Source organism: Capra hircus, chromosome 4 (assembly GCF_001704415.2).
Source record: "Capra hircus breed San Clemente chromosome 4, ASM170441v1, whole genome shotgun sequence".
Lineage (NCBI taxonomy): Eukaryota > Metazoa > Chordata > Mammalia > Artiodactyla > Bovidae > Capra > Capra hircus.
This window is the reverse complement of record NC_030811.1, coordinates 21340659-21411566: the sequence shown is the minus strand read 5'-3', so window position 1 is coordinate 21411566 and position 70908 is coordinate 21340659. Positions and strand designations below refer to the sequence as shown.

At 48.7% G+C, this 70908-nt stretch overlaps 3 protein-coding genes across 4 annotated transcripts; 1 reads left to right on the top strand and 2 right to left on the bottom strand.

Moving 5' to 3' along the window:
- On the top strand, window positions 12658-26980 carry TMEM140 (transmembrane protein 140). The gene is made up of 3 exons (XM_018046897.1): window positions 12658-12808; window positions 13065-13335; window positions 25530-26980. Exon 3 carries the CDS (start codon window positions 25557-25559, stop codon window positions 26121-26123), a length of 567 nt encoding a protein of 188 aa, XP_017902386.1. The 5' UTR covers window positions 12658-12808; window positions 13065-13335; window positions 25530-25556; the 3' UTR covers window positions 26124-26980.
- On the bottom strand, window positions 26866-32426 carry C4H7orf49 (chromosome 4 C7orf49 homolog). 2 transcript variants are annotated; one of them, XM_018046899.1, is made up of 4 exons: window positions 31866-32426; window positions 30288-30550; window positions 29042-29117; window positions 26866-27879 (listed from the first exon to the last, which is right to left on the bottom strand). In XM_018046899.1, the coding sequence occupies exons 2-4, from the start codon at window positions 30419-30421 to the stop codon at window positions 27628-27630; spliced, it is 462 nt and encodes a 153-aa protein (XP_017902388.1). In that variant the 5' UTR covers window positions 30422-30550; window positions 31866-32426; the 3' UTR covers window positions 26866-27627. The 2 variants fall into 2 exon arrangements, with proteins under 2 accessions (XP_017902388.1, XP_017902387.1); XM_018046898.1 differs by having other exon boundaries at window positions 31906-32426.
- On the bottom strand, window positions 38916-65102 carry WDR91 (WD repeat domain 91). Its single transcript, XM_018046896.1, has 15 exons — window positions 64941-65102; window positions 63438-63617; window positions 62655-62862; window positions 60862-60944; window positions 59753-59883; window positions 58287-58452; window positions 49814-49969; window positions 47892-48085; window positions 47275-47425; window positions 46580-46674; window positions 46259-46427; window positions 44709-44817; window positions 43819-43931; window positions 42350-42547; window positions 38916-39442 (listed from the first exon to the last, which is right to left on the bottom strand). Exons 1-15 carry the CDS (start codon window positions 65061-65063, stop codon window positions 39278-39280), a joined length of 2241 nt encoding a protein of 746 aa, XP_017902385.1. The 5' UTR covers window positions 65064-65102; the 3' UTR covers window positions 38916-39277.

Genomic DNA, 70908 nt, shown 5'->3' with positions numbered 1-70908 from the left:
AATGCAAACCAAAAGCACAGTGAGGTATTACCTCGCACTGGTCAGAATGGCCATCGTTAAAAAGTCTACAAAGAATACAACAGACGTGAACAATAAATAACTGAAATGAAAAATACACTAGAAAGAATCAATAGCAGAATAACCGAGGCAGAAGAACAGATAAGTGACTGAGAAGACAGAATGGTGGAAATCTCTGCCATGGAACAGAATAAAGAATGAAATGAGAACAGTCTCAGACACCTCTGGGACAACATTAAATGCACCAATATTCGAATTATAGGGGTCCTGAAGAAGAAGAGAAAGGGCCTGAGAAAACACTAGATGAGATTATAGTCAAAAACTTTCCTAACATAGAAATGGAGAGTCACCCAAGTCCAGAAAGTGCAGGGGGTCCCATACAGGATAAACCCAAGGAGGAACACGCTGAGATACACATTAATCAAAAAAGTCTATAAATAATAAATGCTGGAGAGGGTGTGGAGAAAAAAGGAACCCTCCTACGTTGTTGGTAAGAATGTAAACTGGGGCAACCACAATTGAAAACAGTACAAAGTTCCCTTAAAAAACTAAAAATAGAGTTGCCATATGATCCAACAATCCCACTCCTGGGCATATATCCAGAGAAAACTCTAATTCAAAAAGATGGATGCACCTCAGTGTGCAGAATAACTCTATTTACAATAGCCAAACCATGGAAGCAACCAAATGTCCATCAATAGATAAATGGATAACAGAGATGTGGTGTATATAATGGAATATTACTCAGCCATAAAAATAATGAAATAATGCCATTTGCAGCAAGATGGACTGACCTTGAGATTATCATACTAACCGAAAGAAGAGAAAGACAAATGATATGGTATCACTTATATGTGGAATCTAAAATATGATACAAATGAGTTCATTTACAAAACAGAAATAGATTCACAGACACAGAACAAACTCATGGTTACCAAAGGGGGAAAGGAAGGGAAAGAGATAATTTAGGAGTTTGGAATTAGCAGATACAAACTACATATATAAAATAAATAAACAATAAAGTCCTACTGTATAGCCCAGGGGACTATATTCAACATTCTGTAATAAACCATAATGGAAAATAATAGGAAAAAGAATATATATATATATATATAGTACAACTGAATAACTTTATGTACACCCAAAACTAATGCAACACTGCAAATCAATTCTACTTCAATTTTAAAAATAAAATAATCATAAAAATAAAACAATAGGAGTAGGAAAAAGTCAACAATAAGGAAACAAATAGATCACTTAGAAAATGAGAAAAAGACATGAACTGTAACTTCACCAAACAATATACAGATGGCACATAAACACATGAAAACATGTTCCGCATCATTAGCCACTAGGGAAACGCAAAATAAAACCACAGTGAGTCATCATTACATACCTATCAGAATGGCTACCATAAAAATAATGGTAACACCAAATGTTGATGAGGATGCAAAGAAATTGCGTCACTCATATATTGCTGGTAGGAATATATATGTTTTCACTCTGGAAAACAGCTTGGTAGTTTCTTCACAAACCAAATAAAAAACTAACATATGACCCAGCAATTGCTCTCCTGAGCTTTAATCCCAGAGAAAGGAAGACTTACATTCACACAAAAACCTGTTCACAAAGGTTTATAGCAGCTTTATTTCTAATACCTATAAACTGGAAAAAACTCACATGTCCTTCAATGGATGAATCATTAAACAAACTGGTACATCCATGCCATGACCTCAGCAATAAATACAGAATGAACTCCAGGGTTTGCTGGGTGGAAAAAAAAGGTCAATCCCAAAAGGTTCAATATAAGTTCACTTGTACAACACTCTTGAAATAGCAAAATTATGTAATCTGGACAACAGATTGGTTGCCCAGAGTTGAGATGAGGAAGGAGGAAAGTAGGTATGACAGTAAAAGGGAAACGTGAAGGAACTATTCTGTATCTTGACTATGTCAATGGCAATATCCTAACTGTGTTATTGTTTGTAGTTTTGCGAGATATTTCATTTAGGGGAAACTGGATGAAGGGTACATCTCTATATTATTTCTTCCAGCTGTAGGTAGGTCTACAATTATCTCAAAATCAAGAGTTTAATTAAAAACATGGTTGAGATTTTGTGGTTAAAAAATGGAATTCTAAAGAAAAACTGAGAGACTTTAGGTAGTGACAATTAGTAATTTTGAAAACCTCACTCTCTCGAGGAAAACCTCTCTCTTGAACTTATATTGATCTCTTTACTGAATATAGGGGATGAGCGGGGTGGGAGGATAGTGCATGTACACTGAATTAATTCTAATAGAATACACAAAGTAGATTTTTAGAACAAGGTGGAATTTTAGAGAGCATTGACTTCAGCTGAATGCATTAATGTAAGAAAGGGCTGAGGCCCAGAGTAGCCATTATACCAGGAAGCCTGGAGTCAGGGCAGGTATCCAAATAAACATATCCTCAGGGCATTTAAAAATACAAGGTTGGAATAGTGCTTAAAAATTATGACCAAAAATGAAGTTAGATCATTCTGACAGAAATAAAGGTAAGAGTCTTAAAGGAGAATGAACTCAGCAAAGGGAAAAAAAACACAATTTATACTATGACAGTACCTAAGGACTACAAATACTTAGGGTACATATTGGGCAGAAGCTCACATATTTCATTTCTTTCCTAGACAAAAGCCATCTTCTAACATAAACATAAGGAAATGCAGCGCATCTTGGACACCACCCAGAAATCTCCCTTTGATAAGCCAGAGGACTCTTACAGTAAGCTCTTCAAAATGGCTCCAGCCTCTGTCCCGAAAGTCATCTGAAAGTTCGCTGCCTCTTAGAGGGCCCAAGAAGAGGAGAAAATGTTCTCGAGTCAAGGCCACAAAGACTAAAGACATGAAAGCTGCCAGCAGCAAATGGGAGATGACTCCTTCAAGTTCTGAGAAGGATGCAGACACGAGTCTGCAAGCTGAAGGATCCAGCCTGCAAGGCACTATGCAGACAGCCTCCCATCCAACTAAAACTAAGGGAGAGCAGCCAAAACAGAAGCATGGCCAGCCCACCTTTCACCTGAAGTTGCAGAGGGACACATAATCTAGCTTTATGCTGCTTGAAAACTGTGGATGAGAGATAACATGTCTAACACAGTGAAAAGAAAAAGGAAAGAAAGACAAAGGAAGCCCTCCTGGCCCCTCAATCCCTACCCCCTCCCACCTGTTCATGTGCATGTACGAAACTACAAATTTCAGATATCCTATCTTCTTTAGCGGGGACATCTTTCAGAGTTAAAAAGAAATCCAGAAAAAATACAGAAAATGAAAAATCACTTAGATATTTATATTTAATTTTTGTCAAGATAAAAAAAGTCTGAACTTTTGATTTCTTCTGAAATGATTTATTCACACAACACTAAAAGACCAAGACCTCAAGGCAAGGATGACATGTACTGCTCTTTATGTTTCTACTAGGCACTTTAATGAATCAGTCAACAAACACTGTTTCTTTAACTTCTATCTTGCAGTGTGCTAGAAACCATTAGTGACTTACTACAGAGAAACAGGTATAGCGGGCAAATAAATCAAGATGGATGGGATAAGTGAGAAGAGAGTCAGTCTGCCTGGAGTTGCAGGTCAACAATGATGGCCACTGCAGAATAAAGCCACTGAGAATCAGGAGAGCTAGTTCAAGTTACAGGCCACAAGCTTCATTAGGTCCCAGGAGCAAGATGCAACCAGGAAGATCTGAGGTTGGGGAATGTACTCTCAACAATATTTCCAATGGCCAAAGAGGGTTCAAGGAGAGCTCACTGGGGTATTAAAAGAGTAACTGTTATGTTCTGGTTTTGGTTTTAATAGACTTTATTTCTTAGAGAAGTTTTAGGTTCACAGCAACACTAATCAGAAGGTAGACTCCTCTTATCACCATCCCACCAGAGTGATTCATTTGTTACAGCTGATGAACCTACACTGACACCTCATTATCATCCAAAGTCCACAGTTTTACATCAGGGTTTGCTCTTGGTATTGTACGTTCTGTGGGTTTGGACAAATGTATAATGAAATGTATCTACCATTATAGTATCATACAAATTAGTTTCACTGCCCTAAAATTCTCTATGCTCTCTCTGCCTATTCATCCCTTTCTCCCACTCAAACCCTGGCAACCACTGATCTTTTTACTGTCTCCCTAGTTTTGCCTCTTCCAGAATATCATATAATTGCAATCATAAAGTATGTAGCCTTTTCAGATTGGCATCTTTCACTTAGTAATATTCATGTACGTTCTATCATGTCTTTTCATGGCTTGATAACTCATTTCTTTTCTGCACTGAATTCCATTGTCAATAAAATTTACAAACTTCTAGCCATGTTAACTAGGAAAAAACACACAAATTACTAACATCAGAAACAAAAGAGGGGCCACTAACATTGATCCCATAGAAATTAAAAAGATAATTAAGGAATATTATGAACAACTCTTGACCCCGAAATGTGATAACCTAGATGGAATGGGCTAATTCCTTGAAAGACACAATTTGTCAAAATTCACACAAAAAGCAATAGACAATTTAAAGAGGCCTATATTAATTAAAGAAATTAAATCAATAAATACTAACCTGCCAAAAGAGAAATCACCAGGCCCAGACAAGTTCACTGATGAATTCCACCAAAAATTTAAGGAAGAAATTATACCAGTTCTCTACAATCTCTTGCAGAAGATAGAAGCAAAAAGACTACTTCCTAACATAACCTATGGGGCCAGCATTACCCTAATGCTAAAACCAGACAAGCATATTACAAGAAAAGAAAATTACAGACCAATATCTTCTGTGAACATAGATGCAAAAATCCTCAACAAAGCATTAGAAAAATAGAAGCCAATGATGTATAAAAAGAATTATATACCACGGTCAAGTAGACTTCATAAAATCTAGGTATGCAAGCCTGATTCAGTATTCAGTTATCAATATAATCCATCACAACAACAGAATAAGGAAGAAAAATTATATAACATCAATATATGCAGAAAAAGAACAAAATCCCACACCCATTCATGAAACACTCAGCAAATTAAGAGTGGAGAGAAATTTCCTCAATTTGATTAAATATCTATCAAAAAATCTACAACTCACATTGTATTTAATGATGAAACTAGATACTTCCCTGTTAAGAAATAAGGCAAAGGTGTCTGCTCTCCCATTCAAAATCATACTGGAAGCACTAGGTAATGTAATAAGAAAATATAAGAAATAAAACTGTATTTGTTGACAGAATATATGGTTATCTATGTAGAAAATTCCAAAGAATCAACAAAAAACAACCTGCTGGAAGTAATAAGTAATTATAGCAAGATTAAAAGATAAAAAGTTAATATACAAAAGTCACCGTCTTATACACCAACAATGAATACTAGAGTTTGGAATTAAAAACACAATACCATTTACATCAGCACCAAAAATTCAAATACTTGGGTATAAATCAAAACTTCAAGATTTACATAAGGAATACTTAAAAGTTCTGATGAAAGAAATCAAAGAGTAAATAAATGGAGAAATATTCCATGTATACATGGATAGGAAGACTCACTACCATTAAGATGTCAGTTCTTTTCAACTTGAACTACAGATTCAACAAAATTCCAATCAAAATTCTAGCAAATTATCAACCAACTTGATTCTAAAGTTTCCATAGAAAGATTAAAGATTCAGAATGTCCAACACAATATCGAAAGGGCAGAAGAAGTGACAGGACTGATGTTATTTGACTCCAAGACTTAAAAGACTTACAGTCTATAAAAGAGCATTAATCAAGACAGTGTGGTGCTCGCTTTAGCAGCACATATACTAAAACTGGAACAATACAGAGAAGATGAGCATGGCCGTTGAACAAGGATGACACCCAAATTCATGACGTGCTCCATAAAAAAAGACAAGTGTGGTATTGGCAGACCTGAATTTCCCATGTCCAGCAAAAAAGAAAAAACTTTTCAAATGAAGGCCACTGTGATAGGTGGACTAAGAATGAGCTGTGACCCCATCCTCTCTGCAGACGTGACCCAGATTCTGTACCATCTTTGGTTCCCCACACAAGGCAACAGTGAGGCCTGGTAGAGCCTGGGTTTCTGACTTGGCACTGATGCTGCTGACCTTGGCAGAAGGGCTTTATAATAGGAAACGAAGACATACACTAACACTAGGGCTTTCATCCTAATACCATTAAATTGTTCTTTTATAATTAGGCTTTTAAGATAAGAACAATCTGCCCATTATCACCAAAAAAGTTGTATTTCACCTCTATCCCAGAAAGGTGAGTACCCTTTCTGCACATAAAAGGGGTTTACTTGTCTTTGTTTTTTCATAGGAACATCTCTTTCTATACTACCATAGCCGAATTCTCTACTTTCAGAAACCTGTTATGAACTCCTAGTTGGCAACTTGTCTTTCAAATAAATAAACTATAAACAAAGAAACAACTATCACTTCATCAAGCATTTGGCCATCTTCACCCCTCACCTCCGAGCCTGGTAAGAGCCTCTGTTCTCCACATTCCTAGGTGGACCATTGACCCAAATCCTGGAGGCCCCTCCAGGATTCCCAGACCAGTCTCTGCAGATTGTTCTATCCTTTCTTCTTTGGGAAAAGTCTGTGAGGAGAGAACTGTTCATGGAAGAGTCCTCCGTGATGGACAAGAGAGACTCTGGGTCTGAGTCTGGTAGAGAGATACCAGGAGAGTGAGGTTCTGTTTAAAGAAATAAAAGATGGCACAGTTCGCTGATGGAATGACGCACTCCCTCAGCAGAGGTAACAACAGTCCTGAATACGACTCTGTGCCGATGGTGGCAGGGCCACCCGAGGGCAGGCACCTGGTGCAGAGTCATCCCCAGGTGACTGAGAACACCTGGGCCAAACTACAACAAGGCTCCACGGAAATGACATGAAAGGTGCAGACATCGATGGTTCCTCTTGATTTCTCCTGAGTTCTAACTGAACTCCAGATCAGTGAGGAAATACCCTGGGGGAGGCTCTTCATTTCTCTGACCCGGCTTTTCAGCACTGACCAACACAGGCTCAAAAGGGCCTACAGAGAAGAGAGATCCCTGGAACCTCTGTAGGCAGGATCAGGCTTCAAGGCTGCAGAAGGAAATTCCAAATCTGGAGAAGGAGCCTCACCCAGGAATGTGGCTCGTGCATCCTCTACTCCACACATCTCACCACCGTGCCCAGACGTGCTTGTGTTCAGAGAACAGGTTACAGCGCGACACCACTCTGTTCTCTGGTTTTATGCAATGTCAGGTGGGGCCCAGAGTAGCCAGAGCTTGTGGGTTCTTTTCTGACTGCCATCAGCCTTTTACATTTTCCCCAACACTCAGGACAAATATCACTTTCTATGTGTGCAACAGTGAACAGAACAAAGCATGTAACGTGTTATTCAACCAGGCCTCCCTTGCCCTGCCCCACTGATGGTCTAGCCTGAGTGCCAGACACTTGTTTGTTTTCGATGTACTCACTCCACAGGGGCAGAAGCAGGCAGTGTGGTCCATGGCATCCTAGCAGCCAGAGGCCTGGCGTCTGTGCCTTTGGGGCCACAGAGGGCCTTCCAGCGGCCGCCAAACTAGCTGTCCAGCTGCTCCTGGAGCAGCGCTCTGATGGTGTCCTCAGACTACTGGGAGCAAAGCCCCTTGGGTTTCCCTTTAGGAGTTGCTTCTGTGGCTTATTCTTTAGTAAGAAGCCAACATAGTTTAAGGAGGAATAAAGAGCTAGTCAGAAGTTTCTCTGCCCTGGATAAAGAATTATTATGTCAGTGAAAAGATTAGTTTACACAAACCTATAAAGGCCTCAAACTGCCTTTCACAGAGGCCAGTCCTCCAAGGGTACAAAGCCTGTGTTAGGCAGCACTTAAATGTGGAAGGGTCCACTCTTCACTTGAGGACACAGCAGATCTTGCAAAATGAATCAAAAAGCCATGTCCCTTAACTCTCACATCACGGTGTACTAATGACTCACCTTCGAGAGCACAAGCAACCAGTCAGAAAGGGATGGGAATCCTTCTAGCCCCAACTAATTAAAGCCTAAAGCATCTCAGAAAAAAAAAAATGTGTAGAACAACTTCAAGGGGAAATAATGGATGGTCTGGATGAAAACACTCACCTTTCAGGAAAATCTAAACCTGCCTCCCACAAGCGACAGGAGGAGCGTGGGAACTGAAGGACCAGAAAAAGAGAAGTGCTTACAAACTATTACACGTGAGTAAGACAGGCAGTAAGTGATAAAAGGGACCCCTTAGAGTCTCTCACTCAAAGTGTGCTGCTGGTGGTAAATTCACCTGCTCTCTTTAGAGAAGATCGTACAGAGGATGACAGCGTCTCCCTTTCCAAGGAAGGATGAGGGTCACGCTGTGGGGTCACCACGAGGGATGCAGGGTCCCATGCAGATTCATTTCAGATTTCAGGGCAGCCCTCTCCAGAACATCCACGTGCACCGCAGGACATCTGATGGGTTGCTTTCTCTCTCTTTAAAAGTGATTTAGATTAACCTCGATTTAGTTTAACTGCTGTTACTTGATTCTTTTTCTTATTGTTTGATAGAACTATTCATTCCTAAGAGTATTTTTAAATATATATGGTTTTGATTGTGATATGTTATTTACATTTCATTAAGCCTCCTAGAATTAGAAGATGTAAGTACTGTATTTTTACTCTTAATTAAACCATCATCAATGTTTTACCAAACTAGATGGAGATATTTGAAACAGAGGGGGACAAAAGACTATTAATACATATGTATCTATTAGAAGTCTATATAAGTAGCTTAATATTTACCTCAATAAACTGTTATTGGTTTTATCAGCTTCAAGAAAACAAAAACCTAAACAACCACAAGACATTCCCAGTTAAACCTATCAGTACTTTTATTAATTTACAACCACTACTTCTTATCATTTCAGATTTGTTCATGATATTCTTTGCTATCTAAATGTCTTTAGATTTTATGCAGTTAAAAAATTTCACTTTAAAAAATAATAAAGGGGCACAAATCCAGTTCTAGAACTACAACCTGAGAAAACCCTCCATCCACTCCCCAGTGAGAATACCAAAACTTGTTTTAAAAAAAAAAAGTCTTTAGAAATCATCGTAAGGGACTTCCCTGGTGGTCTAATGGCTAAGGCTCCACAGTCCCAGTGGAGGGGGCCAGGGTTCAATCCCAGGTCAAGGAACTAGATCCCACACACCACAACTAAAGATCTCGTGTGCCGCTACTAAGACCCGGCAAAGCCAAATAATAAATATTATTCTAAAAGAAACTGTCCCAACAACACATAACAAGTGAAGAAACATTTATTTTAAAAAGTCTACTGAATCTCAGTAAGGGGAGTGAGAGTTCATGGCACTTAAACCACAACCCACTTCGCTCTTCACCCCAGTGGAGAGTGAGGGAAACGCCACTCTGTGCAGTCTGTGACCAAGGCTGAGAGCTCTGGAGTTCCCTCTACTTATACTGGTTTGTTTGAAACGGAATGTGGAGAAGTTCCTAAGGATGCTGTCAAAAACAATGGAGATGTGGGTGATTAGCAGTTAAGGAGGAGAAGGCAATGGCACCCCACTCCAGTACTCTTGCCTGGAAAATCCCGTGGAAGGAGCAGCCTGGTGGGCTGTAGTCCATGGGGTTGCTAAGAGTTGGGCATGACTGAGCGACTTCACTTTCACTTTTCACTTTCATGCATTGGAGAAGGAAATGGCAACCCACTCCAGCGTTCTTGCCTGGAGAATCTCAGGGAGCCTGGTGGGCTGCCGTCTCTGGGGTCACACAGAGTCGGACACGACTGAAGTGACTCGGCAGCAGCAGCAGTTAAGGGGAGCCTAGAAGCTTGATTGGGCTTCCCTGGTGGCTCAGTCCACCTGCAGTGCTGGAGACCTGGATTCGATTCTTGGATTCAGAAGATCCCAGGAGAAGGGATAGGCTACCCACTCCAATATTCATTGGGCTTCCCTGGTGGCTCAGATGGTAAAGAATCCCTGGGTAGGCAATACTGGGTACCCCACTCCAGTATTCCTGCCTGGAGAATCCCATGGACAGAGGAGCCTGGCGGGATACAGTCCATGGGGTCACAGAGAGTCAGACACGACTGAGTGTCCAACTCAGCACACACAGGAGTTTGATAAAGCAACAAACTTAGAAGGCCATTGTGTTGCCAGAGCAAACCAGTGAAAGAGAGCCAGAGAGTGCCCTCCTAGGGTTTAAAAAAAAAATTAGACTTTCAGTAAAAACTAGCAAACTGGACACATATTTAATATTGCTCCTTCTCAAAAACCTACTAAAATAACAATGTTATCTTACAAGACAAAGCTACAAGGATGAGACTAGGACAGGAGGCCATTTTGGAAGCCAGAAAGCAGGATGGCTTTAACCTTCTCAACTTTAGTGAAAGCTAGATGGAATGGAACAAGACTTTCAAAATTATAAAGGCAAATTATTTTTAACCTAAAATTCTATATTCTTCTATATTTGATCACATTTAAGAGTAGATAAAGAATAGACTGAAAAAAGCCTTTGATGCAGGAAATATGTGATCCAACATTGGAGAGAGGCAGTAAGAACCCCAGGATGGTGGTGGTGAAATGAAATGCCAGGATGACAGACTGGAGCAGGCTGGAAGGCACCGGGGGAGATTATCCTGGGAGGAGATCAGACACCATGCATGTAAATTCCTTGAAAAGAGAAAAATACCGTGCAGATGTCAGGGCTGGGTTAGGGTAGAACACACAGAAAACCAAGGGAACAGACAGAGACGTAAGGCGGGCAGCACCTGCAGAATAAGATAAACTTTCATGCAGGAAAGCAAAGGAAATCATCATTTTCCACCTGGCTCAGCTACTATACATGGTATTTCAGTTCAGTTCAGTTGTTCAGTCGCATCCAACTCTTTGCGACCCCATGAACCACAGCACGCCAGGTCTCCTGTTCATCACCAACTCCTGGAGTTTATCCAAACTCATGTCCATTGAGTCAGTGATGCCATCCAACCATCTTATCCTCTGTCGTCCCCTTCTGCTCCCGCCTTCAATCTTTCACAGCATTGGGGTCTTTTCCAAGGAGTCAGTTCTTCGCACCAGGTGGCCAAAGTATTGGAGTTTCAGCTTCAACATCAGTCCTTCCAATGAACACCCAGGACTGATCTCCTTTAGGATGGACTGGTTGGATCTCCTTGCAGTCAAGGGACTCTCGAGAGTCTTCTCCAACACCACAGTTCAAAAGCATCAATTCTCTGGTGCTCAGCTTTCTTTATAGACCAACTCTCACATCCATACATGACCACTGGAAAAACCATAGCTTTGACTAGATGGACCTTTGTTGGCAAAGTAATGCCTCTGCTTTTTAATATGCTGTCTAGGTTGGTCATAACTTTCCATCCAAGGAGCAAGTGTCTTTTAATTTCATGGCTGCAGTCACTGTCTGCAGTGATTTTGGAGCCCCTCAAAATAAAATCTTTCACTGTTTCCACTGTTTCCCCATCTATTTGCCATGAAGTGATGGGACCAGATGCCATGATCTTAGTTTTCTGAATGTTGAGTTTTAAGCCAACTTTTTCACTCTCCTCTTTCACTTTCATCAAGAGGTTCTTTAGTTGTTCTTCACTTTCTGCCATAAGGGTGGTGTCATCTGCATATCTGAGATTATTGATATATGGTATTTACATAGTTACAATATTGTAGACACTAAGTATCAGTTTAGACAAATAATGACCAATTTGAAAAAGGGAATGAGGACTTGTACTTGTGGAACAGGAGTGAGGAGGAAGAAAGCTATGTATAAAAATTATGCTTGAAACTGAAGAACCAAGTCATACCATTACAAGCATGTTACATACAGAACTGAATGTAAATGTAAATGTAAATACCTAGAGAATCAGGTAAGATAGGTGAGGTGCCTACCCTGGAGAAGAAGGGGATAATGTGGGACTGCTGTTTTCCATAACAAGCTTAACAAACTCTTGACTCTAAAAATTGTATGCATTCTAACTTCAAATAAAAATTTTAAATGTCTACTTCTATCTCTCCTATGTCACTTCACTCACCAGTGGTCAATTTTCATGACTAGTTTATACTAGTACAAAAGAATTAATTTTGTCTCTGCCTTGAAGGCATTACTATGAAGGCTATGAAGACATTCAGAAATCCTGCGTTTAATAATAACAGTTATCATTACTGTGTGCCCAGTACTGTACTAAGAACCTTGATGCATAATCTCCAATTTCCACAACAGCCAGGCAAAGTAGGTATTGTTTCCATTCTATAGATGAGAAACTGATGCTCAGAGATGTTAAATAATTCGTTAATCTGCAGCACAGCTTCCTGATCCGAAGGTTTCTGTTCTTTTCATTAGATCACATCACCTCTTTCTAGGGTTTGACTTTAAAGAAAATAAAAAGAGGGGAAAGAAACGCAACAGTTCTAAGAAGTCCTTTGCAGGAAGGACAGGGAGGGGAAGAGGAACCCTGAAGGATTCAGCAATATTACTAGGTAGCTGTCTACTGACTTAACCGAGCTTAACCCCAAATCGGAATTTCCAGCTGGTCATGTGAACACAGAAAGCAATTTTTAAACTCTGGCTAGGAGCCCCTATGATTACAAAAATAAGAGCTCCATTCTGCTCTTATTTTGAAAGGAGATGTTCCAGCTGCTCTAGCATGGGCCTAAACACCCTGGTGAGGACGCTAAGAAGACACGGTTTTGTGTCCAGGGACCCCCAGTCATCCTACAAAGCTGATTTCTGAAAAGGCAAGGACAGAGGCATAGGTGCTTCCCCGAGGTGAGCAGGGTCTGGGATCTTGAACTAGTCCATCTTGAGGGTCCCTTCTGAGTAAGATTCTAGGTTTTGTTTATCTTGGTTTAAAACATGAGGAGTTTTGAAAGTGTCTTGGCCAGTCTTCTCTCTGGAATCCTTGTGTGTTATCATCCAGACACTTACCTGGCTATTTAGGTCTGCTGGCTGGTTGGCTCAGGTGTGGGTAAAGTGCCCGGCTTGGAGAAGAGCAATGTTGTTTACATTCTTTCTTTCTGAAAAGTCACAAGCCACCGGCAAGAAATGAAAGTGAAATCAGGGGACAGTGTCATCAGTCAGCAGAAATGTGCCAAAGTTCAGAGAGCTGTTTACTTAGGCACGACGTGCCTGCCAGCCAGTCATAAGCCCGGGGCTGCATTGATCTGCCGGCCCCTCTCCACCGGCCTGGATTCTGGAGCCTGGACACTAGGAAGCCAGCGAGAGAGAAGAATCCACCGAACCTGATTTCCTGCTCCTCCTGAAGAGCACTTTGTGCATTCTGCATCTTCTTTTCGGTAAGTACCTGCCTTGTGTGCCCAACAGCTCGCCCAGATGCCTGCTGCTCTGAAGACAAGTGGGCTTTCCTCTCAGACCCTGCATTCTAGCCACGGACCCGGTAGTCAGGGTCTGGGGACCACTGCCCCACCCCTACAGATGACCCACCTCCATGATGAGCTCAGCTCTCCCCACCTCCTTCCCCCTACTCCCTTCAGCGTCAGCCTGTGGGCCTGTGGCTTCTAAAGTGGCGCGGGTAATGCCAGTATGACTGGTTAGAAATGCAGAGGACAGCGATGGGCAATGGGATTTTGCACTGAGTCTATACAAATAGTCTATGGCGCATGAAGTGGAAATAGGCGGCCAAACAAAGGCAGATCACAGACTTGCAGTAGCTGAACAGGAATACCATGAGTCCTCCTGAAAATACACACTGTGGACTAAGACTGTCAGAAAAACCTGTGCTCTTGACTCAGAAAGAAGACAGTAGGGTCTAAGAGATTTTTAGACCTGATGTTATTGGACTACATTGCTCTTCACAACTTGGTGGAGATTCACGGTGGGATTTTATTCTGTTGGTGCAGATGTTTCCCCTAAAATTTCCAGTTAGCTTCTTCATCTGTAAAATCAAACGCTCCTTGGGAAAAGATACACACATATGTATTTGGGATTGTCTTTCCTTCCTCCCTCGTGACAACTGAAGTGCATTTTTCAGTATCTTCTTCCTAAACCTCATCTCTCCCAAACTCCTGAATCCGTGCCTATGACAGTCTCCTTTTGATTTTGCATATTCCCCTTTCTCAACACTCTTTCCGGCCAACCCACCTGCTTTATCTAATCGCTAACACTGTTTTCTAAATTTCACTTTGACATAAATAGAACACAAGACTCTGGAAATATTTTTAATGTGAAAAGAAAAGAACTCTTGCCCATAATGCCCAGAGATATCAGAACTAACATCAACATTTTAGAACATTTCCTTAGTATCTTTCTTGCGGTCACACTGTATAGTGTGATTTTAGACCTGGTTTTTCTAAAGGCTACATAGAGTTTCATTATCTTGATATGTCATAATTTGATTCTAATGTTGCTTCTCATTTTTGGCTAAAATGATACTATGATAAACATCCCTGTATATAAATCACTGATGGCATTTCTGATTGCTGCCTGACTCATAAGGGGAATTAATTGCCCAAAGGGGTATGATGATTTTTAGTGTTTTTAGTGCTTTTTGCTCTACTGCCTCCCAGAAAGTTTGTAACAATTTTCACATCCACCGTTATTCTATGAAGATGTCAGTGTTATTGCACTCTGGGTATCAAGTGTTTTTATCTGCAGTTTTGATAGGGAAACTCAAAGACTATTTGGCATATCTTTGATTATATTACTTGATGTGTAGATTTTTTTTTCATGTTAGTTAATGTGACAGAGTGATTTACAATAAGAAATAGATGTTCCGTCTCTGCCCTCATTTCTGGCACAGAGCTCCTAAAATCCTTGGCATTTCTTAAGTGATAACAGAGGTAAAGGTGCTTTTGTTTTTCTTTTTTAATTCACTACAAACCCTTTTCAACCACCTCGGAGTTTATGTTAATGACTCAACTTTTGGAAAGTCCCTAAGGAGAGGGGATGGTTGCCAGGGAAAACAACCACATATTTAAAGGGTTGGAACCTTCAGCCCCAACTTCCAGGGAGGTGAGAGTGGGTGGAGATAACAGTATGTCACCAATGGGCCAATGATTCCATTGATCACACCTGAGTAATGAAACCTCCATAAAACATCCCTAAAGGACAGGGTTCAAGGGCTTCTGGGCTGGTGGACACATGGGGGCACCGGGCAGCTCCGTGACCCCTGCCCCTATCCTCTGCCCCGTGCGTCTCTGGGTGGCTGCTCCTGGGCTGTGTCCTTTTAAGCTGAACCAGTACTCTAATACAGTAGACCGCTGGCCCAAGTTCTGTGAGCCGCTCTAGTAAATTAATCAGACCCAAGCAGGGGGATACAGGGACCTCCAAGCTGTCGCTGGTTGGTCAGAAGCACTGGTGGCGACACAGGCTTGTGACTGGGGGCACTGCGCCCTCAGCCTTGGGGAGTGCTGCCTCCAGGCAGACAGAGTGAGAATGGGACTGCAGGACATCCAGGCATCGCAGGGAATTCTTGGTGGGGGAGGAGCCCTCGCACGTCTGGTAGAGGATGCTAGTAAGGGAAAAAGAGGTTTCTGCAGTTGACTACTTTGCATTCCTTCTCAGGTGAAATATCTCTTCATGTGCCTCGTCCATTTTCATGGGGATGAAATGTTTTTTTTAACTTTTTGGCATAAACATTTTTTTATATTAGGTATATTAACCATTCCATATTGGTAGCAAATATTTTTCCATGCTCACTGACTTGTAATTGTGTGTTTCTGTTGTATAGAAACGTATATTTTCCCAGTCAAATCCGTACCATTTTTCCTTTGTAGTTTCAATTTACTTTTAAGCTCAGAGCATTCCTTTTTCATTCATAAATCAAATATCTACTTTTTTCTAGATCTTTTTTATTTTGTCTGCTTGTTCCTTACATCTCACTACTGGGTCCATGTGAAATTTATTTTGGTATGTGGAGGGAGATGAGGCCCTAAAATGGTTTTAACTAACTGCTTCAGCATTAGTTAAAGGAAAGCCCTTCCTTCCACTGAATTATAATGCCACTCTTAATGGTGTATTAAGAGTGTGTTCATAGGCGTGGCTTTTCTGATTGTCTGCTCTCCGAGCCGGCCGTCCAGTCAGTCCCTGTCCATTCTCTTCTGTTGATTTCACCTCCCCCTCAGTTGCTTCTACCTGGGAGCTGGGCACTGCAGTGACCTCAGTGATCAGTCTGCTTTTGGTCTCTTCCAGCTAATTGCATCTTCAAGTAACATAATATATAACAAGTATCTTTGGAGGTTTAATCCTCAAAAGCACGCATAGTAGTTTCTATAGAAACTGAGAAACTTTATTCTGCACCCCTGGACTCACACCTTAGTTTTCTCAGCCCTGTCAAAAGGACAAACCTGAAACAATTTAGTAGCTACTTGACTCATTCCTTCACTCACGGGAAAACAAGCCACAGATCAAGGGAGCACAGCACCGCGGGAGCAGGGGAGCACCCTTCCTAGGGATCCGGGGCAAGAGCGAGTCCCACAGAGCACTGGAAGAGGTCTTATGACCTGTAAGGACACCCTGACCTCGTAGCCATCAGGCCCTGCTTCCTAGGGAAGGTGAACTGGCTAAGGCTGCTGGAGGGCTGCGCGTGGTGTATGTTAGGTTTCCTTGACAGGTGTTTCTCGCGCAGGCTGACTTGGGTGTAGATTTGTGACGTGGGCCAGGCCACTGGAGCCACCTCATGTTATGAGCCTCAATACACAAATGAACTTTATCAGCCAAAACCTGTGGGCTTTGGGAGGAGATCCCCAGATCTTCTGTGAGGACACAGACCTACTGCCTACTCGGCAGCAGGAGGAAGGTGGAGGTCTGACAGCAGAGACCCTGGCAGAGCAGAGAACACACAGGAGCCACAGCGTCAGCCCTTCCCAAGCATCCCACCCACCGGCAAGCACCAGGCCTCAGTCAGCGCCCCTCCACGAGTGACCAGGGGAAGACCCGCTTTCCGAGGGGCGGAGCAGGAGGGCCCAGCACATGTGCAGCTCAGTTTGTCTGCGACTGGCTGAGTCATCTTGCTTGAGTTATGAAGCCATTTTATGTGCGTTACAGGCTCCAGGTGAGAGGCGCACCCTTCTGTGTGGGGATGGAGGGCAAGTCCTAGAAGACTTGGTTCCCTCCGGCCAACTCGCAAAATATGTCTGGCAAAACTGAAGGACTAAGGCTTAGTGACGGTCTATCAATCTTCACCTCCTCCTCCTCCTCCTTCCTCCTGACTGCTGGGGGCAAACCGTGATCACTAGCGTTAGGGCAGGGCTTTCAGGCAGGACTGCCAGAGACCAGGCCCAGCACTGCTCCCACCCCATCAGGAGCTCTCCACACCCCCAGCCCCACCGCCTGGGACACGTGCCTCAGGTTCCGGGAGCAGGGGCTTGAGGTGATGAAGCAGCGCCTGGTGAGAACGTAATCCACACCTCTCACCCTAGCCTCCGAGGCCCCAGGGACCCGGGTGCACTCGCCTGCCCAGCCTCATCCTGTCCCCCTGGTCGGCGGGCTGCCACCCCGCCCCCAGTCTGCTCCTCTCCCAACGCAGTATCTCTAACCACTGCCCCCTCCTTCTGGAAGACTCTTTGCCTGGCTCTTTCAACAGCCCTCAGGCCTCAGATCAGACGCCGGCCTCACGCACAGGCATCCCCCACCACCGGCCCTCCCCTGGAGGCTCATCGCTTCCTGCTGCCAGGCTCTCTGTTTCACGCCATCCTGTTTATCTGCTTTCCCAAATCGCTTCAAAACTTAGCATTATCTTTATGAAAACATGTGCTTGGTGTCTGGTGTCCCAGCTGCCCTGCGTGTTGCTGACTGCCCAGGGCCTGTGACTCAGGGGACCGTACCGTGTGTGTGACCCCGGGGGCCACAGGATGGCCTGGTCAGTACGAGGGGGACAGTGACTCCGGGCAAGTGCAGGAGGCAGAGAGGACAGGAGCAGCACAATCCAGAGGGAAGACTGAAGGGACCTCCCTGGAGCCCCAGTGGTTAAGACCAACTTCCAATGCAGGAGGCGTGGATTTGATCCCTGGTCAGGAAACTAAGGAGTCCCACAGGCCACAGGCTATGGCCCAAAAGTTTTAAACAAGAGTGACAGCCAAAGGCAGTGACTGGTTTCCAGTACTATTATCTGTCTTCAAACTCTCCTGTAGGTCCTGTGAATCTTCTTTTTGGGATTTTTTTTTTCCTGATGTGACCATTTTTAGTCTTTATTGAATCTGTTACAATATTGCTTCTGTTTTTTATGTTTTGGTCTCTGTGGGATCTTAGCACCCCAACCAGGGATCAAACCTGCACCCCCTGCATTGGAAGGCTAAGTCTTAACCACTGGACCGCCAGGGAAGTTCCTGGGTCCTGTGAATCTTAGCCTCCTGGAAACTGCACTGTGAAGTCCTCCCAATAAAAACCAAATAAGAATGGGTCCCAAGGTGCAGGCACTTCCTCATTTTTAAGGATTTTTTTTTCCCCCCACTAAAAACATTTTTTTGACCTTTGTTCCCAGCTGGATAGTCTGCTTGCCAGCAGGGCTAATGAGCAACAAAGCAACTGCACCAACAGCAAGTTAATATTAATGGAGCCACTGAGACAGTCTATCCCGGTGGCTCGCCAGAGGCGGAGGGCCAGCGGGCGCTCCACTCTGCAGTCTCATGGTGTAGTCATGTTTCTGCTGGCCGAGCTGCTTTATTTACATGGAAAAATTAAATAAATCCAGATGTCACGGCATTCCATAAAAAGCCACCGTTGGTCCGGCTGTCCATGCAGCCTCTGAAACCCGGGTGCTGGTGCCGTCTTAACACACTCAGGCAACACTTCTGTGGCCTCGTTTTCAGAAATAAGAACCTGGGCTCACATTTCTGCAGGAGGAAATATGACATGTTTCCCTTCCATCTTCCCTTTTTGTTTGCTTCTGTCAGGAGCCACACCCAAACCATGAACACACTGGTCCCCAGTGATGTGCAGCCAGACACGCTCCCGTCAGGGCCGGGGCCTCCTCTGGCAAGCTGGCCCTCTCCTCCACCAGGCTCTGTTTCTCTGACTTTCTTCTGCTTGCGTTTTCTTCCATGGACTCCGCTGCCTCTCCGCTCCCGCTGCAGCCCCACCCTCCGCCTCTCCTGGCTCTTCTCTGTCTCCCCTCCCCCCCGAACCACTGCCTCCTGGGCAGCACCACAGCAGAACCAGTCCACTTGTACGGATCAAATTAGCTCCTTTCAGTCTCACAGCAACCCCCAGGAACAGGCCAGCAGGTGCTCTGGGGGCAGGGACACTGGCACGGGCAAGCCTGTGAAATGCTCAAGGTCATATGCTGTGAGTGACAGGATAGGGCCTGAACCCAGCTGCTCTGGCACTAAGGTCCACGCACTTGATCGCCACGTCCCTAACCCCATCCCGGAGCCATCGGCCCCAGACACCAGTGAGGCCAGGCCCTCCAGGGACACTCTGGTCGTGAACACCAGCCCTAGCGTCTCCCCTAGAACTCGCTTCTCTGAGCCTCAACTTCCTCTCCACGATGATAATAATTTAAGTAATACTTACTAGGTAATGTTCCCCAGGCTGCACGTAAATCATCTCATTTAATTTCCACAACATCTACAAAACACGTTCTATTATTATACCCATTTTCCAGATGAGAAACCTAGGCAGAGAGACGTTCACGTAGCTAGTCAATAGCAGAGCGGGGATCTGAACCCTGGACACACAGCTTCAACATCGATGCTCAGCCGCACTGCTCCACAGCTTCCCCACCGTGCTAGATGAAAATGCCAGGGTGTCTGCCCATTATAGATGTGAGCATGAGAAGGGAGGACGCGTGTGGGGGCCCGGCCTGGGGAGGCAGGGCTCAGGCTCTTACGGTGACTTCACAGTCCTGCCCGACAGGCTGCACCAGCCTCGCCTGGGGAAGGTACTGAGCTTCACGAAGCCTCCGTTTTTCCCTCTGGAACATGGACCTGATAACGTAAATGTGTTCCCACAGTGAACTTAACACTGGACTGGCACAGAGTAAACACACAAAAAGATTCCGAGTTTAGTATTTAATCATTAAGTCCTTAGTCAAGCTAGATTCCTTCTCAGATACACCTTCCAGTGATCACAAAGACTTCTCGAAGCAAGTTCTGCCCTTATGGTCCCCTACAGCTTTCTTAAGTCATTAATGAGAAGAAAAAGCCCGGGAGATGAATTTGTAGCCCATAACAACCTAAAGACCCACTCGTTTTTCTTTCGAGCTTCTGTTCCACAAAACTTGCAAGCTCTATAGCGTCCGATGGCAGCAAAATGATAACACCCAGGTTTTACCAGGCGGTTCTCAGGGCCGTGGCAGCAACTGGTCGGCAGCCTCAGCCGCCAATCACACGAGAGTACGTCCTTGCAGGTGGCCTCACTGTCCAACCCCTGAAACTACAGGCTCACATGCATCTGAGAAAGAGGGGATAAGCTTGAGGAAACTGACATTTAGGAAATGGGAAGAAGGAAAAAACAGAGAAGGACCTGAAGGAAGAGAGCCAGGACAGAGAAGTAGGTCAAAAAAATCAGAGCAAGGCATTTACGAAGCTCTGTGGGCCATGGCTGGACGTTCACGCTGCATTCAGAGGTTGCTTGGTGGATATTCACAGACGTGCCAGGGAGTGTTCGGGGTGTAACAGTTAAAGACAGATTCTGATAGAGACAGACAGCCATAGACTTTTGTCTAATTTGTATAACATGAAATTCCTTACCCTCATGAGGTTTACATTCTATTGAGGGCTGTAGGCAGAAGACAACACTAAGTATTTAGGATGTTAAGATGGTGGGAAATGCTACCGAGGGAGAGCAGGGTGCTGTGGAGGAGCCGTCACAGGCTCAAGTTGCCAGCCAGGGACAGCATCACTGAGAAAAGGATCTCTGAGCAGAGACCTCAAGGGAGGCAGCAGACACGTGACAACGGAAGAAGACTCCAGGGAGGGGAACGCCAGCACAGAGGCCCGAGCTTGTCTGACGGTTTCGGAGGATGCTCAAGGAAGCAAACGTGGCAGGAGCTGCGGGAGGGGGTGGAGAGCAGGAATAAGGGGAGAAGGTGTCCAGGGGCGACCGGGGCACTAACAGCCCTGCGGAGCCCTGTTTCTGAGGAAGCAGGAGGAAGGCCACATGACTGCAGACGTCGTCCCAGGAGTGGACGCCCGCGGCATCCAGAGTCTCTCCGGGTAACAAGCTCCAGGACACGACACGCCGGCCGGGCACAGCACACTGCCCGTCCCCGGCCCAGGAATTCAGGCGTTCCAGTCTCGTCCCCACCCTCTGGGACTGAAGGGCACACTTGTAGACACTTGCCGGCCTCTCCCATGGGTACCTAGAGGGCTTATTAAACACTTCATGGATGAAGGAGAATTTCCCGCTGGCGGCCTCTGATGTGAGGGACAGTGCAGGGGCCCCCAGAATGCGTCACCTGGGACAGACATACAGGTGGTGAACTAGGGCAAATGGCGAGAAACTAAATAAGGCCCAACTGTACATACAAAGTCTTGCTACTGAATATCATTAGACCTCCAGGCAGGAAGAATGAACTGAAAAAAACAGAATGACATGAGTGACTACAGGGGTGGGAGGGTATCTTTGCTAAGTCAGGGTAGACAGGGAGTTGTGTGGGCCTCTCACATGTTGGGACAGATGGAAATGGAATATTTGAAACGACTAGAGCAGTGGCAAATCGTTTTTAGTGCCTAAGTCACTGCCACCCCACAGACTGTAGCCCACCAGGCTACTCAGTCCATGGAATTTTCCAGGCAAGAATACCAAAGTGGGTTGCCATTTCCTCCTCCAGGGGATCTTCCCGATGCGAGGATCAAATCCCCGTCTCCCGCATTGGCAGGCGGGTTCTTTACCGCTGAGCCACCAGGGACGCCCTGGTGACAAAGCAGAAGTTATAAATAAGTGCATGACCAGTATTTGTATACAAGGCACATAATCATTAAGCTGGCAGATATCCCAGCATATAAGAAAGCGTCTGGGAGCTGGAGACTGTAGCTACAGACCTCCTCTGTAACAGAAGGTCCATGGGCAGTTTGGAAAGTCCATTCTGACTCAGGAAACTAGAGAGAGCATGCCCTGGGCCTCCGGCCATCTGAAGTGAATAAACCAGTGTCGGTGGCAAGAGCCGGCCTCCCTGCTCAGTCAGCCCTTCTCAAGTGTTCCTTACAGTCAGGGGAGAGGCCAGGGATGGACCCATGCTGGGAAAAGCTCCCCAGGCACCGCTCTCTGCCAGGCGTCCTGCACTCAGGGCGTGGGCTGCCAGAGGGACTGGCAGGGTGGCAACCTGCTGGGGCACTAATCCTTCCTGATGCGACCTCAAGAAGGTTTCGCACTTTTAACACAAAAGTGGCAAGAACGTTATTTAGAAGACCGGGACCCTATGTCTGTGCCGCTTCCAACCATCATCCTATTGATGTGAAAACTTCAGGGGTGCTTAAACTAAAAAAAAAAAACACAAAGTGCCTCAGATGAGTGGTCTGAGAGTATTTTCCTTCTGGTGACGAACGTGAAGCCACACACTTTTACTGAGTCCAGACTTGTGTCCTGGTTCAGGGGCCCTCCTGCCACAAAAGGGTTAAGGGTTATGCTTTATGACGACCGTTACAACAGCAAAACGCTAGCAGCCTTTATTTATAAAGAGATCACATACACTGACAAACAAAAACCAAAACTAAAAACAACAGAAAAAAAAAAACAAAGGAACTGACAGCATTCCACACCCCACCCCCCGGGGGGAAAAAAAAAAAGCCAGAGAGTCAACAAACACTCGAAAAACATTTACTCAACAACAGCAATGCTGTGTCATTTTTCATCATCGAAGATGAGAAGCTGAGAAAATTCAATAGGGGAGATGATGAGACAAGCACTCTCAAACTTCTGGTGGAGGAATATACTGATTCACAAACAGTCACCATGGCATTATTCACAGTACTGCGAAACAGTGTTGTAAAACAGAATATATAGAAACCATACACCAAAACAAAGTCATAAAACAGAATATATAAACCATACACGATAGTGCAGCTAACCCAGCCACTAAAAACATTGTTTAGGAAACACTGCTAGTGGCAAAGGGAAATATCCATGCTACAGTGAGGTTTACAAAGGATACAAACACACACGTTTACGCAATCCCAACTATATAAAACAGCGTTACAGGAGGAACTGTGTCGCTGGGTGGTTATTTCTACAACCTTGAAGTTATCAACAATTTTTAGTTTTGTCTCCATACTTTCACATTTTTCTGATTTTCTACAACCAACATGCGTTACTTTATTAAAAACAGGAAAGACTTCACTTAAAAACAGCAACAGTGACTCAGCAGTCTCTCTTCTGCCCGCTGAGGGAAGCACAGGCTTATCATTAAAGGGAATTAAAGAGCTCACTGTGCTGAGGACAAGATTACAAGGATTGTTAAAGGGCCAACACCAAACAAAAAAATCCGGGTAGGCTCTCAGGAAGGCAGAGAAGGGTGCCCGAGGGTTTTCCCACCAAATAACCATATCCTTTCACTGGAACATGTTTAGAAAAGAGAAGCTAGGCCGAGCCCCCAAGCTCTCAGTCCACCGCCCGAGAAGAAGCACGGGGGGCACACCCCCCCCGCCCCCCCCCCGCCCCCCCCCCCCCCCCGCACTGAGCGAGGAGCAGACACACAGCAGAGCCCCTCCCCTCACGGAGCTCTGGTGTCTTGTTAGACATGCTCAGATCAGCATGTGCGGTACCTAAAGGATGCTATGGGACATTTTCACTCATTCAGAAAAAAGTTCCTACTGTGGATAGGCACCATTCTGGGGATAAAGTAGACAGACTGTTCCCCAGAAAGATTACACCAGGCGGGGAACACACATCCTGGCCTTCAGCTACATCAGAGTGTGGGCTGAAGTAGTCTGAGAAAGGTGGTGAAAACCCAGCAGGACCCAGCGAGGCAGAGAACAGGGAGCTGGTGAGGGGCAGGGAGGCCTGGCGTGCTGCAGTCCACGGGGCCGCAGAGTCGGAGGCGACTCAGCAACTGGACTGGGCTGAGCTGAGGAGCAGCGTGATGGGGCGGGGGTCGGGAAGGGGGATGGTGGGCAGGGGCCAAGCGAGGGAGGGAGGACCCAAGGGAGCCGGGCCTGCCTGCAGAACCCAAGTTCAAGTTCTCAGCCGCCCCAGACAGTGGAGCTGGGACTGAACTCTATCTGCTGAAGGGCCGAGAGGAAGGAAACCAGGATTGCTACCCACACGTCTGCTCACAGCCTCTCAGCTCCAGCTTTGTTTTGTTTTGTTCTCTATTGAAACCTCCAAAAGGTCAGTCGAGAGAGGAGAGGAAGTCAAAAACAAAGGCTCTGGGTGCCTGGGGCACTGCTGTGTGAGGCGGCTGTACAACCTCCTCTGAGAAGCCCCAGGCATCTTTTTGCATTAAGCCTGATAATAACCTTTTTTCTAGCCCAAGTGGAACAGGCTTGAAATAAGCGAAGTAAGATGGAGCATTTATACACAGGCAACCCAACTCCCAGCCTACTGGTTCTTGGACCACTGAAGCAAGTGGAATCTTGTTTCCCACTGCACAGTGGTATAAATCTGGATTCCAGCCCTGGAAGTCCATCCGACACCCCAAAATTCCTACATCCATCAAAAATTTAGATCCAGGCTTTTACAAATACCTGTTAAGATGCAAACCTGTGCAGACTGTGTTCCTGTTGGCAACTTTCCCCATGCCATGGGCTGGAATGGTTAAAACTTCTCACCCTACCAGTCTAACAACATGGACTAAACACATCATTTTAATATTTGATACATCTTTGTCTCTGCCAAAGAAGTTGCTGATAAATCCTTATTCTCATCAGCAGCCTACTGCAGACTGAACGTCTGTGTCCCTCCACATTTGTTCACTGAAGCCTAACCCCCAGCATTTGGAAGTGGGGCCTTAGGGAGGTGATGAGGGCTAGAGCAGGGATTCACACTATCCCCTCTTGAATAGGATCAGTGCCCTTAAAAAAGAGGCCCCTGAGAGCTCCCGTGTCCCTTCCACCCCACAAGGACACAGCAAAATGTGGACCGTCTGGGAACCAGGAATCGGGCCCCTACTACACCCCGGATCACTGGCGCCTTGATTTGGGGCTTGCCGGCCTCCAAAACCAAGAAAATAAATCTCTGCAGCTGATGAGCTGCCCCGTCCACAGTAACCTGCGGCAGCAGCCTGCGTAGCAGACGCTACCCTCCCCAAGGCCTGTCCACACCCTATCCGCCTCGTGGCTTTCCTCTGTCTGTCCACGTGCAGGATGAGTGTGGGGTGGTCAGGCAAACCTCCAGCCAGCATGGGGAAAGGGGAGGGGCTGTGCTTCCCAAGGGGGCTTCCAGAAGCTGATCACCAGGGCAGTCCCCAGGGGCCACCACTGTCCACCACCCCCTGCACTGCCCACCACAATGGGCAGCCGTGGCCGGGGCTGGGTTTGGTTTTGTCTTGAAGGAAGTAGGCCACAAGTCTCTGGAATTTCAGAACAGGAGCTCGAGAAGAAACTGGGAGGGAGGCAGGGCGAGCTGGACATTCACGGTGTGACCTCCCCTACAGGGACCCAGGAGGCGCCCTGTGAATGGCATGAAGATGACTGTCCTGAAGTCAAAGCGGTGCAGCCAGCTGCTGTTCCTCGGCACAATGGCCCTCACGGTCACAGTCATCAGCCTGCTCTTCTTTGCTCTCCTCTGGAAGGCCGGCAACCTTGTGGACCTGCCCAACCTCAGGGTTGGCTTCTACAACTTCTGTCTCTGGCACGAGGGCGCCGGTGCCCTGCAATGCTACCAGTTCCCGGAACTGGAGGCCCTGGGCGTGCCTCGAGTGGGCCTGGCCCTGGCCAGGCTCGGCGTGTACGGGGCCCTGGTCCTCACCCTCTTCGTCCCCCTGCCTCTCCTCCTGGCCTGGTGCAATAATAACGAGGGGGAGTGGCAGCTGGCCGTGGGCTTCCTGGCCACATCCTCCGTGCTGCTGGCCAGCGGTCTGGGCCTCTTCCTCACCTACACCTGGAAGTGGCTCCAGCTCTCCCTCCTGGGACCTGGGGCTCTAGCTCTGGGCGCTGCCCAGACCTTGCTCATTGTCTTGCTTGTGGCCACAGCTGTGTTCCCTCAGAGGGCAAAGGACAGGAGCTGGGGAGCTGCTAGCTCCGTCTAAAGGCTTATGTGATCGCAAGGGTTCACTTTGAACTGTGCTCAGAGAAGGCTGCCAGAGAACGCACGGGCCAGTGTGTCTTCTCGGCCACCCTGTTTCAAAGCCAGCGCTGAGCAGACTGGACCCACCATGGAGGGGGTGGGTGCCCAACGTCAAGGAGGACAAGACTTCTTAGGATAGGGTGGTCTGTCCTTTGGGACTTCTAAGACACCCGAGAACCACATAGCTCATTGTTGCAAGAATTCCTGCTTTAGTTAACTGACCTGAGCAAGCCATTCTGACTTGATCCTCAGAACAATGGGGAGATAAGGCTTCCTGTCACTGGGGCCAGATTTCCAGGACAAGCTGCCAAATGCCAGATGGGAACCCGGTGATGGTTTATGAAGGAACGCCTCGGTGTCCCTGGGAACCCAGCCTAGCAAGCGTCCCATCTCCATTCGAGACAATGCTCCCAAAGGCCAAGCAGTGATCTGAGGGATTCACAGGACAGGCACAGAGAAGAGCCTGGAGGTTTTGAACATTCCCCTGAAAAGGCTCCTGGACCTGCAGACAGACAGAACAGGGGTCTAACCACTGTGCACGAGCAGCCCGCTCCCAGCACGCGACCCGGGCATTCAGGAGCCCAGGACGCCAGGTCCCTGGCCAGGAAAAGACGATGAACGGAGTGAGCCGGCCCACGTCCATGTGAACGCCGCATGCCCTCCCGTCTCACCCTGCGCCGGAAAGGATACGAGCGCCACTCACGCACGGGGGCACTGTGTGTATTCTTCAGCATCTGTTACACTGACAATCTGTACAGCACGTGATCGCCTCATCCCACGCCTGTGCAAAGCCACACTGAATAGAGGCAGAAACACGGACTCCGGTGTGATGTCTTGTCCTCTGTGTCTCTTCTGGGCTCCTATCCCACTCTTACTTTCTAACTGCCCAGGGGCTGAGGCCTAGAAAGGTGGCAGAAGGTGGCGGCCGAGGGGAGGAGGGCTGTCTGGTTGGTCGGGAGGCCTCCCAATCTGTACATGGAACGGCAGGCAGGTTCTCAGTGGGGAGGCCAGCCCTGGGGGAAGGTGTCTTGTTCAGGGTTGGACCAACAAGGGCTCACTGACCAACTGACACGTGACGGAAGTGATTTTAAAAACAGGCTTCTTCCTTCAGGTGGCCAAACCATAGGAACTGCAGTGTACTTAGCAGCCATACTGGTTTTTCCTTGAAAATTATTAGGCTGACTCTCCAGTTTCAGTAAGTTTGACCCCCATGATCTCATTTCCCTGGAACCAGGTACCTGAATAAGACAGTGTTGAGCTCCTAGGCCCCTGAGCAGGGAGAGCATAGAGCAGGAATTCTGGGGGGAGCTCACTGACTCCTCACCTCCCCCGGTGAATCCACCCAGCCCAGGGAGGCTTGACGCTGGGAGCAGAAGCTGTCACAGTCTGAGGGCAGCGCTTGGGCTGAGAGAGGAAGCCCAGCCTCCTTCAGCCACTCTGGGCAGAAGGTCCTGGAAGTGTGTCCCTCAGCTGAAAAAGATCTCCCTGACGTATTTTAGCTCGTCCTGGTCTTCCTCGAGGCTTCTGCTGCAGGCCGCGCCAGAACCCGAGGGCCCCAGGGCAGGGCCGTCTGCCCCACAGTCCTCTTCCTCACTGTCCTCGCTTCGGCTCCAGCGGGGACTTGGGGACGGCGGCGCTGGGCTGGCCGGGGAGCGCTCTGGCTTATCAGCGCCTGCCAGAGGTGGCGGCTCCAACGGCTTTTCCTGTTTTCGGTCCTCCTGAGCAGAAGAAACGGCAGGCAAACAGATGGGTTTTACTTCCCTAACATGCAAGGACACAGAACGTACCCAGTAGCACCTGTAAAGCCAGCGCCGGGGGACTGGGCCCAGCTCCCAGATCACAGATGGCCCCCGCCCCCTTCACCCGACTCTGCCCCTCCCCGCCCTCTTTCTCGGGCGGTGCAGAAATCAGGACCAGCAGGGCGAGCGGCGGGCAGGGGCCTCAGGAACAGCGGCGCAGGGACGACAAGTGGACCCCACGGACACGGAAGGGCAGGCCGACAGAACGGAAGGCGCGCGGGACGTGAACCCTGAGTGCGGGCCTCACTCACTGGGACTAGCGACAGTATCGACCGGCAGGTTATTGCAAGCGTTAAATGAGAGAGGAATATATAAAAGGCCCTGAGCAACTCTCAGGGACTACACCACTCGAAGGTGGGACAACCGTTAGCCGCTTCTGGAAGCCAGGGCTTCAGGGGCGAGGTGCTAAGGATGGCAATCAGAAGTCACCTCGCCCGAAGGAGACCCTCAGAGAACACGAGCAGCTCACGACTCTTGTCCCCTCCACCCGCCACCAGCAGAGAGCCGCCCAGACTGGGAGGGCCGCCCTCTCTCACACGGCCACGGCCTCCCAGGTCTCCAGCCCCAAGGGCCCGGCGGGGGCACCCCTCCCCTGGAGCGGGCTGCAGATGAGTGGGCTCCTGGCTGCCAACAGGCAGGGCGCCTCTTTTATTAGCATGAACCCCCGCCAAGAGTCTCCAGTCATCAGAAAAGACACAGCTGGGCTTCCCTGGCAGGTCAGTGGTGAGAAGTCCATCTGCCAATGCAGGAGATATGGGTTCAAGCCCTGGTCCGGGAAGACCCCACAAGCCTCAGGGCAACTCAGCCATGTGCCACAACTACAGAAGCCTGTACGATCCAGGGCCCACACGCTACTATCACTGGGCCCAGGAACCACAACTCCTGAGCGCGTGCTCTGCCAACTGCAGAGGCCCATGTGCCCTGGAGCCTGTGCTCCACAATAAGAGAAACCACCGCAATGAGAAACTCTCACCGCCACCAGAGAGCAGGCCCCAAGCCCCGAGCAGCAGCGAGGACCCAGCACGGCCAACATATATACATAAATGAAATTTACAAAAATAAAAGACACAGTTGACTGTACCTCAATGAGGATCCCCAGAGCAACGTCGACAATTTCGGCTTCATTCATGCAGTACACAGTCCTCACGGCAGGAAATCTGAGAGAAGAGCATGAAGTTAGAGACAGGCACGAATCACCAGCAGGAAAGAATGAGACCCAGAGTCACATCTCGGGGCCTGTCTGCCAGGGCTGAGAGCAGTAGCTTCCCCAGGGCACTGCCGTGGCCTCTGCATCCTTGGGACTAGTGACTGGCACAGGGGTTCTTGGGGCAACCATGGGGCTTCCCACCGTCCATCAACTCCGCTAAGAAATAGGGTGAGACAGCTGGCTCCTGAGACACACACGCGCCTGCGTGCGCACACGCTCGCGATGCAAAAAGGTCAAACAGGCCAAGACATGTCTGAATGCCACCCCTCACCCTCATGTGTGAATACAATAAAGGAGGGCTTTCCCTGGTGGCTCAGCAGTAAAGAAACCCCTCACAATGCAGTCCTGGGTTCAATCCCTGGGTCGGGAAGATCCCCTGCAGGAAGGCATGGTAACCCACTCCAGTACTCTTGCCTGGAGAATCCTCATGGACAGAGGAGCCTGGCTACAGTCCGCTGGTTCGCAATGAGCTGGACACGACTGGGCGACTAAGCACAGCACAGCAACGATCAGAAAGCAAGGCTGGTCAGTGAAGAAAACTTAGAAAGGGAAGTCAGAGAGGGACAGTGAGCACCTGAGACTATGGCCAGGAGAGGACAGGGGTACCCCCCTCCCTGGCAGCCTGGAGACCCCCACCAATATCACCATTCAACCAACCTCCCCCCGTGCCCCCCAGTCTCTGATTTCTGGCCGGCCCAGCAACCTGCAGCTTGTCTGCCCGTCCCTAAAGATATATCCGCAGGAAGATGGGATCACTTGGTTCACCTACCCCCTCATGGGATGGTCACAATTTCTGCGGCAAATGAAGATACTAACAATTTGGACAATTGCTATCTGAGAGCTTAGCTGGTGTGTGTTTAACTCAAGAGCTGGAGCAGCTATCTGGGACTGACCCATGAGGGCCAGAGGGTGGAGATTCACCGACAGAGGCAGAAGCCAGTGCCAGCCTGGCAGGGCACAGCCACCTGCAGCCTGCACACCCGAGAGCGGATGAGACGTTTGTGGACTGAAACACCCTCCCTCACTGTTCCACCAACACTGGACGACTGGGCCCCAGCAACTGTGAGGCCTTCAGTCCCTCCCCTGTCCTAATCCCCCAGGAGGACAGAAGCTGCCCCACCTGGCTGCAGCTGCTGGCACCGTGGCTGGTCTCCTCTTGGGGGTCTTCACCTGCACCGCCCTCTTTTCAGCCACCTGGGCTGTCATCCATGTGGGCAGCACCCTCTTTTTATTCTCAGACTTTAAGGCTTCCATCTCTTTAGTCTCTCATGAAGAGGAACTAGGGTCCAAGCTTAGCGACTTCAGGACAGCGAATCCCACTCTCTCATCTCACAGCAGGAACTGTAGGTCCATTTGTCATCAACAGGAGTCCATCTTTAATTACTACAAAGAACAAAGTCCAGTGAATTCTAATAAATTAGAACATTCTCAGGCATCAGCCACAGTGACTGGTTAGGGCAGGCCAGAGGTGAGCAGGGCCAAGGAGACTCAGATGGATCATTCACAGGGCATGAAGAGGGGCGTGTGGAGTGGGCAGGCTGTGGGCGTCATGGAGAAGAAGCCCTCCACTCAGGGCCCAGGGCCCCCACCAGCAGTGGGGCCCCATGCTCCCAGGAGCCTCTGCACTGAGCACCTCAACACAGGAGGAAGGAAGGTGCCCCTTCTCCTCTCCACCAGAGACGCTCACTGTCCCCAGGGTGCCCAGACAATCCTACCCTTAAAACCTCTCTCAATGCTCTCTTCCTCCCCTCCTCCCATCACAGATTTCTCCTTCCCTCTATCTAGGAGTGGTTATAAGAAACCCCAAGGCCATTTTGATTCAGTGAGGTTTCACTGGCCAACACCCACTCCCTTAAATCCAAAGATACTTCTGACTGGTCGGGTGTGTCAGATATCATTGTGCCTGAATGTGCAGGATCCAGACGCCAGGGCTCTGGGGGTCGGGGGCGGTTCTCATCTAATCTGGCCTCTCCCCACCCACCCCCACTGGATTCCCGCCCTGCCCCTCCTGAAACTCAGCCCCGACCCTGCGACTCAAACGGTGCAGATCTCTGCCCTCCACTGAGCAGTAACCCTGAAAACAGCTCAGCGCGCACGTTCTGTGAAAATCCAAGAGGTGGTAACAGTCATTCCCACATCTAATGTTGTTCAGTCGCGCAGCGTGGTCCACCTCTTCGTGACCCCATGGACTACAGCAGCCAGGCCTCCCTGTCCATCACCCACTCCCGGAGTTGGCTCAGACTCATGTCCATTGAGTCGGTGATGCCATCCAACCATCTCATCCTCTGTGGCCCCTTCTCCTCCCGCGCTCAATCTTTGCCACATCTAAGGAGTACCGCTAACCACCCCGCACAAGCACAGCTGCGGTGCTCGGTGCGTATACTGATTTGACCATGAGATGGATATTCTGAAGCCCATTTTACAGACGAAGAACTGACATTTAGCAATTCGCACAGTCACCAAAAAAAAGTTTGAAACGGCCGGTCAGGACTCGCACCTGGGCCCTCCAGGCCCTGGCCCTGGGCCCCGCCGGCTGGGGGCGGGTGGGTGAGGGCCTGGGGCGGCCCCGCGGGCGCAGCGACCTGCCCGGAGCCCCCAGTTCTCCGCCTCCCTGCTCTCGGGGACCCCGCGCCGCTACGGCCGCGATGAGAGCGGGGCCGGCCCGCCAGAGGAGGGCGAAGCGCGACGCGCGACCCACCCGCCCGCGTTCCCGGTACTCCTCCGGCCGGGCTTCCTACCTCGGGGCCCGCGCGCCTCCCTGGCTTCCGGGGAGGGCCCGGGAGGCGGATCCGAACGGTGGTCGGGAGCAGGGAGCCCCGCGGCCCGGCCCCCGCTCCCCTACGTTCCCGCACTTCCGGATCCCGGGCGCCCGCCGGCGTGGCGGACCTGGCGCGCCCCCTGCCGGCGGGCCGCGTGGTCTGCGCCCTCGGCGTTGGAGCAGGACTCGCCGGATAAAGGTGTAGTGGGGCACTCCGGCCTCCGCTGACCCGGGTCCTGACCAAGTCTCTCCTTGACCAAATTCAGAGAGGGATCTGAACTCTCCTCAGCAACGCCCTGCCTTTTGGACTTCCGCGTGCATCTCCACATTGTCCGTTTTTACCGAGAATACAGCTAATACTGGATTAGCTGGAGTCCGCCCACCCTCCACACCTGATTCTCATCCACCGTCATCCCCCCCAGGTCACGTTTGATTACCCGGCCGCTTATGCAGAGTGCATCATGAGAAACGCTGGGCTGGAAGAAGCACAAGATGGAATCAAGATTGCCGGGAGAAATATCAATAACCTCAGATATGCAGATGACACCACCCTTATGGCAAAAAGTGAAGAACTAAAAAGCCTCTTGATGAAAGAGAAAGAGGAGAGTGAAAAAGTTGGCTTAAAGCTCACCATTCAGAAAACAAAGATCATGGCATCTGGGAAGTAGATGGGGAAACAGTGGAAACAGTGTCAGACTTTATTTTGGGGGGCTCCAAAATCACTGCAGATGGCGATTGCAGCCATGAAATTAAAAGACGCTTACTCCTTGGAAGGAAAGTTATGACCAACCTAGACAGCATATTAAATAGCAGAGATATTACTTTGCCAACAAAAGTCCGTCTAGTCAAGGCTATGGTTTTTCCAGTGGTCATGTATGGATGTGAGAGTTGGACTGTAAAGAAAGCTGAGAGCCAAAGAATTGATGCCTTTGAACTGTGGTGTTGGAGAAGACTCTTGAGAGTCCCTTGGACTGCAAGGAGATCCAACCAGTCCGTCCTAAAGGAGACCAGTCCTGGGTGTTCACTGGAAGGAATGATGCTGAGGCTGAAACTCCAATACTTTGGCCACCTCATGCGAAGAGTTGACTCATTGGAAAAGACTCTGATGCTGGGAGCGACTGGGGGCAGGAGGAGAAGGGGACAAAAGAGGATGAGATGGCTGGATGGCATCACCAACCCGATGCACATGAGTTTGGGTGAACTCCAGGAGTTGGTGATGGACAGGGAGGCCTGGCGTGCTGCGATTCATGGGGTCAAAAAGAGTCGGACATGACTGGGCAACTGAACTAACACAGCAATAATCTTATTAGGTCGATGTAGCCAGAAGCCCACTTCACTCTGGTGTTTCCTCTTAGTAATTATCCATCCACTGACCCCCCACCCAGGCACTTCCCTTGTACTGGGAGTTGAGTTCAACCTCTCCCCCACAGAAAACCCTACCTAGTAGACTCTCTAATAGTTTCCTTACTGTTCGTTAACAAGGGTCGTGAATAATTTTAACAGTACTTTTTTTTTAACAGTTCCCAAATGTGGCTCCATTTGAGACTTGTTGGTTCAGTTCAGTCGCTCAGTCGTGTCTGACTCTTTGTGACCCTATGGACTGCAGCACACCAGGCCTCCCTGTCCATCACCAACTCCTGGAGTTTACTCAAACTCATGGCCATTGAGTCGGTGATGCCATCCAACCATCTCATCCTCTGTCATACCCATCTCCTCCCACCTTCAATTTTTCCCAGCACCAGGGTCTTTTCAGTTGAGTCAGTTCTTCTAATCAGGTGGCCAAAGCATTGGAGTTTCAGCTTCAGCATCAGTCTTTTCAATGAATATTCAGGACTGATTTCCTTTACGATGGACTGGTTGGATCTCCTTGCTGTCCAAGGGACTCTCAAGAGTCTTCTCCAGCACCACTGTTCAAAAGCATCAGTTCAGCGCTCAGCTTTCTTTATAGTCTAATTCTCACATCCATACGTGACTACTTTCTAGTAGTCCAACCATAGCTTGGACTTGGACTTTGTTGGCAAAGTCATGTCTTGCTTTTTAATATGCTGTCTAGGTTTGCCATAGCTTTTCTTCCAAGGAGCAAATGAAGATTTCATGGCTGCAGTCACCATCTGCAGTGATTTTGGAGCCAAAAAATAAAGTCTGTCATTGTTTCCATTGTTTCCCCATCTATTTGACATGAAGTGATAGGACCAGATGCCATGATCTTACTTTTCTGAATGTTGAGTCTTAACCCAACTTTTTCACTCTCTTTCATCAAAAGGCTTTTTAGTTCTTCGCTTTCTGCCATAAGGGTGGTATCATCTGCATATCTGAGGTTATTGATATTTCTCCTGGCAATCTTAATTCTAGCTTGTGCTTCATCCAGCCCAGCATTTCGCATGATACACTCTGCAATTAAGTTAAATAAGCAAGGTGACAATATACAGCCTTGACGTACTCCTTTCCTGATTTGGAACCAGTCTGTTGTTCTAGCTATTGCTTCTACCTGCATATAGATTTCTCAGGAGGCAGGTAAGGTGGTCTGGTATTCCCATCTCTTTAAGAATTTTCCAGTTTGTTGTGATCTACACAAAGGCTTTGGCATAATCAATAAAGCAGATGTTTTTCTGGAACTGTCTTGCTTTTTCGATGGTCCAAAGGATGTTGGCAATTTGATCTCTGGTTCCTCTGCCTTTTCTAAATCCAGTTGGAACATGTGGAAGTTCTTGGTTCATGTAGTGTTGAAGCCTGGCTTGGAGAATTTTGAGCATTACTTTGCTAGCATATGAGATAAGTGCAATTGTGTGGTTCAGTTCAGCTCAGTCGTGTCCAACTCTTTGCGACCCCATGAATCGCAGCACACCAGGCCTCCCTGTTCATCACCAACTCCTGGAGTTCACCCAGACTCGGGTCCATTGAGTCCGTGATGCCATCCAGCCATCTCATTCTCTGTCGTCCCCTTCTCCTCCTGCCCCCAATCGCTCCCAGCATCAGAGTCTTTTCCAATGAGTCAACTCTTCGCATGAGGTGACCAAAGTACTGGAGTTTCAGCTTTAGCATCATTCCTTCCAAAGAAATTACAGGGTTGATCTCCTTTAGAATGGACTGGTTGGATCTCCTTGCAGTCCAAGGGACTCTCAAGAGTCTTCTCCAACACCACAGTTCAAAGGCATCAATTCTTTGGCGCTCAGCCTTCTTCACAGTCCAACTCTCACATCCATACATGACCACTGGAAAAACCATAGCCTTGACTAGACGGACCTTAGTCAGCAAAGTAATGTCTCTGCTTTTGAATATACTATCTAGGTTGGTCATAACTTTTCTTCCAAGGAGTAAGCGTCTTTTAATTTCATGGCTGCAATCACCATCTGCAGTGATTTTGGAGCCCCAAAAAATAAAGTCTGTTTGAATATTCTTTGGCATTGCCTTTCTTTGGGATTGGAATGAAAACTGACCTTTTCCAGTCCTGTGGCTTGCTGGTTGGACTGTTAAAGGGACAATTCCCAGGCCCCTCCTTCCAACCAGAAATTAAGGAGAGGGGAGAGGGGGAGCTTCATTTTGGAAAGCTCTGATAGGGGAAGGGCAGAGGGGGAAGAAAAGTCCCAGAAAAACCAAGTTCACAGCTCCCTGCTGGAGGCATGCACCCCCAGGTAGGGCGAGTGGGGGCAAGGTGAGTCCCTTGGGTGCAGGAAAAGAAATTAAAAACATTGTTTACATTTTTTATCTAGAAAGTGGGAGTTACTAATAATTAATATTCAAATTGGTGACTGAGGTGTTCCCTCTGAGAACAGGGCTGCTCCATAAAGTTGCCCATGTCTCCTCACTTTGCTTTCAACTTGATGCCGAGCGCTGCGGTTCACACATGGAGTTAGCATCTAGTTTTACATAAAATCATACAGCTTGAAATAGCTTGAAAAGGGCAGGCCAAAAAAGACCCCAAGTGGCAGACATGACTAAAAACACAAACATTTGTGTTTTTGAGGCAAAAGGATGATCAGAACCATCTACCCCCCAAGTGTGAAATTATCAAGACAGCCACTTGATGTGTGACTTACAACAAATCATGTAATAATAGAATAATTACTTTCCATATACTAGAGGCACAGGATAGGGGAGTGTGATCCAGAGCTTGGAAAATCAGAGCCAGATCTCACTTCTAACTGTGTGGTGACTTTGGTTTCCCCAAAGCACTTTCACCTCATAACTAAGCCTCAATCCTATGGAGGTAGGCTGGTCCAGGAAAGTTTAAGTCAGTCAAGGATTAAGGAGATAAACCAAGGAGTTAAAATCACAAAACCAACCTGCTGGGCACTGGAGTTGTTTAGTTGCAGGTTGAACCTGGGCTCTGCCTCCAGCCTCTTCATGAGGCAGGACCTGCTTCTCCTCTGGTTCCCAAAGGTTCCAACATCAGTCACCTCTAGTGACCTCACTGCCCTCCGTTCCCACAAGTTGTGAGCCAAGACAAGCCCAAGTCTAATCAGCAGAGACGCATCATTTTGTGAGCAAAGGAATGGGGAACACTTACTACTAGGAGAACCTCCTCCTCACTCTCCTTAAAAACCTCTTCCCTTAGCCAGCTGAAAAATGTAGGACGCCCATCTGCATATAAACCCTTCTGCGCGGAGGCCCGAGCAGGGACCAGAAGCCCAAGCGGAGGGATCTGAATGGGTGGAAGTCAGCTCCTGAAGCCGTCTGAATGTTGAGCTCAGGGGGCCCGAGGTCTTGGAGTAGGAGCAGGCAAGCGCAGACAGATCCCAAGGATAATAAGGGAAACGCACCTCACTGTTCTCACGCAGCCCTGCCCAGAGCCGGGCCACAGCTGCACTGGGCGTGCGGGGTCAGGGCACTGGGGCTGGCCTGGCTTGATGGTTTTCATCTGATTGGCCTTGCCCGCGCCAGGGTAGGGACCTCGCTGGGTTCCTGGGTAGGTGCCAAGCTGGTATTGTGAAGGAGCGGTAAATTTAAGTTTCGACATGCTTTATTGGAGGATGAGAAGTCACCTTGGAGGGGTGAGGGGAGGGACAGGGAGGAACCCGAGGAAGAAGGCACGCTGACAGGCACTCAGGTTGGGGTGGGGGTTGGAGAGAGACAGGCCAAGAGGGGCAGGGTGGCCCACAGCACATATTGTATTTGCTAATTTCAAAAGGTCAGAGGCTATTGTTGCCTTGGTTTTGTGTTTTTAGGCAGCCTCAAAGTGATGTGGAACCCCCCGGCCCGTCCCTCCTGGTGGACCCTCGGTCACATTAGCTGTGAACAGAGCTCTAAACAAGAGGGAGACGGAGCATAAAGGAAATGAGAGAAGAGACAGCTTTTCAAGTGCTGTTTTTCTACAAACCTTAAAGACATTTTGGCAAGCTGCGAAGGCCATATGTATGGAGAAGATGCCCATATGCCCTCAATGGGCATTAAGACAGAAACTTCAAGATGGAGAGAAGAAAAGTAAGCCATGAATTCTCTCATGCAAATGAAACACATGACCACTTTTTAAATGTCCCGCAGAATCCCTGGGGGAGAGAAATAAGGTTGCTGCTTCAATGCAGAAGATGGGGAATATTATAGGTGGAAGTCTTGCGTTTATTCATTTGAAGGAGAATTAACAAGTGGAAATGGGTAAAAATGTTTAAGTAACTACTTATCGCTAAGTCTCTCATGTTTTCTCATAATTAAGCCTCCCTGCTTTGGCAATGGCACCCCACTCCAGTACTCTTGCCTGGAAAATCCCATGGACGGAGGAGCCTGGTAGGCTACAGTCCATGGGGTCGCTAGGAGTCGTACATGACTGAGCGACTTCACTTTCACTTTTCACTTTCAGGCACTGGAGAAGGAAATGGCAACCCACTCCAGTGTTCTTGCCTGGAGAATCCCAGGGATGGGGGAGCCTGGTGGGCTGCCGTCTCTGGGGTCGCACAGAGTCGGACACGACTGAAGTGACTTAGCAGCAGCAGCAGCAGCTTTCCTCCCAACTGCCAGCAGATCAGAGCCAAAGTTTTAATGCCCATCTTTTCACGATTTTCCAAAAGGAGGTAACTGGGAGCACCTCCTCACCAGGCCTGCACCCCAGATCTGGGTTGGAGCCCAAAAAGCCTCTGCAACAACTGTTCTGAGCAGAGCCTGGTGACAAGGCTGCCCTGTCAAGTGTCGGAGCCTGAGGTCCAGGCCTGAAACCCCAGCACCTCAAATGGAAATGCAAGCGGGAGAAGGCAGTCATCCTCTCGTGCTTCTCCACCCTGTGAGGGTATCTGCCCTTTCAAAGTCCCACCCAGCCAGGAAGCAGAGGGCCAGGCTGTGGACACAGCCAGAAGGCAAGAACCCTGGCTTCCCAGCCAGCACTTGGCCGACTTACTCCTGTCCTCTGGCCACTCACCAGCAGAGGGCGCCAGTGGCTGGCTCTGTTCAAACTTCAGCATGCAAAGTTGACAAAACAGGAGGAGCCCCCTTGACATGTCCCGGGAAACCGCGGCCACTCGGATGGAAGAGGCAGACACCTCAGATTCTGCCCTTGTGCCGAGAAGCTTCTGGAACGAAAGCTGCCAACTCTCTGGGAAAAGAAGAGGCACTATAGCCTCCTTGAAAGTCGCTCCGTTGTATCTGACTACTTGAGACCCTGTGGTCTATACAGTCCATGGAATTCTCTGGGTCAGAATACTGGAGTGCGTAGCCTTTCCCTTCCCCAGGGGAACTTCCCAACCCAGGGATCGAACCCAGGTCTCCCACATTGCAGGTGGATTCTTTACCAGCTGAGCCACAAGGGAAGCCCATAGCCTCCCTGACACGAGCCCAGAGACCAAAGGGCTCCATGACGCCTTCTGCCTTGGCTGGCCAATGGAACCGGAGAGAGATGTTCTACTTCTATGGCGAAGCAAGAGCAACCGTCTGATAAAGATCAGCCCCGAGGCTGGTGAGGTCAGAGCCAGGGCACAGGACCTGGGCTCGCCATGACCTTCACCAGGGCAAAAGGTGAAGGCAGACACACTGCTGTACACACGCGTTCCAGAAAGAGAGGCCAGGTGACCACAAGAGCATTCTTTTTTTAAAAAAGAAAACTGAGCAAATATATACAAAATACTTCCAATCTCTTCTGGGCCAACAGAGCAGCCACACGATGCTTCTCCTTCCTGAGCTTTCCCCTGCCATCTGGAGCCCGCTCCTGGCAGACCCAGCGAGCCCACGTCTGGGGAGCATGTGCCACCACTGCACGTGGCTCTCGTTCCAGCGGGTCTCTGGACAGTGCCCAAGCGCTCCAGGCAACCTCTCCCTGAAGACTGCCCAGCCAGCAGGGGGCCGCGAGGGGCGCTTCCTCTTCTCCTGTCTTCTCCGCTCGCATGCTAGGATAATACTGCTTCTGTGGGTGACCCTTGGGGCGGGTCCCGTCAGACTTTATGGGCCAGGAGGGTGGTCAGCTTGATCTTGCCGTCCATGGAGGCAGTGAGGCAGGTCCCACAGTCCATGGCTGTGCTCCAGTCCACGGTGACCACAGGGGCGCGGTGGCCGCCCAGGCTCAGGCAGCTCTCCAGAACCTTGTCGTCCCCGCCCAGCTGCAAGGGGACAGGAGGCAACATCATCAGGCAGTGCTCACAAACACATGCAGTTTATCCACTTCCGGGGGCCAAACTGCCTTGGGCCCGGGGGCTGCCACCCCAAACCCAGGACGTGCCCAGGCACACGTGTCCCTCCGGCCAGAAAGTCTCAGGTTTGCCACTTGGACCAGCAATACCTTCAATTTCCTGACTACAGCTACTCCTTCAACCACAGGGGAAAATAAGTCCCTAACATACTCTAAGAGACAGAGTTCTCTCTGCCACCTTTAAACTTCTGTGTGTGTCTGAAAAGACCCTGATGCTGGGAAAGACTGAGGGCAGGAGGAGAAGGGGACGACAGAGGATGAGATGGTTGGGTGGCATCACCGACACAATGGACGTGAGTTTGAGCAAGCTCCGGGAGTTGATGATGGACAGGGAAGCCTGGCGTGCTGCTGTCCATGGGATCGCAAAAAGTCGGACACGACTGAACTGACACTTTTAAAGGATATGGGGGGGAAAGCTTTCAACTCATTATTGGTTAAAGAGCAAGTCTGACTGCAAACTGATCTGAACTGATCAGGACAAGTGACAAAGCCTACAGGATCAAAAATAAAGCAGTACACACACAGTCATGAACACACACACACAGTCATGTACACACACACACAGTCATGTACACACACACACAGTCATGTACACACACACAGAGTCATGTACACACACACACACAGTCATGTATACACACACACAGTCATGTACACACACACACTGTCATGTACACACACACAGAGTCATGTACACACACACACAGTCATGTACACACACAGAGTCATGTACACACACACACAGAGTCATGTACACACACACACAGTCATGTATACACACACACTGTCATGTACACACACACACAGTCATGTACACACACACAGTCATGTACACACACACACAGTCATGTACACACACAGAGTCATGTACACACACACACACAGTCATGTATACACACACACAGTCATGTACACACACACACTGTCATGTACACACACACAGAGTCATGTACACACACACACAGTCATGTACACACACAGAGTCATGTACACACACACACAGAGTCATGTACACACACACACAGTCATGTACACACACACACAGTCATGTACACACACACACAGTCATGTACACACACACACTGTCATGTACACACACACACAGTCATGTACACACACACACAGTCATGTACACACACACACTGTCATGTACACACACACACTGTCATGTACACACACACACAGTCATGTACACACACACACAGTCATGTATACACACACACACACAGTCATGTACACACACACACTGTCATGTACACACACACACAGTCATGTACACACACTGTCATGTACACACACACAGTCATGAACACACACACAGAGTCATGTACACACACACTGTCATGTACACACACACACAGTCATGTACACACACACACACAGTCATGCAGAGAGCAACAGGAGAGCCCACCCGGGACTCAACCAAGCCTTTAAATGATGAAATAAAATTAGGCTTTAAACAGAAAGCTCTTTACAGTGGCTCCCAATAGCAATTACAAGATCTTATGGAACTTTATATGACGGCATCACATTGTATACCTTAAACATATAGTTTATTGAGTGACTTATCAACTGTAGCTCAGTAAAGCTCAAAAAAGATTTCTATTAAAATATCCATTGAAATGAACAAATAAGTAAACACAAACTATGGAATTAATTTCTAAGGGGAGGGCAAGAGCCACCCGAGTCATCATCTGTAGAGAAGAGGAGCCCTGTTGGGAGTAGACCCAGGGCCCCTGGCGCCACTCTTAAGGTCAAGAAGGCTCCCGACTTCCCACTTCTGCAGCCCCTCCCCCACCCCCCTCCCTCCCTGCTGCCCCGTGGGATGCCAAGGCCCGCCTTCCTCCTCCTCCTCTCCTCCAAAGGCCCATGACTCCACAGCCGAGCGCCCTCTTCCCAGTCCTCCCCAAGGCCTCATTCCCCACCCGGCTTCCTCCCCTCTGAGCCCTCAGCTCTGTGTCCTCCCCGCTGATGCTTGTGTCTCTTTCTCACTTAAGTGTGAGCACCAGGAGAGGGGCCACACTGTCTCTGGTGTACACTGCCTGTGCCAAGGCCACACCCACCCACTGCTTCCCCCCAGGGTACAGCTGCCCATGGACGGTGAGCCCCCGGGAGAGAGCATCCCACTCCATGACGCCTTCTGCCTGCAGACAAAGCGCCACCGCATTCACGTGGAACTGGAACTACGCGCTCAGGCCACAACACAAAGCCTCATCCCCCTGTCTACTTGGTAAGACGAGTCCAGATGGAGAGGTTTAGAATTTCACTCAATTATATACACGAACAAGGTATAAGAACCAAAGACGCTGCGATGAGAGGGTTAAGACAAGCAGATCGACTGAGGGACAAAACAGAGTGGACAGCTTACTTGCCATGTGACACACGACACCCCTGAATTTCTGTCCCAGCCGTGGCTTGTAATGTCCTTGACCCACAGGACGTCTCATCAAACAATAAATCTACGCCAGATTAGAGTAACTGGAACAGACCACCTGGACACTCACCCAGACCAACACCCAGCCCTTCTCTCTCGTTCTCGATGTTCTATAGTTGTTATTATTCCCACGGAGGCAGGCAGAAAGGGGCAGGCTCATCAAGGGACAGGGACGGGTGAGCAGAGAGGCAGGCCACCTCGTTCCCGTCCCCACAGTTTCCCCCGAGCCAGCCTGCAGCCGGGAGGCCCAGCTGCTGTCCATCCCAGGCCAGAGGCGTCTCCATGGCCACCCGGCGGGGACAGAGACAGGGACGGGGCTCGAACTCAACCACGCCCAGGCCTCTAGCGAGGAACCTCCCTGCCACCCACCGGGCCCCCAGGTACCTTGTAGATGACGCCCCCCGTGGCAGAACACGTCAGCATGTAATTGCCCTCCGAGTCGAAAGCGAAGAGTCGGCCCCGAGGCACCTGGACCTGCTTGTAGCCGCTGTAACCGGACAGCACAAAGGGGCCCGTGGCGTCGGTGGGCAGGCCGTACTCGGACACCTTCAGGCCGCTCTTGTGGATGTTCCACTGGATGAACTACAGCCCAAAAGCACAAGCACAGGGCTCTCAGTGGGGTGGCCAGGGCGCAGGGCGCAGGGCCTGGTGGGGGGGGGGTGTGCAGGGAGTAGTGAGGCGGCCTCCAGGAAATGGAGGGGGTCCACAGGCCCCAGGAAGGGTAGGGAGATGACCATCCAGTCCCCATGCCTCCCGACACAATGTAAGCATTTTTTTTGTTTTGAAGGAAAGAAAATCTAGAAAGAGTCAGACACATCACGTCCAGGTCGGAACTTTCTCTCTGGCCTGACTCCAGGAGCAGAAGAGTGTAGGCACCAGCCTGGACTCCCATCGCTCGAACTGGCACAATGCTCCAGTGATTGTTATTACTACTGTTGGTGTTAATATTATTCATAGGGTTAGAACCCAGCTAGGTTTTTCTTAAATTCCAAATGCAGTTCCGGTTTCTCAGCAGCTCAGCCGATGGAACACAGGCGGTGGAACACAAGCTGAGCTCGGGGACTGCAATACAAACACCCTTCAGCCTGCTTCAGGGCCAGGCTGCCTGCTGTGACCTCCTCCTGACTCAGAACTCAATTCAGATGAACAGCAAGTCAAGCTCTGATTTAAAAAGACTTGCTCGAGAGTTTTCAAGTGAAGAATCCATTTTGTAACGACTGTCTTCACTGGATAAGAGCAGTGGACAGAATCCAGAGGTGGACAATCCAAAAGGCCCAGGAGGGGACACACAAAAGTAAGTCCTTATCCCAGCTCTGCCTGCCCCAGCACCCTTCCCAGGGATCCCAACGAATTCTTCCAAGGAGGCTCTAAAAGGGGGCACTTATTTTTACCTTCTTCCCCAGCTCCCTTTTTATGTTTCTTGGCTCTGGGCGCAGCTGTCTCCAGGCCCCACGGCCTAGCAAGTTCTGCCCACCCATGCTGTGATCACCCAGTGACCAAGCTCACTCAAGTACACCATGGCTGCACTGGGACCCACGAGCAGGGTGGGTCAGGGAGATGCATCCTTTCTGCTACAACCAGGAGAAAGGATGTGGGTCCTCCCCTTTCATGACAGTCGACTCCCACTGAACTCATGTAGACCTCACTAAGATCCTATGAGACCGGTTACTATTTTCTTCTCTGTTTTACAGAAGACAAAAGTGGGTGGAGAGAGGCCCCAGGTCACCGAGCTGGTAAACGGTACGGTCAGGACTGAACTCAGTCCATTGTGCTATTAGGGGGCCCTCTAGAATCCCAGACGCCTACAGAGCCAGAGGAAGGGAGCTTGCTGACCAAAGCCCGCGCCCACTCACCTTCCCGTCCTCGCCGACGCTGTACACAGTGTTCTCATCGTAGCTGAACTCCACGGAGTAGACCTCCCCGCAGTGGGCCTTCCAGCTCATAGCACACTCATGCTGCTGCATGTCTGAGGCAACAAGATGCCGCTAGGGTTCCCGCCCGGGCCCTGCGGAGGCACCTGCCCGCAGGCGGAGGCACCTCACCCTCCCTGTGCCTGCAGGGCAGGGGCCGTGCTGGAGGCAGGGGGCCCCCGCCACCCAACGGGAGTCACAGAGCTGGCCGCCGTGAAGAGCCAGCACAGGTGCTTCAGTTCACTGGTTCTCTCCTCCACCGTGCCTAGTATTCTGTTAACCTGTCTTAAATGAAGGCTTCTCTCACTGGTCAAAGGTGAGGTTCAGGAATCCTGCGGTGGAGCCTGTAAGTCTAGGAGGACACAGAAGTCCTTCCCACCGGGGCGCCCTGGAGATCAGTTAAAGATACAGCCCCTAGCGGTGCCTTTGCAGACGCGCTGGCTCCGGTCTCCTAGGGGAGGCCTGCGCGAGGAGCTTTAAAGAGCATGCTGATGACTCTGAAGCCTACCCTCCTACTGCCCTCACAGGGACAGTGAAGTGGCCAGACCAAGAGGACAGGACTCCTGGATCTCACCTGGGCTGTGAGGACTCAGATCCAAGAGCTCAGGACTGAAGGACTGCTAAGCTCCATCCCCTCCCATGTCCACTGACTCAGATCAGGACCAAGGTAATTAGGGGGATCCTGAAGCAGACGCTGACCAAAGTTAAGTTCTCTTAGGAGAATCTTGAACTGGGGTTTCACAGTAGCCTCTAGTCCAGCTGGCAAAAACCCAACTCTCTTCCCTGGGTCGATGGACGAGGGGACCAGGATTGCCGTGAGCACACTCGCTTACCAAACAGCCGGATGACGCCGTCAGCCGCCCCCGTGACCAGCAGGTTCCCATTGTGATTGAAGGCCGTGCAGTTGATGGCAATGGGCTCCGGATCCAGGGAGAACTGCAGCTATAAAAAGGATAAACCACATTTAAAATGTAAGACAATAAGAAACCAATTCCAAGACAGGTTCTGTCTGAAAGGAAGGAGACCAAGATTGAGGAATGACACACCAGAGCGTAAAAAGGATCAGTAGTGTTCCATTGTTAAACCGTGACAGTAGGCAGGCTCTTTTCTCTTTATTCCAAACACCTGTGATTTCAATATTCTCTTCTATGTATTGAATATTCAATGAAAAATTGGAAAATAACAAGTAAACACAAAATTAAAACTCCTGAGAAAAGCCCTCAGCAGAAAATGTGTTTAGTCACTCAGCCGTGTCTGACTCTTTGCGACCCCATGGACTGTAGCCCTCCAGGCTCCTCTGTCCATGGGGATTCTCTAGGCAAGAACACTGGAGTGAGTTGCTATGCCCTCCTCCAGGGGATCTTCCCAACCCAGGAATCGATCCAGGGTCTCCTGTATTGCAGGCGGAAATAACAAGATTAAAAAGGACCTGATCAGACTGGGTGGGATAAGGTAGAACGCCTATGAGATGCCAGAGGACAGATGCACAGATGTCTGCTGGATGGAATGGGGCAGAAGGACGCATGTCATCACCCATCTGTCCAAGCCCACAGAACACACAACACTAAGACCGAACCTTGATGTCAACTGTGGGCCCGGGGTGATTCCAATGTGTCCGTGTAGGTGCATCGAGTGTAACGCGTGTGCTGCTCCGGTGAGGGAAACTGATAGCAGGGGAGGCTGGGCACGTGTGGGGACAGGGTGCATGGGGACATCCTTGAAACTTCCTCTCCATTTTACTGTGAGCCTAAAACAACTCATACCACCCTTTCTGTGGCCACACCACCCTGAACGCACCCAGTCTTGTCTGATCTCGGAAGCTAAGCAAGGTCACAGCTGGTTGGTACTTGAATGGGAGACTGCCCGGGGTTACTGGGTGCTACAGGCTTTTGGGCTTCCCTTGTGGCTCAGCTGGTAAAGAATCCACCTGCAATGCAGGAGGATCCCTGGGTTGGGAAGATCCCCTGGAGAAGGGAAAGGTTACCCACTCCAGTATTCTGGCCTAGAGAATTCCATGGACTGCCCATGGGGTCCCAAAGAGTTGGACATGACTGAGCAACTTTCATTTTCAAAACTACTAAAAAAAAAAAAAAAGTTTTAAATATTAAAAAAAATGTTTAAATTTTTCAATAAGCCAAAAGGGCCCACTAGAAGGCTGTGTGTGAATTCTAAGTTTGTTGCACCTTCCGAATGACTTCAGTTGCCAGCAATCTGCCCCACTGGAGTATTACTACGTTTCAACATGCTCTGAAATCTCACAAATCAAAATGTGAGGAGCCCAAAGCAAAGAGGGAAGAGACCAAAGAAACAGTGGGCAGCGCACCCTGTGTGCTCCCCGCCCCGGGAGGGTGCCTAGCCCCGGGGCACCATGGGAAACTCCCACCTGCTGCTTCATGGTCTTCGTGTCCCAGAGCAGCAGCCTGCCCGGAACCTGGTTGGTGCCCCTGCTGCCGATGTCTGGTGCCAACACGTCCACGTGGGCAGTGAGGCTTGAAGCTGCAGCCGAGCAGACGAAAGAGGCTCCACTAGGGCTGCACGCGAGAGACAAGATCCTGCAACACACAGTGGGTATCGGCGGGGGGGCCAGCTCAGCACTCTGCCCACCCACAAAGGAAGGGGGAGCTGGGCTCAGAGACTCAGCCAAGGCCAAGGCCAAGGCCGGCCCACCAAGCACAGTGACTGGTTGGAGCGGCGTCTGGCTCACCTGGGCATATCATCATTGATGTTGATTTCACAGAGGTTCTTCTTGGCTTCCGTGTCGTAGAGGCGCACTGTCCCCACACCGCTGCCCAGCAACAGCTGGAAGAAGAGGGACAGCTTAGGGTCAGGCCTGCTCAGGCAGGCTCACAGGAGGGCGAGGCCCACCCCTGTGAGGTGGAGGGTGACCCAACTCCACTCCTCCAGGTAGTACAGGGGAAACCGGCTAAAATGGACCTCATTTAAAAATTAGACAGTACAGCTGACCTTGAAGGAATCTGTGGAATGGGAGGTAGGTATCACCACAGGTAGAGCTGGAAAGGAGACCCTCTGCCCTCCAACCCCCGTCTTCCAGTTTCAACGCCAGCCACCCGGGTCCTGCCTGCTGGCTCCTGGCCCACTACCACCTCCATGGGCAGAGGCCTCAGCTGGTCACAGGTCTGGGTGACAGCCCCATTTGCATGTCCCAGGGACAGCTCTAGCTCTGGGCCTATAAAGGCCTCTAGGAAAAATAGAGGAGGCCATCCTTGCCTTGGAGGCCATCCTTGTCCTGGAGGTGCGGTCCTCAAGTGCACAGTGAGAAGAGAGCAGAGGGGCTCAGCCTGGGGTCCCAACCAAGCTCGTGGTGCTGGAGCAGCAGGGGAGAACCCTGGGAGGTCCTCACTTAAGACCGCAGGTCCAGCCATGGGCAAGACCACTCACCAGCCTGTCCCGCTTGGTGGCCCATTCTAAAGAGAGCAGTGGTGACTTGGAGATAGAGGACGCCTTGGTCTGCATGATGGGGTTGAAGGACCACACTTTGATGACCCCGTCCACATCCAAGCTGGCGACCCTTCTCCCCGAGCAGTCCACCCTGAGATGAGACAAAAAGGCATGCCATTAGCATCCCCGCCTGAGTCTGCCACCCTCATCAGCCCAGGCCCAGAGGACTGGCCTTTTCTGACTCTCCTGCTGAGAGATGCCCACGCTCCAAGAATGGGTGTGGACTACTAGAAATATTCATTCATTCATCCGTCTGAGAACTACTCATAAAGCATCCATTATGTGCTGGGCCCAGTGGGCATCACCTACCCTCTGGACGTTACTCTCCAGGATCGTGAGGAGTGGAGGAGGTGACTTGACCAACAACAGCCCCAGTGGCAGCTGTCCAGCCCTTCTCTGACAGTTCACGGTCCCTTGGGGCCATCCCACCACCTGCATCTCTGTTATCCCTCATCGTCCTGCTTGCCACGCCTTCACACGCACAGCCCAAGACCGCAGGCTTCCCGGAGAGCCCGCCCCTTTTCCCCCAAGGCCCTGCCCCAGCGGCCAGCACCCACCTGCAGTGCATGATGGAAGAGTGGTGCTCCCCGTACTCCTCCTGGCCCAGCACGAGGAACGGCTGCTCGGGGCGGACGCCCCCACCCTCAGGGCCTGCCGTGGGCACCCGCGTCAGCGTCTCCAGCGCCTCCACATGGGGCTCTGGGCAGGGCTCTGCCTCTGGGCCACCAGCTTCAGGCTTCTTCTCCGCACACTGCGTCAGGCAAAGCGGGCACAAGTCAGCGGTGAGGGGTCGGCGCTGGGCCCAGCCACTCCCCATGTCTGGGGACAGGCTGGGGGTGTCTAGGACGCCAGGCCACAGCCCTCGGGGGAGGATCTTGGTGGTCATGGGGTCTAAAAGAAAGAGCTCTGAACTCCAAGAGCCCGCTTCACCGGCAGCCCCTTCCTAGAGACCATGAGGAGGGAAGTGTGGGCCACGGGCTCCCGGCCCCAGCTGATGAGACCCAGGACATGCACAACCCTGACAGACCAGGCCAACGCTAACAAGAATCAGTGAGGCAGGGAGTGCCCCCTGCGCGCCAGGCACTGCGAACACGACCCACTGTCTCATGTGGTGCTCCCTCAACCACCTGCGATCCTGTTATTAACCCCATTTTACAGCTGTGGAAACAGACTGAAAGCTGAAATTAAGTAACCTTGCCTAGGATCAAGAGCTGGCCCCAGGGGGGGACGCCGATGGGAAGCCAGGTGCATCCGAGGTAAGCCTGGCTGCCCACCAGCACCTCCTCCTGGGAAGGGGAGCCAAGAGACTGGGGTGATGGGCTAGGCCTAAGGACAGCAGCTAAGCCAGAGCAAGGCAGGGCACCAAATGGCACCCACACACTCTGCCACCCAGGGGGCTGCTGCTGCCCGTCTCTGCCTCCTGTGGGCACTGGCCGCTGGCCACCACGATTACCACCTGCTCATCCAGGCATAACCGTGATGCTATGGAGCATCAGCCAGGGTGCTCTCTACCACCCCCCTGGTTCTGGAGATTCCTGGAAGCACTCCTCAGGGACCAAACAGCACTTTTACAGAAAAAATAAAATATAACAAAATAAAAGAACAGAGGAACAGAGACCTTGGAGCTCAGAGGTGCCCTCGGGAGTGGCTGAGCTCTGGTGCACCTTTAATCCTACAGTCCAGAAGGATCTGAGATGCGAGCCATAAGGCTCTATGCCATCGGACCGAACAAGTTCAGGGCTGCTAACCCCTAATATGCCTTTAAAACAGGCAAGTAGCCTGGATTAGGAGATAAACGGTCAACAAGGTGACTTAAGGCAGTAAATCCCTTGGGGCTTTGCCTTCAATCCCGAGTTTTTCACTGAAGCAGCAGCAGCTTACACCACCAAGAAGGGAAAGCCCTAACCCACATTCACTGGTGAGAAGAGTCTCTGAACCCAGCCTGGCAAGGGCTGGGGCCACCGCACGGCTGCCCTGTGGGCACGTGGCACTCAGGACAGCGACTCCAGCAAGGAGTGCAGGAGAAAAGGCCCGTGACTGAGCAAGGCTGGGCGATGCTGGGTTACACCAAGGGGACCCTCCCCCCGGCTCCAAGCACCCGTGACATGAGCACACCAACAGGCACAGTTAAACCCGGGGAAGGACAGAGCACACAAGGGCTCCCACACCAACTGTTCACAGAGCTCGTCTTCTGGGAACATCTTCAGAGGCCAGCATTTTATGGCCCCTGCTTAGGGCAACACTACACCAGGAAAAGGGATCACTGGAAAGCCAGATTATTCTGGAATAAAACCACCAAAGTGCAAGCAGTTAAAGCCAGTTAGGCAAAACCACACAACGCACAGCAAAAAAAATCAAGAGAGGTAAGAGCAGGCCCTGCACCACCCCTGCCCGCTGCCATATCCCACGGCTCTCCACCAGGGAGGAGGGTCTGTGGGTTGTCCCCGCGGGCGTTCGTGAGACTGAGGCCAAGCTGCACCTGCAGAGTCATGGAGAGGAGCTCCTTCCGTTCCTTGCCGTGGTCCTGCAGACGCCGCTGCCGGTGCTGCGACCAGCTGGACTCCCCAGGCGCCAGCCCGCCGAAGAGGCTCTTCCCGTCCTTGGGTGCGCCGGCTGGCTCCCTGCCCTTGGTGGTCTGGTGGACAAGACACCAGGCTGTGAAATGTGTTTTCTCGTGTGGGCCCGGGCAAGGAGGGGAGCAGGAGCCAAGGAAGGGACTCTGCCTTCAGTCCTGAGTAAGGCTCCTCCCTGTCCATGCTGAGTGTTACTATCTCGGGCTTCCCTGCTGTTACAGTGGGAAAGAATCCACCTGCCAATGCAGGGGAACCAGGTTCGATCCCTTGTCCGGGAAGACCCCACATGCCGGGGAGCAACTAAGCCCGTGTGCCACAGCTATTGAGCCTGCGCTCTAGAGCCCAGGAGCTGCCAGGACTGAAGCCCGCACGCTTTAGAGCCCATGCTCCACAACCAGAGAACCCACCACAATGAGAAGCCCCTGTTCTCTGCAACTACAGAACAGCCCAGGCAGCAACAAAGACCCAGCACAGTCAAATCCAAATAAACAAATATTAAAAAAAACAAACAAACATGTTATTATCTCAGCCCATGAGCAAGGTCAAGGGCAAAACACCAGCAGTCTGCACCTCCTCCTTCCTGTTCTCCACTCCCCCATCCTGAAAGGAGAACTCCTCAGCACTTCTCTGCCTGCCACATCAACTGCCTGGAGGTAGATACATGCATATCCTCCTGATCTAAACCGCAACAGGTAACTTTATTTAGTTTAGTTAGCACTTAGCGAAGAAATGATTATGAGGCAGATCAGGCCCTACTCTGGTGTTATATTTAAAAGCAACAATGTGTTTGGGCAATAGAGAGAAAAAAAAAGTATGCAAAATAGAATCACCCCTCTACAGGGAAAAAGACACACAATACCCTCTCTTGTTTTGGGCCAAATGCATGACTAAGCAAGTCAATGTTAACAAATATTGAGGTATTTGGAAATGATTACTGGGCAACCAGAAAGTCTTTTAACAGAAATAGTTGGAAACTCAAGGACTTTGGGGCAGAATAAACTGGACAAGAGAGAAACTGGCATCTTCTGGCTCCTTTTCATAGCAACAAGAGATAAGGTCAACCAACGTTATAGCAAATGAACTCAGTTAATTCCCACCCCAGGCTTTCCTGGTGACTCAGACAGTAAAGAATCTGCCTGCAATTCAGGAGGCTCAGGTTCGAGCCTTAGGTCAGGAAAATCCCCTGGAGAAGGGAATGGCTACCCACTCCAGTATTCTTGCCTGGAGAATTCCAGTCCATGGGATCGCAGAGAGTCAGACACAACTGAGCAACTAACTGGGGCTTCCCAAGTGGCACTAGGGAAGAAGCTGCCTGTCAATACAAGAGACACATGGGTCCGATCCCTGGGTCAGGAAGACGCCCTGGAGGAGGGCATGGCAACCCACTCTAGCATTCTTGCCTGGAGAATCCCGTGGACAGAGGAGTCTGGCGAGCTGCAGTTATGGGGCCACAAAGAGTTGGACACAACTGAGTATATAATCCCCACCCCACTCCCACAGAGACTGAAGATTTCTAATTTAGAGCTTTTTAAAAGGGAGCTGCCACCGCATCACCTTTCCAGATGATCTGGCTGGGTTCTCTTTTTCTAATCTTATTCCCACAAATTGTGACAGTCATACTCCTACCCCCTCTCCTTTTTTTTTAACACTCTTAGCAACGGGATATAGATACCAATAGCCACTCAGTTTGAGACCAACATACTCACAAATCATTTGTACACAAGTCATAAGTAAAGAGAATAAATTCAACCGAAGTCTACACGTGGCCTTTCAGTTCTTCTGCTTGTTATATTTTATGTTAACACCAAACAACTTTAAATGATTGACACAGATTCCCTGGGACCCTGAGGTCATATGAACAGTTAAGAAAGGAAATTTTAAAGGCTATTATTTTAGCTGGAGCCTAACTGTGGCTGACATACACAGGATTGGTTATTTTTGTTTTTCTGACTGAAGCGACCTCCAGTGGTACCTGGAGGTGTTTATTATACCTCCAGGTACTTGTGTTTGTCACGGATAGTTTCTCTAGAGTGGCTGATCTCTGAATTCTGGCTTATTTGGGGAACAGTAAGTTTCTTAGTCAAGATATTTTAAAAAAATAAACTAAGAAGAAAATCAACAACAATAATGTCAATCTATATTACTCACTGAGCATTTATCATATGTAAGGTACCATGCGAAGAATCTTACAAACACTCCCTTAAAGATGAGGCATTATTTTAAGATGGGGAGCAGTTGTGTAGAGAGGTTAAATTACTCGCTCTACGCAGGGAGAACTCAACAGAACTGTAAGTCACACCCAGATCTGAGAGTGGCCCCACGCTTGGAAAAACCTGAAGAAAGCAAAACCATGATGGAAGCACATGAAAGAAGTGACGCTGAACAGAAAAGGGAAGAAGGAATGCCACAATCCCGGACTCCAGGTAACAACCAAGAGAGGCCCCGCTCTTGGCGCTTCTGGCCGTTCTGGAGAAGCGTCCAAGGAGCACTGGACAGGTCCCATCATCTTAGAAAGTGGAAGATGACTTCTCTTACCTTCCCAAAAGTAACACGTGGTCCTGAGTTAACCATGTTCCCTCACATGGTCCCAGGGTGGGCGGTGGAGTAGAGGGTGGTTCACTCCCTAGTAGGTGATCCAAGGGTGCCAACCTTCATTACACAAATCTATTTATTCCTCCTGACTGATCCAGAAGGCAAACTGCTCAGACTAAGGAACTTCACAGGGGAGGCTATAACGTGCTCAGTTGCTGAGTCATGTCTACCTCTTTACGACCGTATGGACTGCAGCCTGCCAGGCCCCTCTGTCCACGGAATTTTCCAGGCAAGAATTCTGCAGTGGGTTGTGATTTCCTCCTTCTGGAGATCTTCCCAAGCCAGGGATCAAACCTGTGTCTCCTGCCTCTCCTGCATTGGTAGGCAGATTTCTTTACCACTGTGCCCCCTGGAAAACCCCTATAGGCTATACTATACCAGCCAAGAGACTTTAGGCCAAAGGCTGAAATAAGAGACAAAGAAGGCCATTTTATGATAAAAGGGTCGTTTCAACAAGAGGACATAATATTTGCAAATATTTATGCACCTGACATCAGAGCACCTCATACATCAAGCAAATATTAACTGACCTGAAGGGAGAAATAGGCAGCAATACAATAATAGTAGAGGACTTCAGTAGCCTACTTTCAAGGAAGAGGTCATCCAGACAGAAAATCACTAGAGACACACTGGCCTTAAACTGCACATTAGACTCAGTAAACTTAATAAACATTTACAGAACATTCCACCCTCACGCACACATGTAACATTCTCTAGAATAGATCATATGTTAATAAATGTAAGCCTTAATAAAGGTAAGGAGATTAAAGTCTTAGCAAGCATCACAATGGATGAAACTAGAAGTCAATTATAAGAATAAAACTAAAAAGTTCATAAATATATGGAGACTGAACAACATACTCCTGAACAACCAATGAGTCACAGAAGAAACCAAAAGATAAATCAAAAAACATCTTGAGACAAGTAAAAATGGAAACACAATATACCAAAACCTATGCAAGACTGATTCTAAAAGGGAAGTTGCTAATAATAAACACCTACATTAAGAAGAAAGGAGGAGTTCAAGTAAACAACTTAACTGGACACCTCAAGAAACTAGAAAAAGAAGAATACACAAAGCCCAAAGTTAATAGAAGGAAGGAAATAACAATGATCAGAAAGGAAAACAAAGGAATAGAGTAACAAGTCAATAGCGGGCTTCCCTGGTGGTCTAGTGGTTAAGAATCTGCCTGCCAATACAGGGGACATGGATTCGATCCCGGGTCCAGGAAATTCCCACAGGCCGTGAAGCAACTAACCCTGTGCGTCACAACTACTGAGCCTGCGCTGTAGAGCCCGTGAGCCCCAGTGACCGAAGCCCACAGGCCAAGAGCCCAGGCCCCAAAAGAAGAGAAGCCCCCGCTCTCTGCAACTAGAGAAAGCCCATGTGCAGCAATGAAGCCCAACAAAACCAAAAATAAAAATAAATAAGTAAATCTTTAAAAAAAAAAAAAAAGAGTCAATAGAAAATGAACATTGAAACCAGGAGCTAGTTTTTTTGAAAGTCAAACAAAATAGACAAACCTTTAGCTTGATTTACCAAGAAAAAAAAAACAGGACTCATTAAATAAAATTAGAAATGAATTCCAAAACACATCTCCAAAGGCTCTACCATTCTGATAGAAAAGAGAGAAGAGCTGGCAGTAAAGGCCATGCTTTCTGGACCACAAAGGTGCCAATGAGAACCCCACAGCTAGCTACAAAAACCGTGCTGAGAGGAGGAAGATCAGCTTCCTGGGTTGACAGCTGTTTTCCAAAATAGTGGGATCCTGGCAAGCAAGGAAGTCTCAAACTAGCCTGGCACAACTATGATTCAGACTTATCAGCCTGACCAAGAAACCTTTATACTGGATACTTGAGAAGAAAAGGGAAAAGTATCCATTCACTACTGCAGGCATGCCCCAGGAAAGTACACAGACTACAGGGGTACCGCACTTTGGGGCCAAAGGTGGAGAAGGCTGCAGAACAGGCACAGGCACTTGGTGGAATGCTTGTCTGTCCTTACTCACCTGCTACACCTCATAAACAGGGTTTTTTCCTCTAACAGGTGGTGGTGCTGCTGCTGCTGCTGCTAAGTCGCTTCAGTCGTGTCCGACTCAGTGCGACCCCAGAGACGGCAGCCCACCAGGCTCCCCCGTCCCTGGGATTCTCCAGGCAAGAACACTGGAGTAGGCTGCCATTTCCTTCTCCAATGCATGAAAGTGCAAAGTGAAAGTGAAGTCGCTCAGTCGCGACCCCATGGACTATAGCCCACCAGGCTCCTCCGTTCGTGGGATTTTTCAGGCAAGAGTACTGGATTGGGGTGCCATTGCCTTCTCTGAACAGGTGGTGTTGAGTGCCCAATTCAATTGGCCCAAATGGATGGAATAGAGGGGCTTAAGATAGACTTCAAATTCCTCCAGCTGACACAAAAGGCACTTGTAACACTTTCCCAGCAAGTATATCACAACATTAAGGAGAACAAAAGCAATGCTTCCTTCTTGAGTTAAGATGGCAAGGAAGCTGTCCAGTGTATTACAGGCTGGAAAGTACTCCAAAATGAAGACTCAAACAAGTGTTAACATATAAATAAGAAAAACCATCTTTATAACGATAGAGTAATTTATACCAAGAGAGCTATAGACCTAAACGTGACCTAGCAGATCCTACTTAGAGCTTCTCTTTAAACTGTATCTAAGATACATCAGCTGAGCCACAAGGGAATCCCCATACAAAAGAAGGGGAAACATTAACAAAAAACAATAGCACACTAAAAGCTGATGAATGCAGCTATCCACCAAACGCCTAAATAAGTAGGTAAAGTAAACCTGTGTCCACCTACAAAGGCATATGACTTCAGTAAATGTTCACTGGGACACACCCAGTAATTCAAAGTTTTATTTTGTTTTAAGAGCAAACTTCATAAAAATCTTCACTACTGGATTCATGTAACATTCCAACAGTCCAAATTATATTGTCCCAGTCTATCATAATCTACCTGTCTCCTACAGTTTAAGAGAGGTACCTTTATCCTGCTTTATCATCCGACCTTCTTGCCTCTCACGCTAGAGAAGGATCTAAATCCATTTTCAGTGGCCTGAACAGACTTACCAGGCAATCGTCCAAATGGAACAGAAAATAAGTTCCAGTAATTTGGCCTCACCTGAGGCAAAAAAAAAAAAAAGCCACCCAGAAGACAGGCCCAAGTAACAGAGAAATTATAGAATGAAAGATGGGGAGGAGGACTCCCCTTTCCCCATCCTGCTGAGATCCATGGAAACAGCCCCAGGGGAAGCATTCTTTCTGCTGATGTCATGGGAGCTAGAGGATAATTTGATACTCATAAGCGTTACAAATACACAAGTCTGTGGATGCTTTGCTTTCTTACATTACCGTCAATTAGAGGTTATCTCTGTAATAACCATAACGCCCCCTCGTAGTCACAAGGTAACTAAGCGGGTGTGGAAGGAGTGAAACTGTAACTGGAGGGGAGGATGGGGTAGCACTGAAGTTGGGGAGCCTGCTGAGGAGGTGCCTGAGGGGGTTTCTATAATAGAGAGCCCAGAAGAGCTTGAGAACTATGGTTTCACAGCTACTTCTAAAATTTTGTCTCCAGATTCACAGTGAATGCACAGAGAATGTATCACTGTAGACTTTACGTCTGTAACGTAGGGAACTTTTCAGTGCTAACAACAACAGTTACAGGGGCCGATCACAGTGGGCAAAATGCTGATACGACTGAAGCTTACAACTGTTGTTTCGTCACTATATCATATCCGACTCTTTTGCCACCCAATGGACTGTAGTCCGCCAGGCTCCTCTGTGCAAGGGGTTTTCCAGGCAAAAGTACTGGAGCGGGTTGTCATTTCCTTCTCCAGGGGATCTTCCTGACCCAGGCTTATTTTAAAGAAAAACAATGTCATTTTCTATTGAGTTAAAAGAAATATATCATTAAAATCACAGGAGATGATCATATAACTAACAGGATTTGGTATTGGTAAGAGAGCATCCTGAATTGTAAACTCGAATTTGGCCATCAACCGTATAGGGGAGTTAAAAAATTAAAATGTCCCCGCCAAAAGAAGGGAACCAGGATGGTGAGGAGTCTAGAAATCACACCACATGGGTAAATAGCTGGGCAGAAAGGAAGGAAGGAACATAGTGTTTAGCATGGAAAAGACAGAAAGAAGCCTTATTCTATGCAGCTTGAAGGCAAAGCTACGATCTGTGAGTGAAAATCACAGAGGCTTCAACTAACAACTTTCAAACAGGCCAACACCCCCCCACCCCCCACAACACAAGCAGTGAGCTCCCTACCACAAGAGGCAATCAATCAAATTAAAGGTCATCTGGCCCACCCTCCTAGCCAATAGGAGCGTGGTCCAGATGACCTTTAAACTTCCTCCAACTCTAAATTCTATGATTTTCTTGAATCTCAAATATACTAGTTATTTTTAGAGCTGAAACATCACTGCTGAATCAAATATATCATTAAAAAAAACAAGTGAGCCAACCACTGGATTTTTCGGATTGAGAACATTTATCGTCTCTATCCAGGAAACGGAAAGAGTGCGACCTTTGCTCTGTTAACATGCCAGAAGCTTCGTTTGAATATATTTTAAAGGTAAAATAAGGAACGTTTGCTGCAAATTACACATTCTTACCTTCGTCTCCTGAATAGGAACCTCACAAACATTTCCAATCCCATTTCACTCTCAGTTTAGCGCCTGAACAAGTAAAGATATGGCCACAGGCCGAAGCACAAAGACCTTCTTTCAAGTTAATGATGAATTTCATCATTTCGTGTACATTTCAAGGGATGTAGCACTCCATACATCATCTAATACAGGCTAAAATTCCCAGCTACAACAACTACAATGTATTGTGAGCTCATAATCTGCCAGGCACTGTATACACCGAGGGCTCTCATTTCAACTCAAATACCTCTCCCCATAGGGAGTAAATGCTCTTATCTATTCCCATGCCAAGTGGGTGGGGAGATGTGAGCAAGGATGCTAAACAAGGTACAGTTGCCTGAGTCCGAAGCCCATGCTTTTTCTTCCCCCATGTCCTGCTCACCATCTGCACTTGAGGAACAGTATGAAATCCAAGTGCCGTGCTTAAGGCCCTGGCATCCCAGTGGCAGCGTGGACAGACCCGTGTCCCCAGCAGCCCCATGCTGCATGTCACCTGCCACTGTTCTCAGGCCAAGGGCAGCAGGAAAGGAAGGCAGAGATGATGACAACTTACTGTATCTGCAAGTAATAAAATTCTCGAGAGGGAAACAGTCCCTACCCAAGCAATAAAGCATAACTCTGGATCTGTTAAAGCTTCACTCTGGCCAGCATTTCTGAAAGCAATGAATTCTGACCATCTCCACTCGGAAAACTAGTCAGTTTTGGACATATGCTGGCATAAAAGAAATTCTCTTGCAAGCTTTTATGAAAGAAAAAAAAATAGTAAAAATCCTTTGTAGCATCAGGAAATAAGAACTTGTAGTAAAAGAAATACCACACTGATTTAGAACTTTACTCTTTATCTACACACTACTTCCTATCACCAAAAATTTTTAAAGTCCAGAATCGTTTGAATTCATGCTTGAATAACCAAATTTTAGCCATAAGCACAGATGAGTTAGAGGAAACTGATGAGAAAGGGGAAGGGACCCCTCAGAGCACACTTCCTCCTGTCACCATCCACCCTCCCACCTGCAGGTCCAAAGGGAGGGCGGGCAAGTCTCCATGTGGGTGATAAGTGGGGTGTCGGAGGCCTCCTGGCGAGAGTTAGAAAGGCAGGACCTGCACCCACCTGGCTGCCGAAGGACTCCTTCTTGGCCGAGCTCTGAGTCTGAGGGGGGCCCTGGGCAGGCGACAACCTTGAGGGGCTCTTCTTACTCTGAGGCAGCAGTGAGGACAGGAAGCCCACGCGTGGCGACTGGGAGAGGGAGGCGTTCCTCTGGCTGCACACCATGGCCCTGGACAAGCAGACACAGCACAAGGTCACGGCGCTGGACAGGGGCCTGGGGGAGCCCGGGGCATGCACCATGCGGGCTACGGATGCTGCCAGCAACCAGAGCCGTGGCCAGCCCTGCACGTCTGGGCTTTAAGGCGGCCTGCCGCTTGGTGTTCTTCTTTCACAAGGGGAGCTCGCAGCCCACCTGGCACAATGGGGAAGGCTGTGGCTCTGATGCGTGGCAAAGCTCAGAGCAGAGCCGTCTACTGCCCACTGGCCACGTGTGGTGTTGACCACCTGAGATTTGGTCAGTCCAAACGGAGAAGTGCTGCAGGCATAAAATCCACATTGGAATTCCGGATTTAGCATGAAAAAGAGTTGTTAAATAGCTCATGAATACTTTATATTCATTACTCGTTGAAATGATACTTTGAAAGACTTGGGCTATATAAAACTGAAAGTGTTAGTCGCTCAGTAGTGTCAGACTCTGCTGACACGAGTGTCAGACCTCACAGACTGTAGCCTGCCAGGCTCCTCTGTCCAAGGAAATCTCCAAGCAAGAAGACTGGAGTGGGTTGCCTTTCCCTTCTCCAGGGGAACTTCCTGACCCAGGGATCAAACCTGGGTTCTCCTACATTGCAGGCAGATTCTTTACCATCTGAGCCACTAGGGAAGCCTGGGCTAAATAATAAATATCATTAAAATTTACCTTTTTTAAGATAGCTACTGAAAGTTTTTAAGTTCGATTTTTGGCTTGCACTTTACTTCCCTCAGCAGGCACTAGCTCAGAAACCAGAGCAGTTTTATCTGCTGCAGGACTGGGCCACAGGTAGGTCTGGAATCTGACTACTTGGGTTTGCATCCTGACTCACCAATCACTGATCCTGGGACCGGAGGTGCCTGCAGTCTCTTCTACTGCTATTATCATCATCATTATCTGGGTCTTTGGCTTTCAATGGCTGTTTTTTAAGGCTGCTCAAATACCTCTCTCCCAACCTGCCTACCACTCCGAACCCTGAGACAAGAGCATGCTTCTATGGAGAAATGCATTGGCAATCTTGACATCCACGAGGTGCTCCTTTCAGAGCACAGAGACTTCCCAGGGCTTCACCACAACGGCTGCGTGTATTAACCCAGGCTGCACACACCTGGATGTGCGAGCCCCTGGCAGAGCCTGTAGTTCCCCTGCCTCTGGTCAGGCCCAGAGACACAGAAAACTCAGACTAGTGGGCGCCCAGGAGGTTCCTGGCAATTCGGAGGCGTCACCAGGAGGAAGGGAGAACGCTGGGGACAGAGCGAGGAGGGGCACGGCACACACTCACAGTTCCGAGTCCCCCAGGCGGTCCATGTTGGAGACATAAGGAGGCAATTTGTGCTGGACCAAGGCCTCTTCCTCCTCTGGCTGTTGCTCCTCTTTCTTCAGTCGGTGGATTTCGGCTTGCAGTGCAAACAGCTACATAGAGGTGGGGGTGAGTGAGACAGGGATCTCAGCTAGCCTTCCCTCCCCTGGGGAAGATCAGACACATCACATCCAAAACCCAACCACACTGACTCAAAGACCACTCGCCCTCAGCCTCGGGGAGCCCATCTCACTCTCCGCAGGCAGGAAAGATAGGTGAGCCTGCTGTGACTTGACGACAAGGAGGTGAGAAAACTAAAGACCGTTAGATAATACGGAACCGACTTCTTTTTTCTTTTTATCATTTGACTTGCTTCCCTTTTATCATTTGACTTGCTCCTTCCTGAATTCACTGAGAAAACTAGCTCCACCCACTCCTGCTTTCCCTCTTGGGCATCTACAAAACCAGACTTTGGAACTCAGGTGGAAAAAAAAATTTTTTTAATGAAGGTCAGCATTTTTTACTTTTTGCCTGAAGATAATTATACACACAGGCCCAAACCTAAGAACATTAAACCCCAAAACCGAAACAGCTTATAAGCTTCCTTTTTCTAAAAAATCCTCCCTTTTCTGATGGTGCATCAATTTCAAGGTTAGAGAAATGCTCAGGCAAATGGAAAGGCCAATGTGAGCTGCCCCAGGAGCTGTTCTTTTACCAAAGCAGAAAGACCTGGGAACAATTAAATAACATCTGGGCTGTAAACAAGACAGATGTGGGGATGAGTGGAACAGGCCTGGGAATGGGAAGTGGAGGTATACAAGCAGGTTAGCTGCAAGGAGACATCCATGCAGAGTCGTTTTCCTCTTAAAAGTTCACAACTGTTACTACATTGCTCATGCTATGACTGAAAACATCAGCCTTGCCTCTGGTTTTCAAAGGTTTGTCACAGCTCCCAACACTGCCTTTCTGGTGACTCACCACCACCTGAGACCAGTGCTGTCTCTTCTGACTCACCCTCCACAGCCACTGCCTAATTTCACACATGAAAAGCAGAAGTGCTTCCCAAGGAGCAAGTGACATTCAGAACAAACCTTCTGGCGCAGAACTTCATTCTCTTCTTGAACCTGGTTGGTCCTCTGGCACTCCGCATCAAAGTTCAGGATCACAGGAACCGGTGTATCGAGTTAAAGAATAAGCCTGCCTTTTAATCAACTTGACTGCAGTGGTCATGACACAATGTGTAATACACCAAATCCTCAAGTTTTACACTTTATATACATATATATACACAATGTTTAATTGTCAATTATATTCCAACAAAGCTGGGGGGGAAATTGCCAATTAAAATATATATTCTATCACAAACTCTGCAATAAGATAACACAATTCAATAAACATGTTTTAAAAGAAAAAGAATAAGCCTGCCTGCAAAACGATTAAAAGCCATTCCAGACACTCTAGACACCGCAGCCACACCCTTGCATGTGACACGGGGTACAGACTGTGCTGTGGGCTCCTCCTCACAGCTTTAAGAACAGTCCCTCCCTTGACCTTGGGTCTGGCCTGATTTCGTTCAGACAGACTCACGGACACCTGGCAGCCTGCCTGGCTAGCCCACAGAGGACATCCATCCAAACCTGATGCTTTCTCCCAAATGCCAGCAGCAAAGAGTTTATCTTGCGGGCTTCACACTCAGTCTAAGCTTTAGCGACATTCAGTGAAAAGCCAGCCCAGTGGCCAGCGGATCTGTGGACACATGCCCAGCTGCTCTACCAGCTGCGTGCAAGGACTGGCTGCTCGCCTTTCCCCTCCTCAGGGTGAGCCTCTCCCTGGCAAAGGTTCAGGCTGAGAAGCAAGCTTTCTGCAGACTAGGAGCCACCTAGGAGAATCCACATGAGGTCCAAGTGTCAGTCTTTCCCAACCACCTCATATGGCTTCAGTCCGGAAGAGCACTATGCCGCAGGGCCTTGGTTGGACAACGAGCTTCCCTGGAGGGCCCACGGGGTCAAGCCCTGGCCACCTCTGGGCTGGGCCCCTTGTGAGTTTTGTCTGAAAGCCCTCAGGATGAAGAGCGGCAGCAGGGGGAGAAAAAGGGCCAACCTGGGTAATTCACAATCACCCCAGCACAAAAGGAGACGCTCCCTTCCTACCTCCACCAGAAGATGGTCTTTCCAGAGACCAAAAGGTGATGGTGGGTGGGCCTCCACAACGCCCAGCTTATCAGTGACTCACCATGCAGCCCCATTCGAACCAGACCCCCTTCTCCTCCTGGGGAGTTCCTGCCAGAGAGCACAAGTGAGCAAGGAGGTCCCCGCTTTCCACGATAAAAGGGTACATAAGGTAGGCTTGGAAATTATTTATGTCCTCTCTCTATCCTAAATCTCTCCACATATTCTTAAAGCTGCCCTGTCCTCTGACAAGTTGAGGGACTCTGAGGTCACTGTGAAGACAGTGACCCAGACACTAACACAGGAAGGATGTTCCAGCCCTAGAAGTGTTTTCACCCGCTACCGAACCCCAACAAAGTCCAGTGAAATCCAGGGGACGGATGGAGCATGCGCAGAGAGGGTGCTCTCGAGGCCGGCCAGTTTCGCTGTGCTTGCTGAGAGAGGCCCCGCCCTACTTGAGGGCTCCTATCCCCCTACTGCGAGGACAGTCTCCCCACCCACCCATGTCAACTATTCAGCAGCAGAACTAAGAATTACAACTCCCACCCTCCCATATCAAAATAACCACAGTCTGCCCAGCCCCGTCACGTGACAACACGACGATGATCTTTGGGCGTTTTGTAGAAGAAATGACTGCATTAAGGGCAGCAGCCGCTGATCTCGCGGTCGGTTGGCCTCCGGCTGGGCTGCCAGCCCCCCGGCCACTGAGAGGATATGCATGCACTGAAACAGGACACTCAGGAAGTTGTGCAGGGACACGATGAAGGTGTCGGCCCACTGGCGCGAAAAGTAGGTGGCAAAGGTGGGGTTGGTGTCCGGAGATGGCAGGAAGGGCAGGACAAACCAATCCTTCCACTCAGCCTGGTTCTGGAGCTCCGAGGCCTGCTTTGCAAAGAACTCCTGAGCCTTGTCACTTCTGTTTGTCTGCCAAGACACGGAGGAGGCGGCAAAGAAAGGAGAGAGACAGAAGGCCAGAGGTGAGACTCTTCACCACCACACGACAGGCAGCCTTTGAATACTGGCCTGCTGAGCAAGTCGTCAAACACGATCTATGAACTCTGTATAAAAGAAATCATCACTCTTTTCTCAAGTTCCTTATAACTTCAAAGAAGCTTGTTTAAAGCTCTAGTGATAAATGCCACCCTAAAACTTAATTCCTAGTTGATTTTCAAATAATCTAAGTGATTTACTACCCCCCAACCCTCAAGTCAGTCATAACCTTTTTACTCAAACTTTAACCCAGCTACTTATATTCTTCAAAACACAACCCAGGCTAATGTGCTTAAGACAAGAGGAGAAATAGGAATGAGGAAGATAAGTCAGATGATCTACAGATGAGAATGGAAAAAAAAAAATTGGAAAACAGTCAAAAATAATTTGCACTGACTGTTCCACCCTTTCCCAGAGTAACAGAGAAGACCTGTCCCTAGGCATTAAAAGAAAATCTATTTCTGGATTAAAGGATTTTCTCCACCAAGAGATCCCTGAACCAGAAACACCTGGATTGTGTAGACGAGATAAAAGCGGAACAGGCTGGTTTTCAGCTTGTTGATGGTGGGTCTGTACACGTCCTCCAAGCGGCTGAAGAGCCGCCGCTCCAGGTAGTTCCAATAATCCCGAAGAGCAGCCAGGTCATACACCTGCATTAATTGCTGCAGCTGGTCCACAATCTTGTCCACCTGGGGAGAGAAAGATGTGATGGAAAAGGGAAGTCTCTCTTCGCGCCACAGAGTTAATAGCTTTTTTCCTCTTGCTGCAGCTTCTGGATGCTTCCATTTTTTTTTTCTTTAAGTTAGCAATCTATAAAATTTTTAAAACACTGTAACATAGTAGGTTTCAAGGTTTTTTTCTTAATGTTAGATATGCATTTCTACCCTTTGGCAAGCATGGAAATTTCAGGTGTAAAAGCACTCTGGTCCAGGAACCAGACAGAGTCCAGGGCCTGGACCTGGCGCTAATTTATTCAACCACCTTGGCAATGTCACTTCAACTCTCTGGTCTTAGTGACCTAAGATTTCAAAAAGCAAAAAAGAGGGAGTGAGACAATATCCATGCGCCTCCTCCATTCCAGGATTCCAAGGCTTATGTTAGAGGCACTGTCTCCTTCAAGTCCTCTAAGCACCACTAAAGCCCTGGCAGCTGCTCAGAGTGTCAGCCAAAACGGGTCCCCTCCTTGTGTGGAGCACTCAGATCGGAGGACACAAGATGGAACAGGTTTTGAATACTGATACCATTCTAACCCCCCCCCCCATTTTACAGATCAGGACACTGAGGCTCAGAGAGCTGAAGTGATTTGCTTTAGCCACCACCAAGTAGCCACTAACTTTGGCAAGACAAGAACCCAGGTCTCCTAACTCCCCTCCGGTGTTCTGCTGCTAGCTCACTGCCTCTCTCAACTCACCTGCCAACACCAACTGAAGCCAGCAGACATACACACAAATCACACACATATAACTTCCAAGAACTCAACAGAAAAGCATGTCTGAGCAAAGTTATGTTTTCAAATGTACAAGGTCTTCCTCAAAGGTGAAGCAAAACTGCCAATGGGTCACTGACAAAGCCATTTCAAATACCTAGCTCAACATGGGCTGCAGACCCCTTTGCTCCCAATGCCACTGGAAGCCGACTTTAGAATATTTCTGTTCCCCAAACCCAAACGTCTACTCAACCATAGCTCCTCAAACCTCATCGCCATCCAGCTAATGACTGGCCAGCACCTGCTGGGAGACTGGGGTGGAGAACAGAGCCCTGGACCAGGAGTCAGGGCACCTGGGCTCCAGCCTCGGCGATGCTCCTGACTCGCTGGCAACTTCAGACAAGACATGTCCCCTCTCAGGGCCTCAGTTCCTCATCTGTCAAGCGAGTGCCGGACGCGCTGATGTCAATGATCCCCTGGCGCGGTGACAGCGCCGCTCCCGCCCCGGAGGGCAGTGCTGGGGGAGAGCCAGCTCCTGGCTCCCTCGGGGCCGCCTCTGCCCGCGCCGCGCTCGCAGGCCCCTCACCCGGAAGCCCTTCTCCTTATCCGCCTTGATCTCGGCGTCCAGCTGCCGCAGAGTGTGCGTGAAGCCGCGGAAGAGTAGGTACTCTCGGACCATCTCGTCAGTGCGCTCCACGGCCTCCGCCATCTCTGCGCCAGCGCCGCGAGGGGCTGCACCGGGTGAGGGACGAAGGGGCGGAGCTAAGGCCGAGTGGGGCGGGGCTGGGCGCGAGCACCGGCCCGTCACGCCGAGGCCGGCCTACCAGCGCGCACGCATTGCTCGCCGCGCGCCTATGGCCCCGCCCTCGGACCCGCCCCCGGACCCGCCCAGCTGCTCCCGTCACTATCACCCAGCTCAAAGAGCGAATGAAAGCAGCACTGCTAGCTGGGTTTTACTGGCAGCGCCAGCGGCGGCTGTGTCATCTGAGTTATTGAAAGGGGCGGCTGCCGTCCAAGTCAAGTAGGGCTGGACCTTGGAGATTATCCCAGATAATCACGAGGCGGGGGGCTGAGATGCCCTGATCGTTGGCATTACAGCGCCGAATCTTCTGTGCTCTGCCTGCCCTCATTTTACAAATGGGGGAAACTGTAGTCCTAGAGGCAAAGTAACTTGTGTGAGATCACACAACCAGGTGTGTTATCAGGGAGCTCTAACCTCCCCCGCAAACCTACGTTCATTAATAAGATTTATCAACACCGCAAGACAATCAAAGCACACTGTTACCAGAAAGAAAAAAAAAAAAAAAAAGACAAGTTTCAGAACAGAATGTATAATATGATCCCAGTTTCTTGAGAAAAGGAGTGGGGGAGAGATGCGTGCTTTTGTGTACATTTTACAAATTCAGGAAGATTACACACTAATCGCTTGTAGTTGTTTCCTCGCCCAGGTGAGACTCCGAGGGACTTTTACTTCCTAATTTTTACTGCTTTTTTGTTTGACATTTTTATAAAGTGCATATAAGCAGGGAAATATTCAATATCTTTGAGCCTCACTTTCCACCTACCTTCCAGAGTAATAATGAAAATGTAATAAGATAATGTATGTAAAATGCTTAGCGCAGTAAACAGCCCATCAGTAAATTGCAAGGTTTGTTCCCTTCTCTCTAATGGTATGGCTTTCTGTACAGTAAGTCCCCTGCGTAGGAATCTTCAAGTTGCAAGCTTTCAGAGATCCAAACGTGTATTCACATGTCCAGTCATGTGTTAGTTCATGTGTCTGGCATACATTGTCACATGTGTGCATCCTCTACAAATAGATGTGGTTTTGTATTGTGTGTATTTGTGTGTGCTTTACAGCACGGTGTAGAGTATAACAGTACAGTATCTTCATTTTTTCGCCTTTTCACTTGAGGGCAGCTCCTGTATGCCAGCTGTTGTACTGTACTACTGTACTTTTCAAGGTACTGTACCGATTGATTACAAATGGTTTCTTTATTTTTTGTGGGGTTTTTTTTATGTATTATTTGTGTGAAAAATATTATAAACCTATTACAGTATTATAAGTGCAGTACTATATAGCCAATTGTGTTAGTGGGTACCTAGGGTAATTCTGTTGGACTTACAAGCAAATTAGACTTAGGAACATGCTCTTAGAACATAACTCATTCATATGCCGGGGACTTACTCTATTTGTCAAACTGAAAGTGAAAGTGAAACTGAAGTCGCTCAGTCGTGTCTGACTCTTTGCAACCCCATGGACTGTAGCCTATCAGGCTCCTCTGTCCATGGGATTTTCCAGACAAGAGTGCTGGAATGGATTGCCATTTCCTTCTCCAGGGGACCTTCCCGACCCAGGAATCGAACCCAGGTCTCCCGCACTGCAGACAGACGCTTTACCATCTGAGCCACTCAGAATCATTACTGCCACTCTGCCTAGATCCTCCAATCTTATTACATGGAAATCGAGCCCCAAAGGCATTCTGATCTGCACTAGAGAAATTTGAAAAGATAACAAAGCGTAAAACCCATGGCAAGACAAGGTAGAGGCTTGTTCCTCTCTGCCCGCTTTACCTGTCTCCACAGGTATAAGTGTCCCCCAAGCAAACAGGCTTGCCACACAGGGCAGGCAAGAAGAGTCACCTCTGTGATTACTAGGAGAACTGGGGCAAATCCTATTAATACCTTGACTGGGATCTCAGATTTTCAAAAGGGAACGTGGGAAATCCTGACAAATAGCCAATGCCAATACCTCCTGCTACAGGAAAGTTTCGAGTTAGATTCCCCTTTTAAAGGCACCAGAAGCCACAGCCCTCACCTCCCCCACTTCCAACAGCCATGACAGTTCAGACCAGAGTCTATAAAGCCAACTAAGACTGGTTTTCTGATCAGCAAAAGACAGCTCCTCTGGGCCTTAGTAGGAGCTCTCTCCTCTACCAGGAATGCCTTCTTCCAGATACCCATATGGATGGCTCATTTGAGCAAACACAGGAAGCAGGTTATGCACGTTTGCACTAATGTCACCTTGTCAGAAAAGTCTGACCATCCTGTACAAAATAGCAGTGCTGTCACCTCCAGAACTAGCCCCTTTGCCCGGCTATATCTTTCTCCATAGCACATATCACCACCTGACATACTAGATATTTTACTTATTTATTATCTGTCCCCTGTCCCCCTTGAAAATATAAGCGGCAAGAAAACAGAGAATTTTGTCTTGTTTGCTACTATAGCCCCACTAGGGCTTTCCCAATGGCTCAGTGGTAAAGAATGCAATGCAAGAGAATCAGGTTCAATACCTGGGTTAGAAAGATCCCTGGAAGAGAAAATGGCTATCCACTCCAGTATTCTTGCCTGGAACAAATCCCATGGACAGAGGAGCCTGGCTGGCTATAGTTCGTGAGGTCGCAAAGAGTTGGATATGACTGAGTGACTAAGTATGCATGCGTAGCCCCACTGCCTAAGATAGTGTCTGACTTATAGTTAATACTATTAAGCTTAAAATAGTCACTTGTGCTTGGAAGCTCTGTTGATTGGCAGCTGACCCCTTCTAGGCTCCATGTCCATGAAATAAGTGAGTCTCAGACATATGTGTTCCCATGAATCCCTCAGAAATTGGTCCAAATGCAGATTCCCAGGCACCATCAAAGCAAGAACTGACTCATTGGAAAAGAGCCTGATGCTGAGAAAGATTGAAGGCAGGAGGAGAAGGGGACAACAGAGGATGAGATGGGTTGGATGGCATCACCGACTCAATCAACCTGAGTTTGAGCAAGCTTCAGGAGTCGGTGATAGACAGGGAAGCCTGGCGTGCTGCAGTCCATGGGGTTGCAAAGAGTCGGGCACGACTGAGCGACCGAACTGACAGACTGATTTCATCTGAACCTCATCAGCCCTGTGAAGTCTTTTTCTCCTCATCTTAGAAATAAGAAACTGAGGTTTAGGGAGCCTAAATGATGTATTAAAGTTCTCAGGTTGACGTTTCTGATTCTAAGTCCTCTAGTGCTCACAGCAGCATCACTGAATTAGTCAGCTTGTGAGACAGGCCGCGTGGCTAAGTGAGAACAATTATGCCCCCTCCTGAAGAGTATTAGAGCTCAGACTAACCATGCAGGGTCTCTTTCATGGCTGGAGCACTCTACCCGGGACAGGGATCAGTCAGTTTAACCCTGGGTACCACAGATAACAGGTCAAAGGTATAAGAGCTCTGGAGCTCTCTAAGTTTCTGGGATTATCTTAGAATTTCACCTTCTACTCAGACTTCTCTTTTTAGACATGCTGGGAGGCATGTAATATCTTAGGCCCCCAAACAGGGATCAAACCGGTGCCCCCTTGCATTGGAACCACAGAGTCTTAACCACTGGCCTGCCAGGGAAGTCCCTCCTGCCCTTACTTCTGATCCTGATGCTCTGGGATGCCCTTGTTTAATCTACAACTTCTGATATTTCTTGTCACCCCCATCCTCTGCCTGCTCTGCCTGCAGTTGTTCCCTTGAACTCCTATCCTTTAAGACTCAGCCTGGTCACCCCTGGCCCTCACCACTCTGGTTGCACTTGTGTTTCCCTCTCTCTGTTCCCTTGGCCTAGCACCCTGTTTGTGCTTATCATACTGCCTTGTAACTATCTGTCTCATCTCCTTGATTATAAACTCCTGGGAGCAGAGAGTGTGTCTGTTGATCCTCCAGTGCCTAGCATAGTCCCTTGAAAGGAGGTGCTCAAGAGCTATTTGTTGAATTAGTGAGTGAATGAAGTCCACGTGACTGTACTCCCGGGGACTCCAAGTTACATGCTTAGTACAGAGCTTCCATTGCCATTGTCTTCAGTAGAGAAATATTTTCTTACTGTGGTCAGTGTCTTAAAAAGTCCTGGGCTCTTCTGAAAACTGGAAGTGGCCTGGCATGACCTATTTGCACATTAATGTTCAACCCCACTGAAGACCAGTGACATAAATTAAAATACATGTTATTTCCCCTTACCAAGTCTCCATTGAAAAATCTATTGCCTGGTGTTGATCAACATAAAATGAAGTGTACATTCTCACCAAGCTCCAGATTGAGCTAATTTTCTAGGGATGACATTATAAGTGATTACTCCCCCCCCAAAATGTTCATACTCTTGAACTCAGTGGCTATTGCTTCTAAAATTTCCCTTAAGAATAATTTTTACAAAAACAAGATTCACGTAGAATGAGTTGTTTGTAAGAGTGCAAATTATTTGTAATAATGGAAGTTATTTACAATGGTGGAAGTCGTTAGAGGCTGCAGTAAGGTGTACTCCAAGAACTTAGGGATCAGGAAACGGCATTTCACTGGGTGCTGAACTGCAGAACCAGCCCAAGATGGATCAGAAACCAAAGAAACAAAGTTAGTGAAGAGAGAGAGAGAAGCTACAGGCTCACAGTACTTGACTGAGCATATCAATTCACAAAATAAATAGTGTGTGCGTCCATCAGAAAAGGTTTTGCACTCAGACTCACAGAAATCAGGGACTTCCCCGCTGGCTCTGTGGTAAAAGAATCTGCCTGCAGGGCAGGAGACACGGGTTCAATCCCTGGGTCGGGAAGATCCCCTGGAGAAAGCAATGGCAACCTGCTCCAGTATTCTTGCCTGGGAAACCCCATGGATAAAGAAGCCTGGCAGGCTACAGTCCAGAGGGTCACAAAGAGTCAGACATGACTTAGTGACTAAACAACCACAATACAGAGATCAAGTGAGTGACCAAGGGCAGCACCCACTGAAGCCCTCAAGTGCATCTCTTCCAGCAGACATCCTGAGTTCTGTCCTATGGCAAGGCTATGACTAGGCCACGAAAATTGAGCCATTAGAGGTACCCTACCCTTTTCCTAGGTCCAGGCTCACCAGGGGGCCATCTGATTACCCTGGCATTTGACCACAGGAAGAGTTGTAGCATTCTGGTGTCTTTCTCCTCGTAAACAGAAAAGGAGTTTCCAATTATGTTAGTCTTCCAACATAGGCCAAAGGGGCTGCCGCTGACACCAGTGCTACCATGCACAGTCTGTGTGTGTGCAATAGTTTATTGAGTGGCAATAAGTGTGGCATTGTGATATCTCCCTCAGATCCCTGTGCAGCGAAGTTAGCACGAAACAGCCTTTCAGAACCGGCTTTTCCTTGGGCATGACAAGAACAGTTCCCAGCTGACCTGTTCTTCACACCAACTGCACAGGCAGGCCTCTCTTCATGATTTCTACAAGGAAAAAGAAATCTGAAACAACCAAAATGTCCAATATCAGGGAAAAACCGAAATAAATTATGCTAATTCATCCCATGCAATATCAGGTCATTATTTTAAATCTTTTTTTTTTCGAAGCATATTTCATTACTTGGAGAAATGTTCATACTACATGTCAAAAATGAGTGATTTGGGGACTTCCCAATGGTTAGGACTCCATGCTTCCACTGCAGAGGGCACAGGTTTGATCCCTGGTTGGGGAACTAAGATCTGGCATGCTGGTGGTGCAGCTAAAAAATAAAAAAAAAACAATATTGTAAAGCAATTATCCTTCAAGAAAAAGCTTTTTAAAAGTATGATTCACACTTCAAA

Excerpts from the sequence above, each read along its gene's own strand:
- WDR91 (XM_018046896.1), bottom strand. The coding sequence starts at position 65,063 with ATGGCGGAGGCCGTGGAGCGCACTGACGAGATGGTCCGAGAGTACCTA. Across the intron at positions 62,863-63,437 it reads ATCTCGTCTACACAATCCAG|ACAAACAGAAGTGACAAGGC; the intron begins GTGTTTCTGGTT and ends GTGTCTTGGCAG. Across the intron at positions 49,970-58,286 it reads AGGAGTCCTTCGGCAGCCAG|ACCACCAAGGGCAGGGAGCC; the intron begins GTGGGTGCAGGT and ends CTTGTCCACCAG.
- TMEM140 (XM_018046897.1), top strand. The coding sequence starts at position 25,557 with ATGAAGATGACTGTCCTGAAGTCAAAGCGGTGCAGCCAGCTGCTGTTC.
- C4H7orf49 (XM_018046899.1), bottom strand. The coding sequence starts at position 30,421 with ATGGAAGCCTTAAAGTCTGAGAATAAAAAGAGGGTGCTGCCCACATGG. Across the intron at positions 29,118-30,287 it reads GTGCCAGCAGCTGCAGCCAG|ATTTCCTGCCGTGAGGACTG; the intron begins GTGGGGCAGCTT and ends CTCTTCTCTCAG. Across the intron at positions 27,880-29,041 it reads CTCTGGGGATCCTCATTGAG|GAGGACCGAAAACAGGAAAA; the intron begins GTACAGTCAACT and ends TCTTCTGCTCAG.